General features: G+C 34.2%; 2 protein-coding genes and 1 pseudogene across 6 annotated transcripts; all 3 read right to left on the reverse strand.

Moving 5' to 3' along the window:
• Positions 1-31,579: 31,579 nt before the first annotated feature.
• On the reverse strand, positions 31,580-45,151 carry LOC147409954 (cold-responsive protein kinase 1-like). 5 transcript variants are annotated; one of them, XM_086432138.1, is made up of 9 exons: positions 44,932-45,151; positions 44,444-44,820; positions 35,297-35,697; positions 34,794-34,919; positions 33,847-33,974; positions 33,489-33,702; positions 32,793-33,024; positions 32,570-32,657; positions 31,580-32,032 (listed from the first exon to the last, which is right to left on the reverse strand). In XM_086432138.1, the coding sequence occupies exons 2-9, from the start codon at positions 44,812-44,814 to the stop codon at positions 31,721-31,723; spliced, it is 1,872 nt and encodes a 623-aa protein (XP_086288264.1). In that variant the 5' UTR covers positions 44,815-44,820; positions 44,932-45,151; the 3' UTR covers positions 31,580-31,720. The 5 variants fall into 5 exon arrangements, with proteins under 5 accessions (XP_086288264.1, XP_086288260.1, XP_086288265.1 ...); XM_086432134.1 differs by having other exon boundaries at positions 32,507-32,657; positions 44,932-45,147; XM_086432139.1 differs by lacking the exon at positions 34,794-34,919 and having other exon boundaries at positions 32,507-32,657; positions 44,932-45,148.
• An 11,657-nt stretch (positions 45,152-56,808) lies between these two features.
• LOC147409955 (acid beta-fructofuranosidase 2, vacuolar pseudogene) lies at positions 56,809-57,662 on the reverse strand (annotated as a pseudogene).
• Positions 57,663-58,944: 1,282 nt separating this feature from the next.
• Positions 58,945-60,268, reverse strand: LOC147409956 (uncharacterized). The gene is made up of 5 exons (XM_086460072.1): positions 60,081-60,268; positions 59,861-59,968; positions 59,699-59,773; positions 59,389-59,625; positions 58,945-59,265 (listed from the first exon to the last, which is right to left on the reverse strand). Exons 1-5 carry the CDS (start codon positions 60,156-60,158, stop codon positions 59,167-59,169), a joined length of 597 nt encoding a protein of 198 aa, XP_086316198.1. The 5' UTR covers positions 60,159-60,268; the 3' UTR covers positions 58,945-59,166.
• Between the last annotated feature and the right edge of the window lie 11,821 nt (positions 60,269-72,089).

Raw genomic sequence — 72,089 nt, forward strand, 5'->3', positions numbered from 1 at the left:
TCAAGCTTGAGAACAAAATGCCCCTACTTTGATAGGAAACACTGCATTGAAGATAATTGAACACAATTTTATTTTGAAATGCCCCTAGTGTAAGGGGAAAAATTACACACTATAAAAAAAGAGGCGTGCCCCTTGTTGTAAAATATTTGATTACCACAAGTGTAATAAAGATTCAACTTTTAGTTTTGACTTTTTATATTGAAGATTTTGAGTCAGGTTCATGAGAACAGAATATTTTCTTTTGAGATTCAACATAGAATCTATCCTTCTCCCTTTTGGTTCACTTGGGGAAGCGAACATTTTTAGATCAATCATAGACAAGATACTCGTGGCTTCTGAGTTTTTGCCTGGTTTAAGCTGGGTATTGAAACTTGATCACTCGGACTTCTAATATTTTGGCTCGGATCGCCCTTTAGCTTTTCAACTCAATGAAGATCTTCTTTTTTGCCTAGATCACCTTTTCAAATTTTCGATTTAGCAGGTTTTATATTTTTATTTTTTTACTCTGATTGTTGCCAAGGTCGTCCTTTCAGATTTTCAGCCTTACGAGCTTGCCTTAATTTTTGCATAAGTCGCCCTTTCAGGTTTTCAACTTAGCAGGCTTTTTTATTTTCTCTAATTGTTACCAAGGTCGTCCTTTCGAATTTTCAACCTTGCAAGCTTGCTTTAATTTTTGTCTAAGTCGTCCTTTCGGGTTTTCAACCTAGCAAGCTCAATTTTTTTCTTTTTCTTCATTTTTGAACTTTTGGAGTTACTGTTTGATCATGCTTTGCTACCTTCCTTGACTTTTTCACACGGTACTTAGAAGGACTTTCATGGGTAAGCTTAGGACTAGGCATAAAAAGAAAGGAATTTTGAGGCTCAAAAATCCAAATGCCCTTTATGTGGAATTTCTTTTATTTTGCTTTGAATTTTCTTCCCCATTTTGAAGATATTTCTTTTTTCTTTTGAATTTTTTTCTTTCTGAATTTTTTTTTGTGGAGAAATCTATTTATTTTTTTATTTTGATGTGGTCGGGTCTGATGTAACTTCTCAAGTTGCCTACGTACCCTAGATTTTTGGGATCAGACCAAAACGTAGTTCGAATTTTTCCCTCCCCTGGGTTGGGTGATCAGGTTGAGAAAGAAATTTTTTTTTTTTGAAAAAAGGCTGCAAAGGGCTTAGAAAGGATATGTTGAACTAGGTAGCATGAAAATTAATTCGGCCAAAGGTGGCCTCCTTAAATGTAGTACCGCTTGATTTGGTCAAGGTTGGTTGGTTCTGATAGTTTGACTCCATCACGATCTTGAAGCCTGACAGTATTTCCTTAATGAATTAATCTCTCCAATGGGGTTCAGACATCTTCCTATAATCGAAGAAGAGTGCTTAATTTTCTTTAAAGTCTGATAGTTAAATCCTTGACTTGTAAGTGACGAACTTTTACCTTCTTGTCAAACGTACGAGCGATTCTTTTTTGATAAGTTTGCACGTGGTACAAAACTTCTAGATTTTTTTTCTTCAATCAAGTGTAGCTTTTCGTACCCAATTATGAGCTTAGTCTGTTTCTAGCAATTTACTTTCCATCAAGACCTTGAGATATGGAATTTCCCTTTCAACTGGTAAGACTGTTTCTGTACCCCTGTAGTGTGAATGGTAACTTCTCTAACTAATCCCAATGTGATTGACACATTTTCTTGATGATTATTTTAAGATTTTTTATTGGCTCCTTCAACCTTTCCATTAGTCTGAGAACGTAGGGGGATGATTTGTGATTCTGGATCCTGAACTTTGAACATAGAGTAATGACCTAAGCTTTGATGTGCGACCCATTATCACAGATCAATACGGTTTTAACTATTTCATTAGTATGAGAATGATAATCTATTCTGGGAGCTCTACCATTTTGAGAAGTGTAGCACTGATACATTTTGTAACATCTTCATTGATCTCATTTTATCAAGCTAATATCAATTTCGTGTCAGACAACACCCAAGCTTGCACCTAATATATCCTCATTAGACCACACAAACAAATCTTTTGAAATTTCTGAGTAAATTCATTATCCCTTTGTGTTCCTCTAGGGATAGGATGGTTTCTATTTGAATTTCTTGGGAATTTTTTGTTCTGAGGTCAATGACCTAAGGGTTAAGCCCAATCATTATTTTCTCGTTCATGAAACAAATCTATCCTTGAAGTCGGATTATTAGTTAATTCATTAATGCGCTCGAGGTATTCAAAAATTTTCTTTATTTCAATGGGGAGACAGATGCCGTTCTAGACTTAGCAAACTAACTTGACTCAACAGGAAAAAAGTAGGCTTGATCTAACGAAGACATGACCTTGCTGAAAAAAAGGGACTCGAGCTAACCAAATGACTCATGAAAATTCAAGACTACCCACAACGGGCTTGATTAGGATTGAGGACTGAGATATTACTTACAATCGGCAGGACTGAGGCACTGCGATCTTCAGGGAATAACTGTGTAATTTTGAAAGATTTTGGGGTTATTTTTGACGATTCACTTGGTGTTGACGTTCATTCTAATTGATCAGACTTACAACCCTAGCAAAATAGTGAACGATTGAACTTAGGTAAATGATAACCTTATCAAAAGTGAATTCTAGTGTTACCTCCTTGATAACATTTTAAAAAATCTTGGGATTTTATTGAATTCTGTGTACCAATCCATTAAACAATTCATTCGTGCAATGATTATTTAGAAGGAAAATAATTTTATTGCATTCTAGAAAATTATTAAAAAATAATGTTTTCATTGAATAAAAGCTTTTACAAATCTGATTATTTTTTGCAATCATTTTCTTTTCAGAAAAATATATTTTAATAATTTTTCAAGATCCATGCAAAAAAATAGATTTTTTGTAAAAATCCTTTTTTCTTTGGAAAAACACATTTCAAAAGTTTTCTATGCAAAAATAGATTTTTTGTAAATCATTTTTCTTTCATTTTCTTTTCTTTTGGAAAATATTTTCCTTCTAAAATGGATTGGGACCCTAATTAGAAAAAGAGTTTGAATTTCATTTTGATTTAAATGATCCGGCCCATCATGATCGTTGGATCAAGACGGACTAGGTCATTATGAATCATTGCCAAGTTTTTAAAATGGATTATTTATTGGGTTGGTGCACCCAATAGTTTGATAACCTTGAATCAGATTAAACAAAAAGTTTGATCTTTTGAGGATAAAATTGTAACTTCTTGATCTCAACATTTGTAAAGTCCATTTCTGAAAAGTAACCTGGGAACACCCACGATAAGTTCGAGTCGTAATCTACAGGGAGGTTTTTAGACTCTAACTTTATTACATGCAATGCAATTTATCTGACCATCCTTACCCAAGTGCACCTATATACCTCTCGAACGTACTTAATCAGATGGTACATGGTGATTTGGTTTGATATACCATATAGGTGATAATCTAGGACTCCAACCCAAATCTCTGAAGTCAAAAGCAGACAGCTTAATCCCCAGTTGAGAGGTAGCGTACAATGCTGAGCAAGGGCCTACTTAAATACCTCTCGTCTAGAATAGACGTGGTATATCTCTCTCATACAGTAGGGTACAGTAGGGCAATATCTCGCTTAGGCATTGATTTTGACCAAGAAGTGCAATTGGTGAACTTAGATTAACTTTGACATACCGCATAAGTACGAGTCTAGGGTTGGTGATCGAGACATGTGACTTTGTGGCTTACAATAAGACAAAGGCTTAGGTCACTCCAACATGGGTACATCGATATACTTATCAGTGTCACTTGATCAAATGGTACTGATGCCCCAGTTTTATATACTCTAAAGTACGTGACTAGAGTTGTGATTTTTATGAATGACGTCGCATCTCTAAGGGTGACCACACACTAGTGCCACGTTGGCTTAAGGGACATGCAAGTGTCTAATGCAATAAAATAAACGTGCTAGTGGTGTATGCAAAGTAAGGTGGGGTGTGCCTGGGGTATTTTCAAATAAATGGGCCCATGGGCCTGATTATATCATTACAACATATAATATCACATGATATTAACCAAACATTCAAAATCCACAATGTTAATATCAAGACCTGCACATCTCATACGTTTATCAATTAAGATCATGGCATATTAATCAATGAATATAACACAGAATAATCGATCAGATCTAATATTGAAATATGCACAAAAATCAAAAGGATTTTTTTTATGGTCCAATCAATGGTTACTTTGGACGATCCAAAATAAATTGAGATTTCAATGAATATTGAATTGAGGATAGGATAATAATCGTTGAGATAAGGGGTAATGACTTTTTTTTTTTTTTTTAACGATTTTTTATTGAAATCATCTTCCTCATCACGAACAACATTAAAAGAAAAGTAATTTTTTATTTCTTAGCGTATCACTCACAAATAATTTATTTGAGAAGAAGATGAAAAATAAAAAAAAATTGTTTTTCTACTAACAGCAAATCACGCATAAAAATATTTTCTTTTATTTTTTATTTTTTATGATTTTTTATTGGAATCATCTCCTCATCACGAACAACATTAAAAAAAACCAATTTTTTTATTTCTTAGCGCATCACTCACAAATAATTTATTTGAGAAGATGAAAAATAAAAAATCGTTTTCTATTAACGACATACCACGTATAAAAATAATTTTTTTTTTGCAATTTTTTATTGGAATCCTCTCCTCATCACGAACAACATTAAAAAAAGAAATTTTTTTGTTTCTTAGCGCATCACTCACAAATAATTTATTTGAGAAGAAGATGAAATATAAAAAATCGTTTTCTGCTAACGGCACACCACACATAAAAATAATTATAAAAAAAAAAAATTTTGTGATTTTTTTATTGGAATCCTCTCCTCATCAAGAAAAACATTAAAAAAAAGAAATTTTTTTTCTTAGTGAATCACTCACAAATAATTTATTTGAGAAGAATATGAAAAATAAAAATTTATTTTCTACTAACGGCACACCACGCACAAAAATACATTTTGTTTTTTTTTTTTTTTGCGATTTTTTTTTCTTGGAATTCTCTCATCATCACAAACAACATTAAAACAAAGAAATTTTTGTATTTTTTAGCACAGTACTCACAAATAATTTATTTTCACAACTTATCACCCATGCATATTAACGTGTTAAAAAAAAGATTTTCATCCAAAAACAAAAAAAATCCTTTTAAAAGTCTATGGCTACTCGTCCCAACCTGTAGACACCCCATTTTTACACTCGCCTGTTAATCAACTTGTCAACCCGATTGCAATGATTCTCAATGATGGATGTGTATTCCATTGCTTTATTTTGTTACCAGAAATGTTTCCAGAAATTCGGATGAGGTATCTCGAACTACAAAACATTAGAAACCACGCTACGCTAGGAAAATACAACCCCAGAAACGTAGAAATCATCATATTGCAGACCAAAAAGAAATTTCACGATAAAAATCATTAAAAATGATCAAATTACCAAAATACCCCTAACATCAAAACAACCCTAGAGCCTACATTACGCTTAGGAAAATCTATTCGAACACATAAAACAACAAATTGAAATCAAATAAATCATTTCGCCAATTTTCACAGAATTTGATAAAATTACGAAAATACCCCTCATCAAGTTCACAACCATTTCACCCAAAAAATTTCACAAATGACACAAACTAACATTTCATTGAATTCCTTACAAAAAATCGATTCTAAAACATCCTAGAACATTAAAAACCGACTTAAAACGTGAAAAGTCCTCTCTAGGGGTAAAATGGTAATTTCACAATTTTCATAATTAAAAATTTTGAAATTAATAAATAAAATATTAAATAATTAAAGTGAAACATTAATGAAATTAATTTAAAAATTTAAACTAAAAAAATCGATCAATCGGGCTCTCAAGAAAAATTGTTGAGGGTTCGTGAGATATTTCTTTAAGGACCCCTCCATTTGGGGGTCCAAAGAATTAAAGATATAATTCAGGGGGGTCCTCCAAAAATTTAAAGTCAATCAAGCAAGACTGAAGTCAAGGTATTAAAGTCAATGAAGCAAGACTGAAGTCAAAATTAAAGTCAATTAAGCAAGACTGAAGTCGAGATATTAAAAGTCAATCAATTAAGACTAAAGTTAAAATATTAAAAATCAATCAAATAAGACCAAAAGTCATAATAGAGTTCTAATTAAATAATAACTCTATCTAATAGAGTTCTAACTAAAAAATAATTCTACCTAAAACAATTCTAATTAAAACACAATTTTACCTAAAACAAGTCTAACTAAAACACAACTCTAATTAAAAGAACTCTAATTAAACACTAACTCTATCAAAATCAACCCCTAAAAAAATCTATAAATAGAGGTGCTCACACCCTATTTTCATATCAAATCATAAACCCTAAGAGAAGTAGGTATAAAAGCCCCCTTAGCCTCCCATAAACCCTAGTTTTAGAGTCCCAACTCCTTACCTAACATCCCTCCTTCGATTTTAGCCTAAAGAACACCCAAAAACCCTCCAAAAACACTTCAAAATCCTTAATAAACTCGAAGATTTCAGATCCAAAAATAAGGAGATACCTTGCCTCGGAGATCCGAAATCAAATCCGGAGACAGAACGAAGCAAGGGAGTACGGTACAAGGAGCTATTTTTGTCGGATCTGAGGGAACAAAGTCTTTGCTATCAGAAAGGTATAACTTTTTTTTATTTTTTTTTTATCTAGGTTTTTAGCAATGTAATTTATTTGGGAAGTTAGTAGAGACCGACTTTGGCCGGGCGGGGTTGGTACCTAACACCTTCCAACCCCGTAACGTGATCTCCGGACCTTTTTTTTTCTTTCGTAGATTAGTTTGCCTTTCTTTAGAGTCAGTTTGGTTCCTAGACCTTAATAACTAGGTGGCGACTCCCAAACCTCAAGGGTCAAAAGCGGATCCGCGCACCCCGCGGATCGAGGGCGCTTTCAGTGGCGACTCCACTGGGTACATTGAGGATCAAACTTGAAAAACCTCAAGTAAGGGAGCATTGCTAGAATAACCTAGACTATTTTTAGTTGCTAGTTTACCGTTTTTATTTTATTCATCTTTTTCAGTTCAATCATTGATCGAATGTTTGGATTATGAATATTTCGCTCTTGCATGTTCGTATTATTTTTGTTTATTTTATTTTATTCTTATGGTTCACTCGAGGGTTATTTAGAATGACCCTAAGTAATTAAAGAGATCATGAGGTTTAATTGAGGAGAGAATGATGATTAATGAATGTTGAAGTTTTTTTTTCTTTTTGTTTTTAGGATTTTATTTTTAAGCATCGTTGTTTAAAAAATAAAAATAAAATTTTTTTGTTTAAAAGTACGATGCATCCTTCAAAAAAAATTTTATATGTGTTTTTAAGATTAATGAATGTTGAAGTTTTATTTTATTCTGTTTGTTTTAGGCATCGTTGTTTAAAAATAAAAAATAAAAATAAAATTTTTTGTTTAAAGGTGCGATGCATCCTTCAACAATATTTTTTATATTTGTTTTTTTTTTTTTTAAAAAAGAAATTTAGGGTGCTGTCCATTGACAGCAAGAAGGAAATTAAAAAAAAAAAAGAGTTAAAAAAATAAAAAATAAAAAAAATTTCTTTTGAGGTTCTATTAACAGCAACAATTTGTTGGCGTGTTTGGTGTGCCAAAAATAAAACTGTCTTTAAAAGTGTACGCACCATCTTCCCCATTAATTTTATACCCATTTCATCGTCTTCATCAGGCTAGAGAGCCAACTCAATCTGATCAATCTCTCTGATCCAATCGATTGAAATCAGTCCCATTGGTTTAAAGTTATTGTTAATCGATTTTTTTTTTATTAAAAAAAAAAAAAAACCAGTTTTCTTCAATTGATCGATCGGTTTGAATTAAAAATTGATCAGAACCCTCCATCCCAATTGGTTTAAGACCTCAAACACTCGGAGAGAATTCTTGATTCATGTTGATGGAAAGATACAGAACATAAAGTCATTGATTTCTTTGGAAACCAACCCGATTTCGAATGACCTCGCCAGAAGTTGGTCTCTCCTTCATTTGTCGAATAGAACTTCAGACTTCGCTGGTTTTGATCGACCGGAAACTCTCGATTCTAAATGAACGGGTAAGATCTCAATCGAAGGGAAATTTTGTTTTTTTTTAAACAATTTGTGTCGTTTGTTTTTCTAAAAATCGGATTTAGTTTTTCGATTTGATTCGAGGACTCAAACTTTTTTTTCGGATCTCTTTAACTCAAGGAACAATGTTTCCTACCTTTAAACCATCTCACCAAAGGGCCAGGTTTTCTTCGATTATTGTTTTAATCCATTGTTCATGTGCACGATTCTCGAATATTGGAAAGAAAATGGCGTTGTCGCCTTTCATGTCTAAAGAGCAAACGTGCTCTTCTGTTTGGTTTCAAAAAGAAACAGAGAAGTCTTGAATTGATGTTGCTGTAGCAACACACATATATAAAAAAAAAAAAAAGAGATTTTTTTGTTATAATCATGGTACATGGGTGGAATGTGTTGGCAGCCACACTTTTAAACAAAGAGCAAACGTGCTCCTCTATTTGATTTAAAAAAGAAACAAAATTTTTTTTTGAACTAATGTTGCTGGTGGCAACACACATAAATTTTTATTTTTTTTTTTTGTGATCATGGTGCATAGGTTGTGTGTGCTGGCTGCTATACTTAAAAAAAAATAATAACAAAAATGGCGAGTAGTGCGAGTGTCGCTGGTAAACAAAATTTGGGAATTGTTTCCTTCACAAAGTTAGTAAGATTTTAAATCTTGCTAACATCTTTGACCTCCCCACGTGGCAACAATTTTATTTAAAAAAAAAAAAAATTAAATGAGTTAGAATGTTTTGTGAGTGCCGCTAGCTAAAAAAAAAATAAAATAAAAAAAGTATGAGTCGTGTGTTGTTGGTGGAAGCATGATGTTGATTGTGTGTGTTAGCAAAAAAAAAAAAGAGGAAATTAATTTGTTTCAAAAAAGAAAAATCGAAATAAAAAAATAAAGGGAAGTTCAAAAAATAAACCCATTGGTAAAGATTGAAAAGTTTTTTTTTAAAAAGGGAAGTTCAAAAAAACAACAAAATCAATTTTTTAAATGTTCTAACAGCAACATATGTTCAAGTTTTTTTGTTTTCCGAATTTCTTTTGATCGGGCTCAACTTGCTTTTTTTTTTAATTATCTTCTTCATCTCATCGATCATTATTATGCCCTTAATTCAATACCCTTAGAAATTTTGAATTATTTCGGATCACCCCAAAATAACCCTCGATGGGAACACATAGAGAAATAATGTCAGATTAAATGTTTGTTTCTAATACGGAATATGTGCTTGGTATGTTTATTTTTCTAATCATGTATTTAGAATGTTGCTGATCTTGATTAAACATCTATGTGATTAGAATGGTGTTGATTGAATATTCCTGCGATTCACATTGTAATGATTGATTTGATTGCACCCATGGGCCCACTTGTTTGAAAAGGCCCTAGGCACACCCCACCCTGTTTTCCACACACCACATGCACGTTTACTGTTTTGCGCACTTACACATCCCATATAGCCAACGTGGCACTAGTGCGTGGCCCGGTCTCTTCGGAGTTGCGAAGTCATTCATGAAAACCACAACTCCAGTCACATACCTTAGAGTATATCAAACTGGGGCATCAATACCGTCTGATCAGGTGATTTTGAGAGATATATTGATGCACCCAGGCTGGAGTGACCTGAGCCTTTGACCTATTGTAAGCCACACAGTCACATGTCCCGATTGCCAACGTAGTACTAGTACGTGGTCGGTTCCCTCGTGGGATGCCAAACCATTTATGAAAGTTACAACTCTTGACTCGTACCCGTAGGTATAAAAGATAATCTAAGTATATCAATTGCACTTCTTGGTCAAAATCGGTGCCTAAGCAAGATCTTGCCTCGCTGTACCCTACTGTACGAGGGGGATAGACTACGTCTATTCTAGACGAGAGGTATTTAAGTGGGCCCTTGCTCAGCATTGTGCGCCACCTCTCAACTGGAGATCAAACTAGCTGTTTTTGACTTCAGAGAAGTGAATTGAGGTTTTAGATTATCACCTATACGGTATATCAAACCAAGTCACCACGTATCGAAAGGTATATAGGTGTGCTTGGGCAATGGTGGTCAGATAAAAATGCATTACATGTAGTAAACCTAGAGTCTAGAAACCTTCCCTGTAGGTCACGACTCGAACTTATCGTGGGTGTTCCCGGGTTGTTCTATTTAATCCAACCAAAAGGTAAGTGGGTGGACCGGTCCACACCGCTCTAATCAAACCCGCAATATTGGTCCAACCCAATAAACTTAATTGGTGAAACATACTAGTCAATATCAAGTTAAACCAATTAGGTCAATTGGTAAATGGATCTTATGGATCAGTATATGGATCGGTTGAACTAATTGGCTTAAAAATATTGGATGAAGTGATGCAAGTAGAATATTCAGATCCATTAGGTCAAACCGGCCCAAACTTAAATGGGTACATAATCCCAATCACCTTGCATCGGCCAATTTGATCCAATGGACTGAATATTACATACTTAACAAGATCAGTAAATCATATTCATGTAATATTTCTTGATCGAAATATTTCATTGGTTAGAGATTTTGAATCTAGGGGTTAACTTAACCTATGCTATCAAGAGAAACCTCTATTTATTAAAAATCTACTCTAGGATTCATAACTAGTAATCATCCTTTGATGGGATTTTAAGGATTATCATTGCGCCCAAACTCAAGCGTCCACCTCCTAGTTGGAGTCGTAAGTCTAATCGATTAGAACGGGCCACAATACCAAGTCAACAAGTAGAGATGGCGTCAGAATCTGAGCTCACAGAGATCCGTAAGATCTTGGTAGCCTTTGCCAATGATATCAACAATATAAAAGGCAAAGTGGAAATGTTAGAACAGACCTCGGAATCGACGAAAAATCCTCTAGATGACCCAAAAGGAAAGAAAGTAGAAGAGAAACGTCCAGGTGAAGTCTTCGAACTCGACGGAGACGAAGAGTATGTTAATGAGAATCCAGTGTTAGCCAACAGAATGTCTCAACTGGAGTCAGCTCTGAAGAATATAAAGGGTATTGATGAAATCGCAGCAAGCATTGAAGCCCTAAATCACATCCCTAGAATTCATTTGCCAGAGAAGTTTGTAATGCCCGAAATGGACAAGTTCAGTGGGGTAGGTTGTGCAAAAACGCATCTTAAGGTGTATGTTACTAATATGCGCACTATGGGACTCAGTGATGAACAGATGACATTGCTATTTCAGATAACTCTATCCAGATCAGCTTTGCGATGGTTGATGTCTCAAGACCCAACTATAGTAGGTACATGGAAGAACATGTCAAAAGCTTTCTAGCATCAGTATAAATACAGTACCGAGATTGAGACTTCAACAAGGGATTTGGAGGCAACTAAACAAAAAAATGGGAAGACATTCACTATTTCATTGGTCGCTGGAGGGCCAAGGCTGCACAAATGTGGGATAGACCTTCAGAGAAAGAACAAGTGGCTATTATCTTAAAAAACCTCTCGCAAGGGTATGCCCGACATCTAGTTTTCCAATACTTTCCTACATTCGAGTCTCTATTGCAAGCTGGTAGTCAATTGGAAGATGCTTTCGCTTCCGGAATCCTTTCCAATTCTTCTGACAACAAGTTCAAAAAGCCTTTCACAAATTCCAAGTCTAGCGTTGATCACGCCTATGTAGCCAATACGTCTACTACACTCGTCCAATCTACTATCTTACCTAGTAACTAAGTTAACCCTAATCAACCTCGACCACGTAGGAAATTCACCAATCTTGGTATGCCTTTGAGCATTGTCTTTCAGAAACTATTAAGTAAAGGGCTCATTGCACCTCTCCAACCTCGACCTTTACCAAATCCACTCCCCACTTCTCACAATCCCAACCTATTTTGTGATTTTCACCAAAATTCCGGTCATCTCACTGATCGTTGCGTTGCTCTTCGTCATACAGTTCAAGACCTCATTGACGCCAAAAAAGTTACTGTTCCTGCCCCTGAGCAGCCAAATGTTATTACCAACCCTCTACCCATTTACCAATCTCCTCAGACTTTGAACATGGTATCCAATACTCAACTTTCGTTTGACTCAATCCTTCTCCATCCGATCAGTTAATCATAAACCTCCTAGCCCCCTCTTACCAGAGTAACGGTTCCTAATGAGGTTTTCACCACCAAACGTAGTCTTGGCCAAAAGAGAAGAAGTAAGTCTAAAAAATGCAAAGAATCTGAAGAAGAAAACTCAGTCCAACCGCTTAGAAATAGTTTCTCGAGTTCTCAATCTGTAATCAAGTCCGTTGTCGATAATTGTCTTTAGTCTAGTTCTTTCTATAAATTCAGTAATCAAGTCTGTCTTTTTATTTCTTATTTTGTTCTAGTCAAGTTAGTTTGTTGAGTCTGCAATGGTGTCAGTCGCCCCATCTAAATTTAATTGAATAAAGAAAATTTTTGAATACCTCGAACGCATTAACGAATTAACTAATAACTGGCTTCAAGGAGAAATTCCTCTAATAAGGAACCCCCTCTTGAATGAGAAGATAAATGTCTTGCTCGAGGAAGCAAAGGCATTGACTTCAGAACAAAAATAATTCCCAAGAAATTCAGATTGGAACTAACTTATCCCCAAAGGAGCACAAAGAGATGATGAATTTATTCAGAAAATTCAAAGACTTGCTTATATGGTCCTATGAGGATATGTCGGTTAAATTTGGACCCATCCTGTGAGAACACCAACAAGAATAGATTGACATAGCCAGATGAGGGATTATAAAATGTATCAGTGCTGGAATTTTAAAATCGATGGAATAGTTGAAGCAATCAGTAAAAATCTCAAGATAATCATCGTGAAAATGTGTCAATCACACATCACACCGGGATTGGCCAGAGAAGTTACCATTCGCATTATGGACATATTACACTTCAATACAGTCTTCTACTAGAGTCACTCTAGTATGATATGGAAGCAATCTTACCGGTTAAAAGGGAAAATCATGTATCTCAAGGTCTTGATGGAAGTTAATTGTTAGAAACAGATTGGGTCTGTCAATGGAGAGGAGTCACTCGCATGTTTGACAAGAAAGTCAAAGTTCATCACTTATAAGTCAAGGATCTAAGCATCAAACTACCAAAAAAAAAAATTTGAGTACTCTTCCTCGATCATAGAAAGTTTGAACTCAATTGGAGAGATTCAATCATCAAGGAAATATTATCTGGAAAAACTGTTGGACTTCAAGATCATGATGGAATCAAATTACCAGAGTCAACCAACCTTGACCGGATCAAACGGTACTACATTTAAGGAGGCCATGTTTGGCTGAATCAATTTTCCTGCTACCCAGTTCATTATCTCCTTTCTCAGCCCTTTGCAGCCTTTTCAAAAAAAAATGATGCATTTTTCTTTCTCAGCCCGATCACCTAACCTAGGGGAGGGAAAATTCGAACTACGTTTTGGTTTGATCCCAAAATTCTGGGGTACATAGGCAACCTGAGAAGTTACTTCAGGCCCGACCACATCAAAATAAAAAAAAATATAGATTCCCCGACAAAGAAAAAATCTAAAAAGAAATAATTCAAAAGAAAAAAATTGTCAAAGTGGGGAAGAAAATTCAAGGAAAAAGAAAATAATTTAAAAGGAAATGTCACACAATAGGCATTTGGGTTTTTGAGCCTCAAAATCCCTTTCTTTTTATACCCAGTCCTAAGCTTACCCATGAAAGTCCTCCTAAGTACCGTGCGAGAAGTCAAGGAAGATAGCAAAGCATGATCAGACAGCAACTCCAGAAGTTCAGAAGGGAAGAAGAAGAAAAAAAATCTGCTAAGTTGAAAACCCAAAAAAGGCGGCTTAGGCAAAAATTAAGGCAAGCTCGCAAGGTTGAAAATCTGAAAGGATGACCTTGGCAACAATCAAAGCAAGGAAAAAAGAAAAAATTGTAAGCTCGCTAGATCGAAAACCTAAAAAGGCGATCTAGGCAAAAGCTAGAGTATGCTCGCTAGATTGAAAACCTGAATAGGCAATCTAGGCAAAACTTAGAGCTATCAAAAAATAAAAGAAAATCTCCGTTGAGTTGAGAAGTTGAAAAGGTAGCCCGTGCCGAAATATCAGAAGTCTGAATGATCAAGTTTCAATATCCAGTTTGAACCAAATATAGACTCAGTGGATACAAGTATCTCGTCTATGATTGATTTGAAGAGTTTCATGTCCCTAAGCGAACTGACGAGGAGAAAGAACAAATTCTATGATGAACTTCAGAAAGAAATATTTTTTCCAATGTCTTTGAGCCTGACTCAAAATCTTCAATATAAAAAGTCAAAATTAAAAGTTAAACCTTTATTGCGCTTGCGGTAATCAAGGATTTCAAATTTTCATAACAAGGGCACTTCCTTTTTCTAAAGAGTACAGTTCCCCCCTTACACTAGGGGCATGTATTTTCAAATTATGTTCAATTATCCCCAGTGCAATGTTCCTTGTCAAACTAGGGGCATTTTTGTTCTGATGCCTGGTCAATTTCAACCCCAAAGGATAAGGTTAACTTTGAATTAAAGGTTACCCTCTTGATAGCAATTTTGAAAACTCCTCAGATTCAAAGAGAGTTAAAATGTTTACCGGACCTTCGTAAAATCCAACTTTTTATTAAAAAAAAAAAATCAAATGCGAGGTTAATCCCCCGTTTGTTCCCTCAAAGCTTAGTTCATTATTCTTGCACCCTAGGCAGGTAGAATAGAACTTCCTAAAAAAGAAAAAATTAGTTCATAACTCTTTTACTCCGAGTAAGTAGAGTAGAACTTTCCAAAAAAATTAGTTCATTACTCTTTCACCCTGGGCAAGTAGAGTAGGACTCAAAAAAAAATTAGTTCATTACTCTTTCACTCCGAGTAAGTGGAGTAGAACTTCCCAAAATAATTAATTCATTACTCTTTCACCCTGGGCAAGTAGAGTAGGACTCCCAAAACAATTGGTTCATTACTCTTTCACTCCGAGTAGGTAGAATAGAACTTCCCAAAATAATTAGTTCATTACTATTTCACCCTGGGTAGGTAGAGTAAGACTTCTAAAATGCTTAGTTCATTACTCTTTCACTCCGAGTAGGTAGAGTAGAACTTCCAAAAAAAAAATAGTTCATTACTCTTTCACTCCGGGTAGGTAGAGTAGAACTTCCCAAAAAATTTTTAGTGTATTACTCTTTCACTCTGAGTAGGTAGAGTAGAACTTTCCAAAAAAAAAAAATAGTTCATTACTCTTTCATCCTGGGCAGGTAGAGTAGGGCTTCTAAAAAGCTTAGTTCATTACTCTTTCACTCCGAGTAGGTAGAGTAGAACTTCAAAAAAAAAAAAAATAGTTCATTACTCTTTCACTCCGGGTAGGTAGAGTAGAACTTCCCAAAAAAAATTTAGTGCATTACTCTTTCACTTTGAGTAAGTAGAATAAGACTCTCAAAAAAATATAAATTCATTACTCTTTCACCTAGAGTAGGTAGAGTAGGACATTTAACTTTCTCCCAACTTTTGCTCAGATTTGTCTCAAATCTCATTCAAATTTTCTCGAGTTTTGTTTAACTCAGTTTCACACAGTGCACACATTGCACATTTGTTTCATTAGTCAAGGAGAATTTTCTAAAATTCAAGGATCTGACACTGTCAGTGAGAGCTCACGCTCAAGGACCTGACAACCTTTTAATTCGGGGTGAGCTTTACCCTCAAGGATCCGAACACCCCGACGAATTGCTAAATCAGGCTGCAAAATGAACTGTCACTAGCTTTGGCATTCAGATATCGCACTATCTACCAAAATAGATTTGCTATCTAGTTTGCTTCAACCCTCTGCCAAAGAGGGGCATCTGTAGACACCCCATTTTTGCACTCACCTGATTAATCAACTCGTCAACCCGATTGCAATGATTCTCAATGATGGATGTGTATTCCATTGCTTTATTTTGTTATCAGAAATATTTCCAGAAATTCGGATGAGGTATCTCGAACTACAAAATATTAGAAACCACGCTACGCTAGGAAAATACAACCCCAGAAACGTAGAAATCATCATATTGCAGACCCAAAAGAAATTTCACGATAAAAATCATTAAAAATGATCAAATTACCAAAATACCCCTAACATCAAAACAACCCTAAAGCCTAAATTACACTTAGGAAAATCCATTCGAACGCATAAAACAACAAATTGAAATCAAATAAATCATTTCGCCAATTTTCACAGAATTCGACAAAATTATGAAAATGCCCCTCATCAAGTTCACAACCATTTCACCCAAAAAATTTCATAAATGACACAAACTAACATTTACATTGAATTCCTTACGAAAAATCGATTCTAAAACATCCTAGAACATTAAAAACCGACTTAAAATGTGAAAAGTCCTCTCCGGGGGCAAAATGATAATTTTACAATTTTCGTAATTAAAAATTTCGAAATTAATAAATAAAATATTAAATAATTAAAGTGAAACATTAATGAAATTAATTTAAAATTTTGAACTAAAACAATCGATCAATCGGGCTCTCATGAAAAATTATTGAGGGTTCGTGAGATATTTCTTTAAGGACCCCTCCATTTGGGGGTCCAAAGAATTAAAGATATAATTCAGGGGGGTCCTCCAAAAATTTAAAGTCAATCAAGCAAGACTGAAGTCAAGGTATTAAAGTCAATCAAGCAAGACTGAAGTCAAAATTAAAGTCAATTAAGCAAGACTGAAGTCGAGATATTAAAAGTCAATCAATTAAGACTAAAGTCAAAATATTAAAAATCAATCAAATAAGATCAAAAGTCATAATAGAGTTCTAATTAAATAATAAGTCTATCTAATAGAGTTCTAACTAAAAAATAATTCTACCTAAAACAATTCTAATTAAAACATAATTCTACCTAAAACAAGTCTAACTACAACACAACTCTAATTAAAAGAACTCTAATTAAACACTAACTCTATCAAAATCAACCCCTAAAAAAATCTATAAATAGAGGTGCTCACACCCTATTTTCGTATCAAATCATAAACCCTAAGAGAAGTAGGTCTAAAAGCCCCCTTAGCCTCCCATAAACCCTAGTTTTGGAGCCCCAACTCCTTACCTAACATCCGTCCTTCAATTTTAACCTAAAGAACACCCAAAAGCCCTCCAAAAACACTTCAAAATCCATAATAAACTCGAAGAGTTCAGATCCAAAAATAAGGAGATACCTTACCTCGGAGATCCAAAATCAAATCTGGAGACAGAACGAAGCAAGGGAGTATGGTACAAGGAGCTATTTTTGTCGGATCTGAAGGAACAAAGTCTTTACTATCGGAAAGGTATAACTTTTTTTTATTTATTTTTTATCTAGATTTTTATCAATGTAATTTATTTGAAAAGTTAGTAGAGACCGGCTTTGGTCGGGCGGGGTTGGTGTCTAACACCTTCCAACCCCGTAACGTGATCCCCGGACCTTTTTTTTTCTTTCGTAGATTAGTTTGCCTTTTTTTAGAGTCAGTTTGATTCCTAGACCTTAATAACTAGTGGCGACTCCCAAACCTCAAGGGTCAAAAGCGGATCCGCGCACCCCACGGATCGAGGGCGCTTTCACAATCACCATCATTTTGTCCTCCATTCATATGTCAATTTGAATATTCATAGAAAGTGATACTCCAAAATAACATACCTAAAATCAATCCAAAGATTGTCACGAAAAGATTACACAACCCAAGAATATAAAATAAACTAGATAAAAAAAATGGGTCAACAATCATTATTTCATATCATTACCCTCTTAAAATCTTACGTTATTTAGGGTCATTCTGAGTGACCCTAGATTGAACAAAAAAAAAGTACCAAAATAAAATATTCACCATTCAAACAAGTAATCAATAATCGAGCCAAAAAGAATGATAAAAAATCAAAAAGAAACAAAGAAACAAAGAAACAAATAACTAAAAATAAAGTAAAAAACTAGGTCGTTCAGGCAATGCTTCCTATACTTGGGGCTTTTCAAGTCTGATATTCAATAATCCCCAGTGGAGTTGCCACTGAAAGCGTCCTTGATCCGTGGGGTGTGCGGATCAGCTTTTGATTTTTGAGGTTTGGGAGCCGCCACCTAGTTATTACGGTCTAGGAATCGAGCATTGACTCTAACAGATAAAAATAATTAATCTACGAATAAAAAGAAACTATGATCCAAGGATCACGTTATGGGCTTGGAAGGTGTTAGGCACCAACCCCGCGAGGCAAACATCCTTATACTAGTAGGGAATGTCCTTGTACAAGTTTCCTAACTTTTTCTCTATCATTGGATTTGTTTTAGATCTCCAAGTTGAAGTATCTTCTTCTTATATCTGAGTATTTTTTATATTTTTAAGAGGAATTTTAGGTATTTTTGAAGGACTTCTAGGTATTTTTTGAGTAAAAGTCAGGGTTTGGATGATAGGTAGGGAGTTAGGACTTCATAATTAGGGTTTGGAGAAGGCTAGGGAGACTTTTTGACCTATTCTTTTTAGTATTTATTTTGACCTGCGAAATTAGGTTGTGGAGATTCTATATTTATAGATTTTTTGAAAGAATTAGGGCTTGACTAGGTCTCCTTTTATATTGGGATTTTAACTTAAGTCTTATTTGATTGACTAGGTTTATTTAGATTAGAGTTTTGACTTAAGTCTTATGAGATTGACTTGGTCTTTTAAATTAGATTTTTTAATCTTGCATACAATGAAAGAATATATTTTTAAGTTTTGTGGAGAACCCCCATAATTATATCTTTAATTATTTGGATCCCTAGATGGAATGGTCTTTTAATAAATATCAAGGGGCTCCACTTAAATTAGTGGGCAACTATCAATAATTTTGCCTGAGGGCTTGATTGATTCATTTTCTTACTTTAGATTTTTAAATTTTATTAAGGTTTCACTTTACATTAATTAATGTTTTATTTATTAATTTTGAAATTTAAATTTTTTAAAATTAAAAAATTATCAATTTGCCTTTAAAGAGAACTTTTGCATTTCAAGTCATTTTTCGATGTTTCGGGATGTTTTAGAATCAATTTTTTATAAGGAATTCAATGGGATTATGGGTTTGTATCATTTACGAAATTTTCTGTATGAAATGATTGTGAACCTTATGAGGAGCATTTTCGTAATTTTGTCGAATTTGGTGAAAATTAGCAGAATGGTTTATTTGATTTCAATTTATTATTTTACGTGTTCGAAAGGATTTTTCTAAGCGTAATGTAGGCTCTAAGGATGTTTTGATATTAGGGGTATTTTGATTAGTTTTTAGTGATTTTTATCGTAAAACTTCTTTTTGTCTGTAAAATGATTATTTATATGTTTTTGGGGTTATATTTTCCTAGCATAGCGTGATTTCTACAATTTTGTTAATTTGAGATACCTCATCCGAATTTCTGAAACATATCTAGTAACAAAATAGAACATTGGAACATTCATCCATCATTGGGAATCATCACGATCGAGTTGACGAGTTGATTAATCAGGCGAGTGCAAAAATGGGGTGTCTACAGCATGAGTATAAATGAAAGATATCAAGTTGGATCGATAATTGAAAAATTACCATCATCTTGGAAAGACTTCAAAAATAATTTGAAACATAAAAGAAAGAAAATGAGAATCGAGGATCTAGTAATAAGATTTAGAATTGAAGAGGATAACCGAATGAAAGAGAAAAATAATGAGACAAATTTTACAATTTCTAAAGTGAAGTAGTGGAAGAAGAACCTTCCAAATTCACTAATAAGTTCAAACTCAGATTCTAGAAAAAGAATGTAAAGAAGAACTTGCATGGTCCAAAAGCCAATATCCAGAAGATCAAGAGAAATTGCTACTTCTTTGAGATTCCTATTTCTAATTGGAGAAATACGCAACTTATCACCCTTGCCCCAATATATATTCTCAAACTCTACATTCATAGTCCCCTTTGTTTAAAATCTTACTATTAGTGTTATTCGTTAATGTTGTATCTATTGTATAAGTAAGGCTGTAATTGGCCTTCCTCAAACATGCACAACATTCAGCACCATAAAAATCCAACTCGATTGTTAGTGTTGTAATGGAGAACGCAATGATGATGAGAATTACTACAATTTTATTTCGTTAATGGTGAAATCTTCTAAGTCGAGGACAATTGATGGGGACATCAAATATTGAAGAGTAGATTTTTATTTTTATTTATTTTTCTATTTTAGGACTTTAATTTTATGTTTATTGAGCTTATTTTGATGTTTTATTAGCCTATAATATTAATATAGGTGTTAGGGAGTAATTTGGTAACTTTATATTGATATTTTAATAAGTTTTAATAGGTTGAAAATTTAAGGAAAATAAAGTTACGGGATTGGGACATAGATAGTATTTCTGTTTTTGTTTTATTTAAGTTGTTTAAAATTTATTTACAATCATTGGATCTTTTTATTTTAATTGGATGATTGAGATTAGATTAGGGTTTAGAAAACATTATAAATACTTGTTTCTTCCTGTAATTTTCTTCAATGATGAATAAAATTGAGATTGAAGTTTTGATATTCCCATTAATAGTGTGGCATGAGGTCATTTTGGAGTGAGTTTAATATCTCTTTCTTCTTCTAATCTTTTTTTTTTAAATTATATTTTATTCTTGATTCTTGAAATCCCTTTCTCGATTCTTGAATTCCCTTTCTTGATTCTTGAAACCTACAAAATCCCATTTTGTTTTACCTTTAATCCTTCCCCACTGTCTTTAACCCTTACTTCATTACTATCTTTAACCAAATCTACCCTATACCCTTATAGCCAAATACCCTAAATCCCCTATTTTTTCAAAATCAAATTCATTTTTCTTATCTTTCATTTTGTCGCCTAAATCCTTAACCCAATACCCAACCAAATTTCCATAAATCCCTTATTTTGCCAAAATCCAATTCTATTTTCTTAATTTAATTCCACTTTTCAATATTGAGAAGTGGGTGCCCAGTGTGTATGATAAGTGTTACGTCTTAGCCAAATAGTTGAATAACATAGCATCAAGATAATGACATCTTCCTAATAGGGATTTTATTAGTAAGTATTTTAGTTTTAGAAGAAAATTAACCCTTTTGATTGACTTAATTAGTGCTTTTGTAGAGCCCATATATGTATGAATTTATCCTAATTTAATCACTTTTGTTTTAAATTTCTTTTCAACTTGGATGAAGTACTTGATTATTTTGTAAGCTATGATTCAATGCAACTCTTTTTATGTATTTATTAATGTGATAGAGAACCTCAATGTTTCCCTATTTGGATTTATTTTGATTGCAAGTAACAGGTGTGTAAGGTAAAAAACTTTTAAATTTTTTTTAAAATCTTTTAGACATCGGGTTTTGACAATTTTAGACAACGTTTTTCTAACCGATGTCTAAAGACCCAGATATAAGACATCATCCCATGTATACATCGGATTTTAAACCGACGTCTAAAGTTCTTTTGTACTACACTTATTCACCACTTTTTACTATTTAGTTCAACATTTAATTACTATTGAGTTCGACAATATTTTAATTTAAAAAAAATTATCGAACTCAATAGTAATTAAATATTGAACCAGACCATAAAAAGTGATAAACTCGATGTTGTAATGTGATTGAATTTTTATATTTTTTTAGTTCTATATTCTGTCCAAAATGCATAAATCATAGTTGCAAAGAAAAAAGTACAACATAATCATCAAAAAATTTAGAATCTCAACTTTGTTCTTCATTTTTTTTAAATCATCAAAATAAATATTGAAAAAAAAAAGTGTCTAAATGTTCAAAATTAAGATAACACCATTCTCCATTCATCATTCATGAACAAAAATCGTTGAAAATGATTGCAATTGAAAAACCTAATTATGTGAAGAAGATGAGAAAATGATAGTTTGGGTATTTCAAAGACATTATAAATGTGAGATGTGGTCCAGGACTACCAAGAAAAGAAAAATTTACTAAATGGCTTATTAAGAGACCACCCAAAATTTAGGGACTATTTAGAAAAAAGTCCCTTTGCTAAGGTCCTTTAAGTAATTTTCTCTTTTATTTTTCTAAAATCTTTAGCGGTAACATTTTCTCTATTGATGTATATAATAAGTCTCAGCGAATTGTACTTTTTCAACTTGTCTATCGATTATTCCATAATTAACGACTAGATTATCACTCAAAACAAAGGATTAAGTTTAAATTATAAAAAGATAACATCCAAAGAAGTTGGACACAAAAACACAATATCATTAAAATATTACTTATTTTAAAACATAAAATGCCTTTCCATTTTTAAATGGATTATCAAGATTGGTTCATTTATATGTACATTATAAACCTAAAACTAATGATGGACAGGTGAGGGGATATATGCATGTGTACCTCGAGATTAGTGCCATGTGAATAGGTAAATTTATCACAAAATCATAAGCTTCTTTTGTTTCATTTAAGCATTTGCCTAATTTGGAAAAAAATATATACCTAGTCTCTTCATTTCTCTTAATCTCGTCTAGTTTTGGTGATTTTGCTCCGTTATTATACTCAAGTCGGGCCTCCAAATTCATATTATGCTCTAAAATAAACAAGGATCGGTACAAGTAAAGTTCGATAGTTGGAGAGACTAGAGACAGTGGGTGAATATCCATTATCATCGCAAGCGTATATAAGAATCCAGGATTTGGTAGGATAACTACGAATTTAGTACAAATGGGGGATCAAATCATGAAAAAAATTCGAAGAAGGGTCATTTGGCTTAATAAACAACAAATAAAATAGAAAATGAGAAAGAAAAAGTACAATTTTATACCTAGAATTATATACCATGTGGTTAAATTTTTTTGACTTGGGTGTCAAAGGATCTGTGGTGTAGGTACACCCAGGTGAACCAACACATCAGTTGTAAAGTTACATCTCAAGTAGAAGTGAAAATTTCTATCATGCTCAGACAATATAAAAGAGATTACCAAATTTTACTTTCTCAACTATTTCAAACTAAATATTACTCAAAAATATTAAAATAATTATTCTTGATAGTTTTGTTAATTAAGAACCTAATTTTGAAAAATAAAATAAAATAAGTTTCGAAACCAATCACATTTTTAGATTTTAATTAACAGATGGCACATTCTTGAGAGTGAGACCTTACAAAAAATCTATTGTACAACTATACTTTTGTATTTGAGGATTTTACTAAATCATGTGCAAGAGATATTGGAGTTGTCATAATAGTACACGTTCCAAAATATTTACCAAATCATGATTTTTGTTGTTGTGATAAATATTTAAATGTTTATAATGGTGAGCTTATACACTAAAATCTCTAATTACCTGTACCCTAATGGCATTTATAATAGGGGGGAAAACTTGGTATTTTACCCATAACTTTTAATCTTGTTTCTCTATAAAAATAAAAAAAACTTCTTTATATAAAACACTTTCTCACTGGCTTTATAAATAATTTGGAATGTGTGTTGTCCTAATAATAATAGTTGTGAGATGTCTTGTATTCTTATTGGGCTTGAGCTTCAAGAGGCAAAACAATATCAAAGGGGATCTATTCTTAAGCGGAGTGGCTCGGCTAGAGGGGTTAGGATTTTGATGGTTTTTGGCTTTGTGATGTTTATTATGGTTGAGTGAGTTACAAGTTTGTAATATTTATTGTTGATAGGGGATTTTTGTCCCTCTCCTCCATGGATACCATGTAAATCTTGTGTTGTCTGTGTAATTGTCTTGGTCTTGTGCCAAAAATGTTTTGTATAGTTGATAGAAAGATGACACCGACCTAGCTTAGAGCTGTCTGAACCAAGTCAAAACCCTTCCCTGAAGGCTCGTAGAAAAATCTCGGCAAAAAAAGTTTTATTTTCCTCTCGTAGGGTCATTACTTGCTGATAATGGTATATATGGTTTATAGGGTCGGTGACATCGTGGTACATGTTGAAATTGGGCATACTAAATTTTCTCTTTATGTTTGTTTGCATAATCTCTTCGATAAATGGGTTGATCTAAAAGTTTCTAAATTTTGAGAATGTAATGTAGTCAGTTGATCCATACCTTCCAGAAGCAAGCAACACTCTGAAATCTTCCCTCTATTTTTTGAGGATTTCTACAACCTCTTATCTCCTTATTGAGTCTCACCCAACTCAGCCTGCTTGAGGCACTCGACCCTATGCTCGGCCATGCCTCTGATTCCAGGATACCTCCTTAGCCAAATCCTGAGCTTCTTGGTGTTGTGGCCTTGGGGGTTGCGGCTAGTACTCTAGTACTCCTAGTTGCCCTTGCACTACTCAAGAAAGCCAAGAAGAAGGAAGAAGATAATGAACCAAGGTGGGAAGAGTTTATTTTCTATTTTTTACCTTTGAATTTCCCCCTCCAACATCTCCCTTTCCTTGCATGTATATTCTTTTCAAGTTGTAGAAATGTAGATCTCAGCTTTCTTTTATTCTAGGGCTTGGGTGGTAATGTGAGTAATCTTGCCCTATAAGTCAATAATGAGCTCCATAGTGTTAAAAATCAGATGAATCTGAACTTGGTGAAGAAAAAGTATCAAAAAACAGAGAAAACAAAGAGAACTTGGTAAACTACTAAATTGTAATTGATGAATTTACATTAGACTTGAGTCCTATTTATAATACATCAATAGTACAATAGCAGAATAAAATGAAATAACTAACTCTTCTAACTAACAAACAAACTCTTCTAACTAAAATAACTAACTCTTCTAACTAACTAACAAACTCTTCTCTTCTAACTGAAATAACTAACTCTTTTCTTCTAACTTTCTTTCTACTTTAAGTCTTTCTTCTTTCCTTTTTAATTCCATGCTTTCAATATGAGATGTAACACTCCAACACCCCCCCCCTCAAGATGAACATGGATGTTAATGATGTTCATCTTGAGAAGAATATGATGAAAAAGTAGAGATCCGAAGGGCTTTGTAAATATGTCTGCTAGCTATAATCTCGATGGAATATGGAAGAGTTTAATAACATGCCGCTGCAATTTTTCTCTAATAAGATGGCAATCAATCTGGATACGCTTTGTTCGCTCATGCTGAACTAGATTTGTGGCTATTGACATTGCTGATTTACTGTCAGTATATAGCAAAACTGATTGTGAATGATTGATATCCAAGTCTTGTAAGGCATACAAAAGCCATTGAATTTCACATGTTGTAGTTGCAAGGGATCGGTACTCTGCCTCTGCAGATGATCGACTGATTGTGACTTGTTTCATTGATTTCCATGAAATCAATGAGTTGCCAAGAAAAATTGCAAAACCAGTAATACTCCTTCGAGTATCTACACAGCCTGCCCAATCACTTTCTGAAAAACCCTTTAATTGAAAATCTGATGAAGATGGAAAGAAGAGACCTTGCCCTGGTGTGGCCTTTAGATATCTCAATACTCGAATGGCTGCTTGATGGTGACTAACAGTATGTTTTACTAAAAACTGGCTGAGCACTTGTACAGAATAGGCTAAGTTAGGCCTAGTGAGAGTTAAGTAAAGTAATATGCCAATAAGTCTTCGATAACTTGATGGATCGTCATATAAATTTGTATCATTTGCTGATAACTTGAGGGTAGATTCCATAGGGAAGGCAACAAGTTTTGATCCAGTTAAACCAGTGTCTTCAAGTATGTCAAGTATATACTTTCTTGGCATAATGAGATACCATTTTTGGACCTTGCAACTTCCAAGCCAAGAAAGTATTTCAGCTGTCCTAAGTCTTTAATAGTGAACTTTTCATCTAAAAGGGTCTTCAACCTTTCAATTTCCAGAATGCTATCACTTGCCAATAGCACATCATCCACATAGACTAATAAGGCCATAAAAGAACTTTCAGATTTCTTAATGAACAGAGAACAATCAGAATTACCCTGAATATATCCATAGGAAATAAGGGCAGCGGATAGCTTGGCAAACCATTGCCAATAAGTCTGCTTTAAGCCATAGAGGCTCTTTAAAAGTCGACAAACTTTCTGTTCTCCTTGGACAACCAATCCAGGAAGCAATTCCATGTATACCTCTTCATGTAAATCTCCATGCAGAAATGCATTATTTACATCTAGTTGATGGAGATGCCACTGTTTGACTGCAGCTACAACAAGTACTAATCGAATGGATGTAAACTTGGCCACAGGAGAGAAAGTATCAAAGAAATCTAGGCCTTCTTGCTGAGTATACCATTTTGCCACCAATCTAGCTTTATGTCTTTATATAGTTCCATCAGCTTTATATTTCACTTTAAATACCCATTTACAACCAATAGTCTTTTTATTATGAGGAAGAGTAATAAGCTCCCAAGTTTTATTCAACTCCAAAGCATTAATTTCATTTTTCATGACAGCTTGCCATTTAGGTAGTCTAGAAGCTTGTTTGTATGTTTTGGGTCCTGGAGAGTTTGTGATAGAGGTTAAAAAAGCTTTATGGGATGTAGACAGTCTACTAGTAGAAAGAAAAGGGTGAAGAGAATAGATATTACCTTTAGTTGGAGAGCAGTCAGTTGAAGTAGATCCGTGAGTTGCATTTTGAGATGAAGAGACATTATCACCATAATAGTCTTGCAGATATGAAGGTGTTTGTTTAATTTTGGTTTATTTTTTGAGCTGTAGGACCTTTGGGTCAGTTGAAGCAGATGTTGGATTCATATTGGACGGAGAGGGAAATAGAGGTGAGTCTGATTTAATATGTGCATGAGGTTCAGAGAAAGGAGTAGAATTATTATGTGGTGAGTCAGATTCCACATTTTGATATGAATTGAAGAATGAGTTGGTAGAAGGTGAATCTGAAAAAGTTTGTGAAATAGGAAACAAAAAAGAATGAGTTTCAGGATTTTGGGGGTAACACTTGGAAAGAAAAAATTGTTTCATGGAATATGACATTCCGAGAAACAAGTATCTTATTGGTGTTTTAGATCCATGAGTTTATCACCCTTAATATCAGAAAGATATCCTAAGAACATGCATTTTGTGGCTCTTGAATCAAATTTCTGTCTGTGACTAGTTAAAGTTGATGCAAAGCAAAGGTTGTCAAAAACTTTTAAATGAGAAAGGTTAGGTGTTTTGTTAAAAAGCTTTTCAAAAGAGGTTTTATTTTGAAGTAGAAGAGTAGGAATTCTATTGATTATGTGTGCTACAGTAAGCACACAGTCACTCCAAAAAATTAATGGTAGATTTACTTGAAACATTAAGGCTCTAGCAGTGCTTAGTAGATGTTGATGTTTTCTCTCCACAACACCATTTTGTTGTGGAGTTTCTACACAACTTCGCTGATGCAAAATATCATATTTATGATAAAATTTTGTGAGTAAGAATTCTAGTCCATTATCAGACCTTATAGCTTTGACAGAAGAAGAAAATCGGTTTGCTATCATTTTACAGAAGTTTTGATTAAAGATGGCACTTCTGATTTAGCTTTAATCATGTATACCCAAGTACACCTTGTGAAGTCATCGACTATAGTTAAAAAATATCTAAAACTAGAATAAGAAGTAGTGCCAAAAGGACCCCATATATCACAATGGATCAAATCGAAACTTTTATTAGAATTACTTTGTGATACAGAAAAAGGAAGCCTTCTTTGCTTTGCTAAGGACATATGTCACAAACATTTGTACAATCAAGAGTAATAATAGAGTCAATCTGTTTGAGGGAAGGTAATCTTGAACTAGATACATGTCCTAATCTACAATACCATATATCTAATTGTTTGTGAGTAGAGGATAAAGCAATAGGTACAAAATTAAACTGAAATGAATTGCAGGGTTTAGCTTTTGATGAAGCTTGAGTTAGATGGTAAAGTCCTTCTTTCTCAAGAGCAATCCCAATCATCTTCTCCATTGACTGGTCCTGTAAAAGGCAATGGGAAGCAGTAAAGATAAGAGAAAGATTATATTGTTTAATGAGTTTGGAAATAGATAATCGATTGAATGAAAAATGAGGAAAACACAAGACATTATGTAAAAATAAGGAATCTGAGAGACATACAGTACCAATGTGTGTAGCTGGAACTGTAGTACCATTAGGAAGATTTATGGATGCATTAATTGGTTTAGGTGTAGAATGGTATAAAAGTGGTGAACAGATCATATGGTCTGTGGCACCCGTGTCAAGAATCCAATAAATTGGAATTTGGCTTAGAAGCAACAGAATTACAAGAAAATAGAGTTGGTTTAAGTAGAGGTTGCACATTACCATAAAAGTGAGAGGTGGTGGCAAGGTTAACAACTGGATGGACATTATTCTGATTGGAAGAATTGGGCGGTGCTGAATTTGCAAGTGCCATTAGTTTATTAAATTCCTCTTGAGTGAAACAAAACTTTTGTTGCTCATTACTATTTTGATTGTAGACCTCTAGAGTTGTAATAGCAGCATGAGCAGAAGCCACATTTCTTTTTCCCTTTAGTCCATTTCGGCCAGAGGGATAAGCATGGAGTTGGAAACATTTGTCCACTATGTGACCATTATAACCACAATGAGTACAGTGTAAGGCAGATTTCTTTAGTTTGTCCTTGAAAGACTTTGGCTGGTAATTATGTTGATTGAATTGCTTTGCCATCAAAGCATGAGTCTCATTATTTGTAGCAGAATTTGTAGATGCCTCTGACTATCTTCTTGAAGCAATAGAGAGAAAACCTTGGACATGCTTGGTAAGGGAACCATTAGCAGCAACTGGCTTCTGATAGAGGCATAAGAATCATTTAGCCCCACAAAAAATTTGAGTACATAATCAGATTGCTGTCTAATTTGTAAAAAGTTGAAAAGTTCACAAGTGCATGTTGTCATCTTGCCACATGTGCATGTTGGAAATGGCCTATAGCTAATGTACTCGTCCCAAAGGGTCTTAAAGGTATTGAAATATTTAGTAACAGAAAAAGCACCTTGACTGATGAAACTCAAAGATTTCTCAAGATGGAAAACCCTTGGTCCATCACTCCTGAGATATCTTGCTTTAAGCTCACTCCAAAGATCAACAGCAGATACCACAAATAGCAAACTATTTCATATTTCTATTGAAATAGAATTCATCAACCAAGAAAGAACCAAATTATTTGCTCTTAACCATGCGATGTGTTTAACAAGTTGATCAGTAGAGGGAGAAACAATTGAACCAACTATTAATTGTACCTTGTTCTTGACTGTCAATGCAATAACAAAGCATTAAAGATTAAAGATTTCTGATACTAACAAAGCACCAGGATTGTCGCTTGGATGTAGGTAATAAGGACTCGATGAGTCATCTGAACGATTGACAGGAGAGGGATTGACAAGAAGAGAATTGCGAGAACTCATTTTCAAGAATTTGTTCAAGAAAATGCAAGAAACTTGAAGATAATCGATGCAAGAATTTCATAGCAGGATTTCGCAAAGCAGAAGTTTAAAAAAAAAAAAAATCAATCTATTTACATTGCGGAAGCTTTAAGTTTTCAATATGATACCATGTTGAACTTGGTGAAGAAAAAGTATCGAAAAACAGAGAAAACAAAGAGAACTTGGTAAACTACTGAATTGTAATTGATGAATTTACATTAGACTTGAGTCCTATTTATAATACATCAATAGTACAATAACAGAATAAACTGAAATAACTAACTCTTCTAACTAACAAACAAACTCTTCTAACTGAAATAACTAACTCTTCTAACTAACTAACAAACTCTTCTCTTCTAACTGAAATTACTAACTCTTTTCTTCTAACTTTCTTTCTACTTTAAGTCTTTCTTCTTTCCTTTTTAATTTCATGCTTTCAATATGAGATGTAACACTCCAACACATAGAGATCACTTAAATTCTAATGTAGTTGTTTTTATTTTATATTTTTTCAATTCCAAGTAATTTATGATTCCTAGTGTAGCTTATTTCTTATCTTCATGACTTAAAAGCTAGATAGTAAACCCTCTATGAGGTGATCTTCTCTTTATAAGTCCATTACTAAGTTTCCTTTGGAAACTTCATACATACACAACATGTACACACCACATTTTTAAAAGGCTATGAGCTAAGGTGTGAGTCTTTGTACATCCATATCTTTTTCCCTAAGCTAACAAAAAACAGTTCCATTGGGACACAATTCATGCATTAAAGGGCCCTAATTCTACTATAGTGGTATCCAATCCATGGATGCCTCCTAAGGACAAAACCAACAAAAAGAATCTCCTTAGGGACCTAAGAGAGTGAAATCCATGTAAATTTTCACTCAAGTCTCAAGCTCACAAAAAAATCTAGCAAGCACCCACTTCTAGTTTTAGCTTACTCACCATATTTACTTCTCCATTTTACAAATAAATAAATAAACTATAGTCGATTTACCTTTTAACCTCTCTATAAACCCCTCTATCTTCAAAACATCAAAAACCAGTTTAATACTTCACCCTTGGCCAATATATGGTAACCATCACTTGATTGTTGGGACAAGGTAACTAACACCTTCCTTGTCCCTCAACCAAACCTCCTTACCTAGTTCTTTAATTAGGTAGACCTTCCCCTTATCCTTTGGATATATGAGTCGCTACAAATCAAAACATAGAATTTCAAAATCCCATTTCTGGTGTCCATTCACACCCAAACTCCGTGAATGGTAGTGACTCAATTACCCACGTAGATGAGGACTTAATCCCGTTTTGAAGAGACCTCTCAGTATCTACAACTCATATAGACATCAGTTTTTTTCTTATAGATATCATTAAAAAATGATGTCTAAAATCTTTTTCCAGTAGATGCTTCTTCTTACGCATCAAGTTTTAAACAATCGTCGTCATCATCAAGGGAGAAGTCATCGAAGCCACTTACATTATATGGGACATAGAGTACCTTTTGGAAATACGAACATTATTTCTCAAAGTTGAAATAGGAAACCAACTTTCAAAACTTGATTGAGCCAAAACTAAAGTTATATGAACCTTCTCTAATGTTGATTGGGCCGGCTATCCTAACAATCATAACTCCATGACTGGCATTTTCCATGGATCAAATGTAATCATGTGGCACAATGAGTACAACCGATATTGCATCCCAACCCATTCTCCATGCTAAAACAAAACACGTAGAAGTTGATTATCCGTTTCTATGGGAAAGAGTGACCCAAGGTTCACTCCGAATTGTGTTTGTTCCCATAGTGACTCAACTTGTTTATGCTTTAACTAAAGGACTTCATCTACTTGCTTTCATGTTTTAGCTTGAGGAGCCTGTAAAACCCATGATCCACACAAGGATAGATGGATTTAACATCAGGATTTACCTGATCAAAACCTATAGTTGACTCAAGATTAATATGCCACCTTTTCAGCTCTCTTATATGGCTAAATCTTTGGATATAATCGAATCATTCCAACATTCTTTCAATTATTTTTGCTGCCAATACTAAACTCTTTGTAACACGCATCTTTAAATATTCTACTATAAATATTACTATAATACATATCTAACAGAATTGAATGAGTTAAATTTAGAGAAGCCCCTCTGATGTCTAATTTGGGTATGTGTATGGTACTCTACTGAAGATCATTCAGAAACTAAATTCAAGAAACCACCCATCACAACAATCAGTTTGTGTATTAGATTTCCATCACATACAAGAAGAAAATATAGATACTTAAGTTCATTTTATTCATGCTAGTATCGATCCGATACATTAACCTTTTCACTTTAATAACTATTTTTTATTTAATTTTCATACACGAAACGGTTATCAATTCACCATGCTCTATGATTTGGCGGATTTACATGTCAACGACCCGAGGCTTGGCTGATTGAAACAGTGGCATTGGATGTTGATGAGCCGGAAGAGGTGGACGCGTCACCACGAACTCTCTTGGTAGCGTCGATGAAGGTAGGCCTGGTTGGCCTGAGATCTACCAAGCCTTTGCTCAATAGAAGAACAACAACTTCAGACATTGTTGGCCTTGAAACTACTGAGGATTGGGTGCACAACAGAGCAATCTCTAACACTTTCTTCACTTCCTCTGTTCTGTATTCCTTTGGGTTTAGGCTTTTATCAACCAAATCCATCAACATGTCATCCTCATATAATCTCCATGCCTATTAGACAATGATTCAGAAAAAAGAAAAAGAACATAGTATATCTCAAGGCAAAATACTTCATAAAGAGCTTGGTATACTCAGCTTGAAATGTGACAAAATTCGAACCTTGAAACTTAACCAAGTCAACTTGATTAACTAATATGTTATAAAAAAAAGTTGGTGTGGCAATGTATTTCAAAAACTATGGAGAGTGGTCTATGAAAGTAGATAGAAGACAAGATTTTAATCAATGAGTGTGCCTCATGGTGCGACAAGGTCGTGGCACAACAAAGTTCTCACTCTCTTTGATGGCCCTTCCAAGAGACTTGGGCATCAAGAATGGAGTCTAAATCTTAATTTGACTAAACTAGATCAACACAGTAAAGATTGAAAGACTGAAAACTCTTTCTTAATTCTACATGTGATGCATGGACATTCTTTTCTAATATTTTTAATTGACACAATGAAAAAAAGAATTAAGAGGAAAATTACCCATTCAAGAAGGTATTGACTAACAGGTTCAAGCTTTAAGTCGTTACTCTTTCGGCCACTTACAATTTCAAGGACAACCACGCCATAGCTGTAGGTGTCAACCTTCGCAGATAATTGCCCATGGATTGCATACTCCGGTGCCGTGTAACCCCTGTTGCACAATCACATTAGCTTCCAAACTGAGGACTAAAATAGAAGATAGAAACAATTGCCTGTTCTGTCTTGTTTTTAGTTTTTTGTATTTAATCTTTGGTATGATAGCTTCAATATTTTTATTTTGACTTACAATGTTCCAGCAAATTTGGTACTTAGATGACTCTGGTCCTCTGGAAGAAGCCTTGCCAACCCAAAATCCGCAATTCTAGGCTGGAAGTCATCATCGAGCAGTATATTACTGGATTTTATGTCTCTATGTATAATGCACACATGGAATTCCTCGTGTAGATAGGCAAGACCTCGGGCTGTACCCAAGATTATATCAAACCGTTGTTTCCAGCTAAGGTTCCCACGTCTATCACCTGTGAAGCATGAAATACCATTATCATTATCAAAGCCTTATTACAAAAACTTGGGGTTGATGAAACAATTTGTGTTCCTGCATTCAATTGTATATAAAGTCATGTCTTCGACTCAAAAAAATATCATACTTTAAACTCGAAACATGGGTTTGGCACCTTTTCCCCTGACCTCAGATCTCTCACCTTAAGGCCAACCAAAGCCCCTATTTGTTCATTCAGTCCTCACCATGCCCAAGACACCAGTTTTTTTTGGAAAGATTCATTGTAAAAGGATAAGGATGACTTCTAAATGAGATTTATTATGGTGTCAAGTTGTAAGTATGAAATAATAAAGATGCACATCTTATAATAGAAACTCATAATGAACATCAAGACATGTTTTCAATTGTTAATAAAACACTATTTTCCAATTAAACTACGTCGTTTAAGAAAACTATGTCTGAGCATATTAAGGTAATTATTACCAAATAAGAATTTGTCGAGGCTACTGTTTGCCATGTATTCATAAATGAGAAGTAGTTCTTGGCGTTTGCTACAACACCCGAGAAGGCGGATAAGGTTTCGATGATGAACATTGCTTATAAGCCTCACTTCGCTCTCAAAATCTGCTTTTGCTCTGCTAGTTTGGGCTATTGCAAGTTTCTTAACTGCGACAACTTTTCCATTTTTCAGGACCCCCTACATGTGAAGTAACAATGTAATTTCTCTTAAAAATCATCCAAAACACATAAATGAAAGACAAAAGTTCTCCTACTATAGTGTGCATGAAATTGTGATAGAAAAAAAAACCAACTAAAACAAAAATTCAAATCAAATACATACCTTGTATACATCTCCAAATCCTCCTTCTCCGAGTTTATTTTCTTCACTAAAATTCCCGGTTGCAGTTGTAAGATCTTTGTAAGGGAAATTCACTGGACCCCTTAGCTCAGTAGCCCCTAATATATCTCCTGAAAAATGAAAATTTTGTTGCTAGTTTGGATATAATTTTTCCATTAAATGCCCCCTAATTTTTGGGTGGCAACCAGTAAAGTTTTTCCAAATAAACTCCCCTACCCCCTCACCCTCAGGCCTCAATATATAAACCAAAATTCCCCTTTATTGCTGCATATGCCAAAGACCACTAGTTCAAAAAACTTTACTAACTTGATTGATTAGTTACGTCTAGTAAAAGTCGTACCCCAGTGATTTGGCTTCTACATTTTGCTGAGAATCCTGGATTTTCATATAATCTTGGTATTATTTACATGAAATATGCGAAGGTATCTTAAATATACACCAAAATCAAGCCTCCAATGTCTAAATTGCTCTTTTGGAGTCTGGTGTTCTCTTTGTATACATAAGCAAATTTTAAGAATTTAAATATTTAATTTGCATTTAATATAACATAAAATTTACTAATCATATAACCTATCAATTTGATATATAAGTTCAAAAATCAATTACTATTGAAATATAAACCAATCCGACCTTCCCCTCACCACAACTCATTGACCCACCCTCCCCTTCCCTTCCCCACACACAAATAAACATTGTCAAGTTTTCTTCCCTTATTGAACATGGTTTCAAGACCCACATCCCAAACAAGGCATGGGGTGTGGTTCTTTGAAACTATGTTCCCAAGAGGGAAAGAAAACTTGACATGTTTATTTGGGCTTATAGAGGGAAAGGAGGGTAGGTCAATTGGTTGTGATCGAGTCAAGTTTGGATTGGTACATTCATATACCAAATTGATTTGGTCTATTGGATAAATGGAGGTCGTTTGTTACCTTTATGAGTCTTCTTAGGCTTTCTTCTCAGTAATTGAAACCATATGAAAAAGGCAATCAAAAACAAAAGAAAGGCAGAACCTCCAACTACACCTCCTATAATAGCTTTCGTGTTGCTTGAACCTCCTGCCAGAATCTCAATTCATCAACTACTAATATCATTGACAAACCAAGGTTTCAAAAGTGAACTATTATATTATGATGCAGCATTGGTTGTTTCCATTGTATAGGTAATGCAAGTAATATTATGTAATGGAGCCCTCAATTATACATAGTTCGGGAAGGAGCACATGCTATGCAGGTGTTGCTAGGGCAAAGACTCCTCAAAATTGTGGGTTTCTATTATCGTACACTTTATCATTTAATAAGATAAATTAAAAAAAAAAAAAAAATTTATATATTTTATCTTTTATTATCATAAATAGATTATTTTGAAATGAATCCTAATAGAAAATCCATGAGAATAATGTTTGGTTAGTAAATATTTGTAAAATATTACTCACCTTTTGTCAAGAAGGGTGTGAGATCAGTTGTTTGGTTACTGTTGAAGAATGCAGTATCCGAATACCTTAAAAAACATCCAGCATCAACAGCTCTCCCTTCGGCATCGGGTGGACAACTCCCTATATTGTTGTATGCAACGGTCAAGCAATCCTTGCACCCACTCTCGCTCACTGATTCTGCGCACTGTGATACACCGTATGCTATAGTGCCACTCCCATCGCCCACTTCTCGTTGTGTGGCTGCAAAGAATCCACCTATCCTCGGCGTTGCAATCAGAAGATCTGATAGCAATCCATCGACAGCTACACTAAATGCACTCGCCTGTGGTGCGGTCTTGTTTCCACAAATCCCAACGTTGCCAGGCAGAGTCGTTTGATCAAAGAAACTGTTGCTTTCATACCTTGAGAAGAAATAAATCATCTTCAATCAAGCCTGATTTCTTAAGTAATTTGATCGAATGCATGGTTTTAATATTCGTCCAAGATGACTCGGAAGGGGTTTAAATGAGGGTATTTTGATCATTTTCACTAATCTCTCGTAGAAGAGCACTTTCAAATCTATGATTCCTCCGAAACTTTGACAGGTGTATCCAAAATATCCAAATCAATGATTATTGTAAACTCTAAAACTTCAATGGTATGTTAGCAACCTTTTAAAACATGCGTTTTCATTTTTGCCCCTAGAAAGTAATCTTTAAATCCTTTTAGTGTAAAAAGTAAACGGTTCTATTGTTCTTTATACAATGGCATTTTCATAATAATATTTTTAAATTTTTATGGTATCTAAAAACATAATAATAATAATAATAATAATAATACCATTACATGATTACAACAGAACTTTTCTTTTCTTTTCTGTTCTTTTTTCAATAAAAGAATTACTTTTTTATAAGAAATATGAAAACTGTGTGTTTTTTATTGTTGCTAATGTCTCATTAAAGTCTTGGATGTTAGCATTGTAGATCATATATTTCAAGATATAATTTGATAATGATTTCAGATTAATTTATAAACAATGTGACCAAACCATTAACTTCAATTAAAATTTGTTATTATTGTGTATTATGAGTGTACTATGTTTAGTTTTTTTGATGTATTATATATTTTTGTTGGACTCGTCAATCAAATGAATGAAGTACGTAATTGATTGATCCTATATATGGTCAATCAACGATGTCTTCAATAGGGGTCAATCTCTCAGTGTAGTTTGAAATTTCAAGATTTATTAGAGAAACAGACGACCAATATTATGGTAGAATAAACAGCCTAGGGCTGTAAATGGATCATATTAAACATGAAATTTGATTTGAAATGATAACTCAAATTCTTGATTGAGAATATGCATGAGATCCGATCCCATATTTAATCAAATAATTAGCTCTGGATTGCTTGCCTCGATCAATCCAATATGGTAGAATGCATATATGGTTCAAATATTTATTCATTACCAATTCAAAATGGAAAATACTAATGCCTCGAATTATACTATTTCCTAAGGATTCCTAAACTTGTACTAATCCTAGAAGAGGAAACTTTGCCAACCATTAGAGCTTCCCAAATGCGGATTGAAGTTATAAACTCAATCTAAAATTCATCTAGCCTCGCATACTGAATTTTTTTTTTTTTTTGATAAATAGCATTTCATTCATTAAAGCAAAACCAAGTCAGTCGAGATGACCAACCTAGCAAGTCCTTACAGTAAGAAATTACTCATGAGTAATACAGCAAATCCCATCCCAATTGAAAATAAAATCCTCGAAAAAGACTCCCCTAAATTCTTTAAAGACTTTGGACCAACAGAAAATAAGTCCCATAATGGATAAAATCGTATTGCTACAATCTTCCATTTTTCCTTCAAAGATGCGCTTGTTTCTCTCCAACCACACTCCCCAGCATATTGCGAACGGTGTAATACTCCACAACAGCCTCTTAGCGCCGCCAAATGAGTAGCCAATCGACGACCAACAAGTAAAAAGCTCCTTTGTTGTTTGTGGTAAGCATATTATAACTCCATATAATTTCAAAAAATGAGTCCAAATGCCATAAGCGAACTTACAATGTATAAGAAGGTGGTCCGATGATTCTCCATTCTCCATGCATAGCACACAACAACTCGCCCCGCACAAACCCCGTCGCATCAAGAAATCCACATACTGACTTATAGTTTTAAGAGTTTGTTGAGTCTAGTCCTACATCGGGTACTCATTGCCTTGTCTCTCTCCTATAAGCTCATGCCCCCTCCACTTATTGTCAATTGATTTTGAGTTAGACCCCTAAATTTATTATAGTATCAGAGTAGGCCTTTCTCTCCTCTACATCATCCAGTTCATATCTCCACGTTGTAGACACCCCATTTTTGCCCAAGTCGAGCTCGAGAGTACCAAAAACCTTTCGAGAAAGAGCTTGACCCAAGATAGTTTTCAAGAGGATTCAAAAACTCTATTTTCAAGCAATCACATAGCCTGAAGGCTATTTCTCAAATTCTAGATTAAGTCTGGTCGTACCTCACCCTTGGTCAAACTTAATTTTAAGCCTGATCGTACCACAACCTTGGCCAAACTTAATTTTAAGCTTAATCGTACCTCAACCTTGGCCAAACTTATTTTTTGTCTAATAAAAGGTGACCCATGCTTGAAAGTTAGTTTTGCCTAGTCCAAGGGTGACCTATGGCCAAGCATAATTTTTGTTCACACTTTAGTTCACCCAAGGCCAATTCTGTTACAAACTCATATGTGCTAGAATTTGATTATGGATAATTACCCTTTAACCTACTCCTTAATGACTTTTCCCCTAAGAAAATCCCTCCATTTTATTGTTTTGTCTCCATTTAATTTTTTAATAAATCTACCATCATGGTTTTCTTGTAAATTCTATTTTTCTTCCAACAAAGACTCTTGGTCAAATTAATCCCACATGAGTGTAATTACTACATTAACCTCACCTTGTTAGAACTAAACTAAGATATAGTACCCTTATGCCCCCTAAGTTTATTCTCAATCTTAGAAAATTCAATATAAATTGACCAAGTTCAAGAGATTTTGACAACTTTGCCCAACCTATAGATTTCTCTAGAACTTGTAAGTAAAAACTAGATTGACCCTAGGTTGTTAGAGAATTCATTGGGCTAGATGAATTTAATATCTAAAATCTCAATTCATATTTATATAACATCTAGCCTAATTTTCTATGATTTGACCCAAAGCCAATGACCTAGGACTTTTCTACCCTCCTCAAAAAATTCTCTAGAAACTATGACCTTTTACAATCATATTTCTTAATCATCATGATTGGTGAGACCTATAGGTGAGTGAAAGACCATCAAATTCAAGGAGAGGAGATGTAATTTAAGTTTTCTCTAGAGATTTCATTGAAAATATTAGAAATCATATGATTTAGGATAAATTTATCCCCAAGGATCTCCCAAAATACTATAAATAAGACATTTATCTAAGGCAAATGAAAAAAAAAAAGTTCAAGTCATCCAAAATTTTGCCAAATCTCTCTTCAAAGCCTTCTAGCCTATCTAAACTCTATCTAAATCCTTCTAAAACACACAAGAAGCTCTAATCAAGAAGAAGAATAAAAAAAAAAAATTGGCCAAGGTGGAGTGTGGTTGTAACTTTCTAATGTTTTATATGTAATCCTTTCTAAATCTCCCTCTTCTACCTATTCCCCTCTTTATATTAAGCTAGTTTATTTCGTGTTTTCTTTGCGTGTAATAATGTATATCTTCATTTTCTTTAGTGAGGTTTAAAGGTAAAGAGTAAAACCTCCTAGAGGTAATCTCTTCCTATAAGCCCGCAATAAACTCTTAAGAGTATTAGAATATTTGTTATTTATTTGTCTTGCAAGCTTTAAATTCCTAGATTAGTTGCTATTTATTTTTCTTACAAGCTTTAAATTCTTAGATTAGTTGTTATTTACTTTCCTTGCAAGTTTAAATTCATAGAATATAGATTTTCATTTTCTTTCCTAATGGCTTAAGAGTTAGAGAGTAATTTTCATGGGAGGTAATCTTCTCTTTCTAAATCTATTACATGCATACATTATGTGCACACACATTACTATATTTTTTCTAAAGTAACTAAGGGTAAAAAATGTGGATCTATCTAGATCTGCACCTAACTCTCTAAACTAACAAAAAATAGTATCAAAGAGGACACGTCTCATGCATAAGGTTCATAGTCTTTCCATGGTGGCCGTCCAACTCATGAACACCTCTTAAAGAGTAAACTAACAAAGAGGTGCTCCCAAGTGAACACATAACCTTTAAAAAAAGCTTTGAGATCCAAGAAAGTGAAATTCATGTGGATTTCCACTAAAATTTTAGGCTCATAAAAAATTCCCACAAACATCTTTTTTTCTTTAGCTTTCTCATTGTCCTAATTTGTTCATTTCTAGAACTAGATTATAATTAATTTTTCTCAAGTTTTCTCTATAATTTTCTTTATTTTTCAAAATCCAAATTGTTTTTCTAATCTTCACCCATGGTCATATATTGGTAATTATCTTAGGATGGGAGGGACAAAGTGTCTAACACTTTTCTTGTCCCTCAATCGAATCTCCTTACCGTAGATTTCTAGGTAGATAATTTTTCATTATCTTTTGGATATGTGAGTCAGTACAAACTAAAGAAAAAAATAGATTTCAAAATCTTTTTATAGTGTCTATTCACACTTTAATTGAATGGTGGCGAATTCTAAACTTGTGTAGATGAACTTAAACCTACCTAAAGGTTTCGATGCTCACGTATTTACACGTGCTTTTGCCCAATCCAGCCTACATGTACGGGGCATGTTGAGTTTAGTCCCACATTGAACACTCATTGCCTTGTCTCTCTCCTTATGAGCTCCTCAAAAATTTATCAAAGTCGATACTCAGCCGATTTGACTAGACAGTAGGATTTTGAGGTGAGTTGATCACAATAAATAACGTGGAAAGACCTATATTTGATGGACCAAGGCATCAAATTTTTCATTGTCAAATTTTTATTTTCGACAGATCGAAATTGTCAAATTACTGGAGGATGGGAGAAATATGATGGCTTTAAGCCGTCGAAACGGGGAACATAAAAATTTTCAACGACCATGGACTGACAAAATTCGGTTACTAAATTATGTGGGTTTTGGCCCTTCAATTTTTCTTGTAAAAATTTTCAGTTTTTATGTAGTGATACTTGTTAGACCCAATTTATCAAGTCAACTCAGAAGCTTTGCTAATTCGAGTAAGAAACTTGGCAGAATCACCTAAAAATGCATTGAAGATAAGGAACTCAAGTAAAAAAACCCTTGATTTTTTCCCAAAAGCCCTTGATTCATCTCTCCAAAATTTGTCATATATCTTCAAGCTCTTCATCCTATTCACTTTAAACCTCATAAAAAAAAAAAAATAAAGTAAAATAAACTTTGATATTTTCTCTTGTAAAGTTGACCGTTTTCAATCTCTAAAATTTATTCAACCTCATCTTCAATTCATGACTTCAGACTCTACAAGAAAGTCCCCTAAAATCCCTATATTGTTCCTAAGGAATGCAGGAAAAGAGAGTAGGATGAAGAATATTTCTTACTTTAGGGAGAAAAGAATCAAGATATTTGGCTTGAAGAGAAGGGTGTTTCATGTTATTAAATATTAAAATTGACTTTTTTGAGTTGACTCTAGAGTTTTCAACTTGAATCAACTCAATGAGTAGTCGAGTTCGCCAGAGTTTTAAAACTATGGCTAAGAAAACCTATGATGGATGGGGCATGATTGTGTGTGGTCCCCGAGTAATTGCAGTCAGAGACTGAACTCTAATAAGGAGTAGAACCCACTTCGACCACACAACTGAACTCTAATAAGGAGAATCCACATCGACCACACATAACCACAAACCACCGTGGCCCACTCCATGACCGATACGAGACATTCACTCTGAAACATTGAATGTTTCGGAAATAAATTGGGTATGTGTTTTATTTGTGTCGAATGTCGATTTTTTCTTCAACCAAAACATTCAATCAATACGATATTTTAAACATTGGCCATGCTTGTACCTTAAGAAGCAGCCGTCATAAATAACTCGAGCACCATTAGCCACTGAACAATTATGAATTTGAGACACGGCTGCAGCAAAGCAAGCTAGGCAGTCGGCGTTGGAGAGGTAGTTTCTGCACTGGACCATGGCGAAGGCAGGAGGATGTTGAGCGGTGGCAAAGCGGTTAGAGTTGTTGTTGAGCTGTGTTCTTAGATCTGAAAACGTTGCATTTAGGTTGGTAAAGAACACAGATGGATTTGCAGCGTTGTATTGGCTGCATCCTTTGTCTAAGATATTAATTTCGGGATCGGAGACCACCACTCGATCAAAGAGTGAAACAATAATGAAGATGGACAAAATTGCTAAGAAAAGACCCATAATGAAACTGTAGAGAAGGCGAAAAAGAGAGGTTTTTAGACATTCTAAGTCATATTATACGTCCTGTGTAATAAATTAAATTTCCACATGTGACGTGATCAATCCGATATATTCTCGATTTAGGTGAGAATTGGAATCAACTCACCCAATGTACGTGTACGCTCACGTCCTCCATATTACACAGATTACATCAGAATTCAAAAAAAAATCCGAATTTAAAGAATGGAAGGAGAAATGAGCTGAATTTGAGAGAGATTCTAATTATAAAGTTAGGGATTGGTTTTGATGAAATCCGATATCACCCCCAACCATCATTTGACAACACTCATGATTGATGACCATAAACAATCTTTAGAGATTTTGACTGAAGATTAGATTAAAATTGAAAGAAAGATGAAGTAGATGGAAAGATATAAAATGGAGCAAAACATAAAAGACTTGAATTAAATAGAAGTCAATCATCTCGATGAATTCTTAATACAAATAAGAGAAGCACATTGTTGAAAAAATCGATTTATTTTCTTTTTAAATGGTAGATGATCAATTTAAAACACTATTGATCATTACACAAAATGATGATGTTTTTTAGTTATACCTTCATTATTTTCAAGTATAAAAAAAACACAAAAGATGGACATTTTTTGGCCCATTCTCCACTTGAAAATTTTCGATTCATAAACAATAATATGATGGAATCATTCAGCTCAATTAAAATTTTTGCTAATCATTTGGGAAGAATTCATAAAGAATATGAGGGAATCATTCAGCTCAATTAAAAAATTTGCTAATCATTCATATATGACAATTGGACCAACAATATAAAATTGAAAAATAATTGTGGATTATATTAGTCTAATAAGTATACATGACGTGGATTGAATAACGACACTCTAATATTTTAGTTTTTATTTAATTTATATAATAATTTTTTTGTTGGCTGGATTCATCAATCAAATGAATGGCGTCATTGAATTATCTTATCATTAAATGGGTACATATATAACGACCCTCACAAATTGCTAGGGGTTCAGAACAAACCTAATAGATTAGGTTGGTCCAACAATATATAAGGACCCAACCTAATGACCTACCAATACATTGTGGTAGATTAATGAACACTAGGGCTTATTCTGTATTGCCTATGAGTTTAATTATCTTATATTTTTTATGTCAAACTAGATTTAATCGTATTATTATCAGATCGGACTAAATGCTTTAACTCAATTTATAATTTTTTTTATTGATACTTATATTTGAATAATTATAAATCTATATAATAAAATAGGATGATTGTCTCACAATGTTTATCCCCCATACCCAAAGAGGGATTTGGATTCAATCTTACACCCATCTTAATGATAATTTTACTTTATTACATTTCTTTTTCTACACTTTCATGAGATTATCCCTTATATCAATAACACTTCTCCAACTTGATCGCCTTTCCTCCTCTACCTCTTTAATCATTTGAGGATGCCCGTGCCAATAAGCATGGGAAAAGTATAGGTTTTTTTTTTTCCTTTTATAAATTAATAAAAAGGATTAGTTGATATTTAATCACATTCAATAATAAATATTTAAATAAATAAGAATTAATTATTTTTTTATCTAAAATATAAAACCCTGACTGACTCAATCAATATTTTCAAAATATCGGACAAGTCATAATATTGGATCTTACATGAGTCAATGTGAAGGACAATTCACATTGAATATTCCACTGGTTCATGAATGATATCGGGAGGATTCAAACAAGTCATCTCAATCTTCGACAATTTCTAAAACCTTGGCAGACCATCAATGGGAGGTAATGGGTCTAGAGTTTAGATGGGTAGAGTTATAAACCTAAACTTTTTAGGTGGGTGTAGGAGTTTATGATGATCAATGGCTAGATATTGAACTCCAGAGATGGTAGTTCTTAGCATGACCTACGAACAAGACTTGAAAATGGGTTTGCATTGAGCCTAATCATGTTTAGGTTGTAACATGTAAACCTGTTTAACTCGTTTATTAACCAGGTCATATCCAAGTTAGGGGGCCAGTTTATCCAATTAATTATGGTGTCATTAATGTCGTATTGACTCGCGTGCAACTTGACAATATTTAATTTATTTAAAGTATAAAACATAGATTAAATAAGTTATAATCATATCGTCTTGCATACAATCTAATCTAATCAAATCTTATTTAATTAAAAATTTATAAATATATTAAGCATATTATAATTTTCATAAATTATGCATATATGCCTAACCAAGACACTACCCACCCAAGATGTTAGGTTACAACCACGTTGCCTATTTAATAAACAGGTAATTAGGTTCTTACACGATTATATTAAATGGGTGGGATTAGTTTGGGTAAAGTTTTTTAACTTAAGTCAACAAGACAAGACCTATTGCCCCTCCTAGTAAACTTCAGACATACATACGACAATCCATCGTTTCATAGTTTAAAAGTTGTAGAATTGACACAAATTAATTCAGCTGAGTTGACTTGAATCAATTTGATTTTGAGGTGAATCACAAAACTTAATGTAACTAACTCATTAAGTCAACTCAATCATTTTAAATGAGTCAATTGAAAAGAAGTCGAGTCGATCTGAAAATGCACCGAATCGAAAACAAGATTCCCAAGTTGTCGATTTGAACTCAAAGCAATGGACATTAGTTATGAATTGTCGAGTTTTAAAAGTATAAATCACATATATATGATGGTGGGTCTAGTTGGCCCATCATCATGAGCCACGCAAGTACCTTAAAAAACAGCCATCATAGATAACCCGAGCACCATTAGCCGCCGAACAGTTACGAATTAGAAACTCCGCCGCAGCAAAGCAAGCTACACAGTCGGTGTTTGAGAGGTAGTTCCTGCACTGGACCATGGCATATACAGGATCGGATGCCCTAGGACGCTGAGCAGTGGCAAAGTGGTTAGTATTGTTGTTGAGTTGTGTTCTTAAATCAGAAAAAGTCGCATTTAGATTGCTCAAGAACAACGATGGGTCCGTAGCATTATATTGGCTGCATCCTTTGTTTAACAGATTAATTTGGGGATCAGAAATCACCACTCGATCAAATAGCAAAACAATAGTGATGATCGACGAAATTGCCAAGAAAAGATCCATAGCGAACTGTCGATAATGCAAAGAAGAGATCTTTTTAAGAAGATTTTGATGACATGTTAGATAATAATAAAATAAGGTAAGATTGATAGATATTCGAAGAATGGAAAGATAAATGACCTGAATTAGTTGGATAGAATTAAACCGTCTAGAGAAATTCTAATTCCAACATTAGCGAGATTTTGATCCCCACTTAGGTTGAAACTCAAAGAAAGATGAGAAAGAGGAGGAAAACATCAAAATGACTTAATTAGATGGAATTCTATCATTCTCGAGAAATTAGTATTATATACAAGTCAGGAATGATGGAATTGGAATCCAACCTTAATCATTTTTAGACATTTTGTCTCGTCTGCTTGGTCGTGGAGAGAGTTCCTCCGCCACCTAATCCATGATGTCAGCACGTTCAAACCTTCTTAAAACTATGCACATAGATACCTATGACGTGTCTTATCCTATGTGCGCTAAAAGTAGTAGATTGAATTGATTTTTGATCTCTATGACTAAGGGATCATCATCACAAAAAAAAAATTAGTTAATTCTAAAATTTCTAACCCCATATTTATGAGTTGGAGAATTGTGAACCGTCCATTTTTTGTAAATCACTTTTGAAGAGGTTACAAATTTTGGATTGAGCTGATTTTTGGTGAGAATGATCTCTTCATCATAAAGATCATCCTCACCAAAAATCAGTTTAATCCAAAACTTTTAGCCCACATTGGATAAAACACGTCGTAGATATATGAGTAGATATATGTGTATACGGATCCTGATCCATATATATTATTGGGATAGGATTAGTATATGTTAGGAGGGCACAGGTATGAGTAAACTCTTTTTTCGTTTATATTGGGATAGAATTAGTGTAAGTTAGGAGCGCACCCAATTTCGAACACGTATGAGTAAACTCATAAGGCCAATTTTAGCATTGAGCCAATTCATGATTTAAAAATGACAATACTGTTTTTTTTCCCCTTTTTTATTGAAAAAATTACTTAGAGGACGCTTGCGGAGGGATTCCTTTTTAAATAGTCCCTAAGTTTTTCGACTTAGCTGAACATGACATTTAGTAAACTTTTTCTTTCTAAATGGTCCTTGAAGACCATTTTTACCATTTTTGACATGTGAAATGTCAGAACTACCTTTTCATTGGTTCTTGATGATATGAAGCCTCATAAACTCCTTTAATAGATCGATCTTAACTCTTATTCCCTCAAGTTCTTCTTCCCAATCTACTCTACGATAAAATCGACATAAGAGGTGAGTTTTTAACATTCTTTTTTACTTGTTTTCTATGAATATAATAGATCTAAGCCAAAATTCAAGTAAATAAATGGTTTATAAAGGGTTATGGCTCATTCATTTTGTTTTGTTTGTCATTTTGATGAAAAATTGTGTTGGATTCAAAACTACAGAACTGAACAAAAATCGGTTACAGCGTCGAGTAAATACTAAATAATATTATTGAACTTGATGTTTTTTTTAATTATCATCAAGTTTGGTACTAAATAATATTAAAATCGTTGAACTCGATTATAATTGTAGACACCTAAATTTGATCGGTCTCTCAACACAAAATGTGACGCCCCGTCAAACGCTAACACAAAGTCCCATGTCAGATCTCAAAGCACAAGGTGGCGTCTCGAAATTTTGATATGGTCACCTCTATTTGTGTTAGCATTCCAAGCCGTTCAACCTGCACCTGATAAATGACATACATTATCCTGCATATATACAAATAAAATATAATATGAGCGGAAGACTATATACATCTAATAACGTACGATAGATCAGAGTGTGGAAAGATAAACAAATTACAGGATTATACAAACATTCCTCACTCTAACAAAAGTCTTAACGCTCAATACAACATTTATAATACTCTTGGATAAATCGACACCACTAAGGGGTATAGCCCTAATACTGACCAGGTAATGTACTCTTATCGTCTATCTGACCCACCAGATGGTCCCCACTTGCTGGTTCTATGCTCGTCTCGTCTCGTCAACTACAGGCACTAAAACTAAAAAAAATAGGAAGGAAATGGTGAGTAACAATGGTTACCTAGTAGGGAAATAAATAATTTCTGCCAATAACCTCTCCTAACATAAACGAATAAGTATACTGAATCATTTTAACATATACAAAATTTTAGAGAAAAAACTATGATTAACTGGTATATATAGCTAGGGATGAGCAACTAAACATTTTAAAACTCACATTACATTATTAACAGTACTCACTATAACATTTTATTTTTATATAAATCTAATTGACTAAATGGAAACATTAAACATGCATTTCATTTTGTATATTAAAATAAGGCAACAGATATATATAATACACAATGGTAGAGTAGTGGAATTAGAGAGTTAGGATTCACGACTGGATTACTCCCAGTCGGGACATGATGTTACAATTCCTTACTGACTTTTAGTTCCTGATTTTGTGACTGGTTACTGTACTTACCACGCTTGGTTAACCAGTTATCCGGTTCAAGCTAACCGTTTGACGTGATGATAAACAATAGATTTCTTTTCAATGTGTCAGAACATTCAACTATTATAGATTATTAGTGATCACTGACTAATCATCTTCGTCTATGCCTATCAGGCGTGTATGTGATTACCAAATATACAATCTATTCGTATACGACCACCTTTACATTACAAGTTCACTAGTACAGATAGAGAAGAATAAACCCAGATTCCAATTGTGACTTCACTCTCATACGCGTCCCATACCACGTATGAGTTTGGTTATCCCTACCGTACATCTCAAGATAGTATATCACTTCGGATGATATGACAGACTATCCTTTTAGGTACTCGCAAACTCTTTATATATTTGTTTTTCTTTGAAAACAATTAAGAAATTTCCTTTAAAAACAAATAAGAAATTAACATCATAGAGGTTGACAATGGATATCCAATTTCCTACCATCCGACTATGGCCAAGCGGCCTAAAATAAATAACATAACAGAAAAGTAATTAGTGCCTCGCGCTAACAGAAAGTAAATAAACATGCAACCAATATCATTATTTCTGGATATCCATTTATCAACCCACACATAGCATCACAATGTAAAATGCAAACGTCACTCCTCGGATGTGACTCTGACATTTTACCGTTTCATACATTTTTTTTTCTTTTTTTCGATTTTTACAATTTTCAATTTTTCGAATACGATATTCATTTTTCGACATTCATCAACTCAATATGAGTTCATTGATTATTAAAACATTTTTCAAGTCTTAAAATTTATTTTTTTATCAATTAAATTGAAAAATTAAAAAATTTATCTCAACATGGGGTCCGAGTATTGCACAGAACCCAACTGACTAACACAAAACTCGATGAAATATCCTACCCACGTATAATTTGTTATAAAATACAATTAAACCTATCAAATATGCAAGTTCTGACGTGAATTTGGAATAACCAATTGAATTCTATATTTTAGAAACACATTACAAATTTTTGATGAAATCCTAAATGTAATTTTCACAATCTACGATTACTAATAGAAATTGAGAGTTCCTTATAGTCTTTATGTGAAAGAATTGAAGCTCGTATGCGAAAATTGAGACGATCGACACGAAAATTGAGATGAATCGAATTTCTAGGTGGTTGATTTTTAAATTCAACTTGGTGGTTTCAAAGATTTCGATGTCGTCGTCATTTCTCCCTTCTACGACGGAGGATGGTTTGACCTCAAAACAGACGAAATCTAGGGTTGAAGTTTCGAAACCCTCATATCACATATGGCTAATTTTTTATGATACATGGTGAAAAAGAAGAGAAAACAAAAGGAAATTGGGTGGATTTTGTAGAGAACGAGGCTATGGACGATTTTTCCGTTTGTGACAAATCGAAGTTTGAAGATTTGAAAAAAACCTAATTTAAAAAAAAAATCGTAGCTAGTTTTGGACGAGTTGGAATGACGATGAATAGTAAAAAAATTTAAAAATTTATTTATATAAATTTTTTAGACGAAATCGGTATTTTACTTATTGTTTTGTTTGACGATAACTTGACCGTTCGGACTCCAAAAGTGACGAATGAATACTTTATTTAATTTAATTTTTTGTTTTGGATCTAATGGTATGGTCAAATTTTACAAATTATATCTCTAACAAAAAATTACTTTTTTGGCCCGATGGGACTCTAAAATTGATGTCGTTTTCATTTATAATGATATTTCGACTTTTTGGGCTCCAAAACTGATAAGTAAATAGTCCATTTTTTATAATTTTTTGTTAAGAATTCAGTAGTATGATAGAATTTAAAAAATTCTTGCTCTAGCAAAAAGTTATTATTTTGGCCTGGTTCGACTCGAAAATTGAGGATTTTACAACTTTTCTCTTCGGACTTGCATTTGAGCATGCTTATAGACTAAAATATATTTTTCGATCATTTTGAATCCAACAGTGAGGTCAAATTTTATTAAAAATAATCAGAAACATTCTAAAGTTTCATCCTAATTCCCACTTTCAGAATTTTCTTAATATTTCACGATCTACTTTCCTCGAGATACGCATCAAAACTTGGGATTTTACATAGAATGCCCAAAAATAATAAAAATTGGACTAGGCCCTTCAAAAGTCCTATTCTCTTTCAATAAATTGCCCAAGCCTACTCATGTGGCCCATGGACCCAAACTCACCACGCTTCTACACTCCTAAACTCAACCCAATATAAGTCCAAACCCATTCTTATTCTACACTCTTCAACCCAACCAAACCTAAACCCATCACCTAAGCCTATTCAAATTAACCTTATCCATTACTATACCCAAATCCAAACTACATCTTAAAGCCCAACCATTTTTTAACCCAACACTATACATGCCCAAACCCAACTGAACCTAACCCAACATCACAACCAATCAACATGATCATCAAGGTGGGACACATCTCACTTCACCCCAACTCACCTCTTTCGTCCCCTACCTATCTCATCACCTTTTCTCTAAATATCATCTACCCACATCAACCCATCACCTTTTTTATAAAAAAATCTATCTACCCATACTTCCAACCCATACCTCCCCCTAATCTACCCTCATCATTCCCTACAAAACCCACATTTACAATCCAAATCCATACCCCTTCTCTCAAATCAATCACTTATCCTCTCCAATCAACTCTTCTAAACCCCTAATTTTCACCTATTTCGACAATGGTATCATCTCCTTCTCCCTCCCAAAAATCTAATCAACCACCTCTTACACCCCCCATTCTCCCAAATCCAACACCACTCTCTTTTACCTCACCAAACACTCAATCCATATATCACTCTCTTACACCCCCATTCTTACCACTCATTCTCCTTCACGTAACACTCAACCCAACTGGGTTGAAAGATCCAACTCATTTGGGTTACAAATAACCCATTTAACCCTCTTACATAAGTACCCTTCAATCCCCTTTAATTTACCCCCACCTCTCTCTTAAACCCCACACCATTCTATCATTCCTCATCATTTCACCCAACTCTACCCCTAAAAATAACTCCCAAATCCTATAAAAACCCCCTTCATTCTCAACTCACACATCTACAATGATTAATATAGATTTTTTTTGCCACGAAACCTTCAATAAATGATCACATCACACTTTAACTTTTTAATGAAATGACAATTCACCTCATGTGTTCAATTACATCTACTTATTTGTTTCAAGACATGACAATTTATAAAAGATCTAGTAAACGGCCAGATCCACATTACTTGAGCGCCTATATATACCTATAGAATACAATCCATTGAATTTTACATCTCAAGTCATAATCATATTCTTCTATAAAAAAAAATCATTATCGATGATGTTTGGTAGAAAATCTCCAATTATCATTACTCATGATGAATTTGATGAAGAAACAAAATTGACAAATTATGATGATAGTCCATCCTATAAATACTCAGGAAACTCATGCTACGACATGAATAACTTAGACGAAGCATCTCGTGATGATATAATCAAACATCTTCAAACTATAGAGTTGACTGAAGATTATTTCAGTGAAAGAAATAAACAATGGCGTTGGTAAGTCAATGAAACTGAATATCTTAAGATAGAAATGTGTCAAATCAGGGAAAAAATTCTTCGACAGAGAGCAAATATGTACTCGAAGAATACACCATCTACATTTGATCAAGCTCTTGAACACAGATAAAGGAAAAATGCATGAACGCGTCTTTGTATTATACGACATGACAGATTGAGTGACTTTCCTGAATTTATTAAAGAAGAATGAGAAGAATTTATCAATAATAATAATCTAGGTTTGCCATACAATATGACTGATGAAAATGATTCAGATTAAGTTATGTTTTCCTACTTAAGTTACATAGAAGCTATGTTTCCATTTTCAATATTTTGATTAAATTGTGTTTTTTCTCGATGCAAATTAATATTAAAATTGTTGAACTTGACAGTATTTGAGGTCTCGATGTTAATTTTAAAATTGCATGATTTATTTCTATTTAAAAATAATAATAATTTTTAACATGAATCATAACATCATTTCTAAAGAGAGTTTATATATTATTTTGAGATATAGTGATAATTTTTTGGTGAACGAGGAAGATGGTTCCATGACTTACATTGAGGCTGAGGGTTGTTCAAAATTAAATTACATACATCGCAATGATACATTCTCGTCATTTTAAGAAAGAGTGGCTAAAATCACAAATATATCAAAGGAAGATATTTCTTTGAAGTACTCCATGTCTGACAACAATAGAATTTTAATCAATCTTTCAACGGATAGAGTTTTGTCTTCTTTGATTCATTTATATCGATCAACAAGAACTATGTATATATACATGTTAACCATATCTACCTCTAGGATTCCAACTCAAAGTTCAAAAGCTACATCATCTGTGACTTTAATGGAAAGTGAGGAAGCCATTGATAGTCAGCAACAACCACCATTAGAAAATAACCGATTGGTCTTACTTTTGTTGTCAAAATTTAGGAGCACAATATTCTTAGTGTAGGACAAGAATTTAGTGATAGAGAAGAATTCCGTAATGCGTTGAAGCAATACACGCTAACTCACAATTTTGTTATGACTTTCATAAAAAATAACTCAGTTTGGGTAACTTCAAAGTACAAAGTCGATGGGTGTCCATGGAGGTCGCATGCATCAAGATTTCTAGTTAATCCAAAGTTCACGATAAAAACAATTACAAATCAACATACATATGGTGGTGGAATTGCTTCTAAGACAGATTACCCTCAAGTAACTAAGAAATTAGTAATAAACAAATTGAAAGGCAATCAATAATATAAAGCATGTGACATGTTCAAGGACATAAGGAGAGATTATGGGATTCTTTCATAGTACATCAAATATTGGAGAGTAAAAGAGATTACAATGAATAAATTGCATGAAAATTACAAGGATGCATATAACTTTTTACCTTGTTATTATGAAAAGGTAAAAGAGACAAACCCTGGGAGCATTGTAATATTACCCCTCCTCTTCTTGGATGGAACCTATTTGACCTCTAATACCAAGGGATGTTTACTAATTGTTACAGGTATTGATGAGGGCAATCATTTACTTCTAGTTGCTTATGTTGTTGTAGGAAACGAGAATGATTGGACGTGATTTTTTATGCAATTGAAATTTGTAATGTCTGAGTCATAAAAATTGACTATTATTTCAAATCATGATAAGGGTTTAAAGAATGTAATTGCAAACGTGCTCTCAAATGCAATCATGATTATTGTATGCGACATCTAGATCATAATTTAAAAGATTATCTTAAAAGGTCAATGCCGGGATCTGTAAGGACTGAAATTGCAAAATTTGTATGGTTCCCTTGTGAAAACGCCCTCAATCTGTGGGGTGTGTGGATCCATTTTTTAATTTTGAGGTTTGGAAGTCGCCACCTAGTTATTACGATCTAGGAATCGAGTATCGACTTGAGATGGATAAAAACAACCAATCTACAAAAAAGAAACTAAGTCTGGGGATCACGTTACGGGGTTGGAAGGTGTTAGGCACCAACCCCGCCCAACAAATGTCGGTCTCTACTTTTTTCCAAATAACACTGCATTGCAAAATAACCTAGAATTAATAAAAAAGAAATAAAAAAATAATTACCTAGCGGATTATGACGGTTTCCTCAGTACTGGCGGAGAGTGTCCTTGTATGAGTTTTTTGTTATTCCTCCATCATTGGATCTATTCATGATCTCCAAGTTGAAGTATCTTCTGCCTAGATTTGAGTGTTGCCTGATTTTTTTATGGACTTCCACTATGTGAAAATACCCAAATATCGACGGCCCAAAACCGTCGAATTATGGATCAATTCGACAGTCTTGACTGTCGAATTGGACCATCGAATTAGGGCTTGTTGAAAAAATATTCGACGGCTCAAAACCATAGAATTTTATAAATAATCGACGGTTTAAGACCGTCGATTATATTAATATTCGATAGCTATAGGCCGTCGAATAAATTATTTTTGACGGTTATAGACCGTCGAATCTGTAATTATACCATATTATCGACGGAATAAGACCGTTGAATTATTTTAAACACCATATCATATTGGACTCATTTTTTCATGCCCAAATGTTTTTGTCTTCAACTTATACCTGCAAAAAAATCACACATTCATATTCATATCCCATCCACATCGACATTCACATCCCATCCCATCCACTCTCATATTGAAGAATAATAAGATTTAAAAAAAAAAATTTACTTATATAAGTCAAAGTTATAAATCACATGTTGGAAGAATTCCTGAGATCATGTTCATATACATTAATGTAATGAAATCTGAGAAAAAAATCCCACTTTCAATATTCCATTTCTTAGAAGATGGTGAGGTGCATACGGCATTAGCACCCGCTACATGGGTAGATAGCTCTACCGCACTTTGCAATATCACCAAAGCACGAGAAGATGCGCATATGGGCAGCTTCACAGACCGAGAAGATGGGCGGCTTCACAGATTGATGCAACTGACAAGTCCTTGGGGAGCTGTGTCATTATGCCATCACAGTAAGGTAACACCTCCTCCAATGCCTTGCATATGTCCCCAACCACATTGACAGTGATGGCACAAACTTCAAAATGCACTGTCTCCCCAAGTTGTTACATCCAGAACAGCTACCAGACAAGCCAAAAGAATTCTACGCAAGTCGTTCACACTCTCTTTAATGGCCGCCCGTTGGAGAGGAGTTAGGTCATAGATATCTTTTAGCTTGTATTGCTTGAGGAACTCATCATCACTATCATCAGATGTTTCATTAGCATACTTCATAGGACTTGTTTCTTTAGTCAATGTGTGGGCCACGTCCAATGTTGATGATCACGTAAATAACAGAGAAGCATTAACTTGCCAATGGCAGCGGAAGGTGTCCCATAATTCTGTAAAGCGTAAATATAAACTTTGTGAGCATTAACACCAAATCAGGACGAGAGGATGAGGAGAGATTAATAAATATTAAAATTTCAATAATTAAATAGACCAGCCAATCCCATAGGCCTGTGTGAATAAATTTCCTAGGGATAACGACGTCTCCGATGGATAAGGAGCTGTCCCCATTACCAGAAGTTCCAAAATGGATGATCCTAAACACGTTGAATAGATCCACCATTTGTTGTGTCATGGTTGCAGCGTTCCTCTATTCATAAAAGAACCATGCATAGCTAATTAGCTTAATCCTCCCTCCAAAAACAAGATTGTTTCAAAGAAAAAATAAAAATAAAAATCTATATATCCAACCACATATATATGATAGGAGTACGTAGAAGCTAAAAATGTAGAAAGCATGGGTATTTATGATTAATGATTACTATACGCCAATGTATAAGAAGATGATGGAGCTATTAATCAGTGAACTAGAAAAGGAGGAACAATGTAATAGTATAATGTGAAAAGGAAAAATATTAATATAATATTATTATTATAATTGCAATTAACTTTTTAAGGGGGTTATTCTGGAGTTCTATTTGCATTTCAGAGGTGCTTACATATGATTGCAATTACTAAGACTGGGTCATCTTTGGTAGGAAAGCTTAAAATTCAACCTGCCTTCACCTACTCATTATCGATCTGAAAATTATCACTCTCTCCCGTCAACTCTAATGGCAAGCTCTTCAAAAACCATGGATGGCTTTCAATTTCAGAAATAGTTATCCTCTGCAAAGAAATCAACATAGATCAAATTAAGATTAAAGTTGAATGGTAACTTGTATTTAATAAGGTTAGAACATGAGTACCTTCTCTGGGTTAGCCATGAATATACAAGATAAAAGATGTTTACATTCCATCGATACTCGCACATAGTCTGGAATCGAGTGTTGGGCACTAAGTATATGCTGCCATAAGTTGCAAAGTTTATAAACTCAGATCATATCCCCTTATAAAGGGTTTTTTATCTTCATTTATCCCCTTATAAACTTCATGAAATTAGGATCAACCCCCCAACCCACCCCATTGCCAGATTAGATTTACGAACAGGGAGAAATATAGTATTTTTGGTTTCAAGAGAGTGATACTCAAAAGCGTAATTCAGATTTAGGGTTTTGAAGGTTTGAGAAAGGTATTGGGAGAAATCTTGAGTTGTAATGTATTTCTCAAGGATATGAAACTCTGACATCATCCATGGACGTAGGAGAGGAGCTGCCCCAACCATGTAAATCTTGCTGTATTTTTTATTAGTTATATAAGTAATATACCCAGGGAGGAGGGTTGAAGCCCCAATCCTATGTGGCACATCGTCGAGTGGGGTATCAACTGATGAGACTATCGTTGTTCTTCTCACCGGAGTTAATAATAATCTTACGTTTACCTTACTTGTGGGGCAAATAGGGGAACGAACCCAAGAGAAAGGAGGAATAGAGTTAAGCTAAGAAGATAAAATTCAAATTAACTGAAAGGAATTAAAACTGTTTTTCTTTGTATTTTTGAACTTATAAGAAAATGTAAAATTACTAGAAAAGAGACTAAAGTAAATGAAATTAAAAGCAAGTAAACTTATGAAATTAAAACACCATTAGAGGTGGATCTACCTAGAACATGTTGATGAGCAATTCTTAGTTTCAAGCCTTTTTGTAACTCAATCGTAAGGGCTTGGTGTTAGCTCCTTAGATCGGAAAGTTTTGCAAATGAAATGAAATAAGGGAACATAAACAAAGTAGAATTCTTTGAAAACTTCCTACTACCAATTATCTAGTTTAAGCATACTTTATCTTGATCTAATCTAAGCATAAAGTATCTATATTAAGAATAATAGGTGCAAGAAACTTAAAGAGAATTCATAAGCATTTTAAATAAAAGAAAGGCATGAAATTAAAAATAACACAAGAACTTGCTCTAGGCTTTTCCACTCTCCAATGGAGGGAACTTAGCCTAATGTCATTGCAAGAGAGGGAAGATAAGAGATGAAAGAACTTTTCTTCATTTCATGGAGAAAATTACAATTCTTCTTCTTCTACTTCTTACAAGACTAATTAGTCAAAAGAAAATAACTAGAAAATGAAAATACAAAAAATAAGAGAATAGGCAAAGAGCTTTAGATTAAAGGAGTCTTGGATAAGAGAACCAAGATGGGACCCTTTCTCCAGAAATGAAGGCTCTATTTATAGAGAAAAATGTGTGTAGAAGAGTCTAAAAGTAGCCTCCACTTTTCTTTGCACAAAAAGACAAAAGAGGAGAATATGAGTTAAGGATTAGGGCATTCCAAAGGATTAGGGCATTCCAAAGTTAGGGCATTCCAAAGTGGGCCCAAATGCTTTTGCCTTGAGATTTTGATTCCAAATTGTTGATTTTCTGCACAAGAAACACACGTAATTAGATTTATCTAGTAAATGAATTTATTTATATATAATTAAGCCTAATTAACATGCAACGTGGTGGTTTGAGGCTTATCATGATTATTATCTTAATATAGAGAAATAGGTACAAAAATCAAGATAAATATCCGGAAAATGTGCGTATAATTGAGTGTTTGGAGACACTCATCATCAACCCACCTCCTTTGGTGTATACTATATGTAGTCATCTTCATATTTAAAAGGAAAGGCAATATTACCTGAACAGATGCCCATCCTTTGGCGATGTCAACATACTCGTTGTCAGTCTCCCCAATCCAACCCCATAAAATCCTCATCTACTTGTTCTGATCATAAAAAGTCTTTGACACATAGGACTTGCCATAATCATACGACATTCCAATTCCAACATCTAACTCAGGATTATCTGGTGTCCACACAACATTCTCAAGATCATAAGTGCCAAGTGCATAGTAATCGTGTTTGTCATCCTCAAGACTAACCTTGAGCACATGCTTTATGCTAGGACCATTGGTCGAAGTGTCAAGTCCACCCTCCCCAGCTGTCAAGACAAGATAGAAGTCGATACACTCCCACATGCCCGTAGTAGGAACTGCATGTAGCAACCCATCTAAGAGTGTGTAGTTGATGAAGTCCGATGTTTCGTATACAAGTGATATACCAGTAGTGTTAACCTTTGATCCAATTGTGATCCTCCAATTTCCTTTCGGTGATCGCCACGTTGTGGTTGGGTCACAGAAGTTCTTGATTCCAATACTAGGTGGTAGGACTAGAACCAGGTTGCCCGAGTACTTGACCCATTTTACGAGAAGCAGGTCAGATGGGTCGGCAAGGTAGGCCACATTTTGTACTTGCACGGACTCATTGGTTGATCCAGTGTAGAGCATTACGAGAGAACCATCGGGTAGGGTTGTGGCCAACCCAATCCAAACACCATTGATGTCATACCAATTATCGGATACCATGGCCAAAGGTAGGTGAAACCAGTGAATCAGGTTCTTCGATATCGCGTGTCCCTATACTATGTTTCCCCATATTGCCCCATTCGGGTTGTACTGGTAGAATAGGTGGTACCAACCCTTGTAGAAAAATGGACCTGCAACATTTTTCAAGTTCACATCAAGGCCATAGCATTCTAGAAGAAGAAATTTTCTTTTCTCTTCTAAATTTTTATCAAATAATGGGGAAAGTGGGCTTTCTTGGCAAACTATGTACTATTAACCATTGGATGGCTTTAGAAATTACCTCGTCCTCGCCGAATCTACCAGCATTGCATATCCTCATAAAGAGCTCACCACCTGCAGCAACTTCCATGACTATGCCAAGATGAGTAGGTGTAAGGAGGATCTGCAAGAAATACCACATTTTAGTCCAAATTTCAAGAAAAACACACTAAATAACACTTATTTTCTAACAAAACAAAAGAATCTTAATTTTTTCATATAACCTGGGAGTCTTATCAATCGTAGATGATCCATCTGGTTTGTGATTTTTTCATATAACCTGTAATATACACCTCATAAACATCTGCAGCAAATGACCCAACTAAGTTATTTTCAGAAATGATACAAAGGATACAAAGAATCAGATAATGAGAGAGTTTACTAATGTTAGCCACGCCAAGACTCCAATGAACAAATACATTTTTGACTATTTGTTCTGTTCACAAGATACTCCAACAGCCACCTTGGACCAATTGTTTTATAATAATTCTAAATAATATTGAGTGTCTCTTTTGTTTTATTTCATTGTGAGAAATTAATATTTTTTTATAATTTTGCATAGGTTGTCAGGTATTGAGGTTTATATTGGTCATGTGCATTTTGTAATTAGTTCCCTATTATTTATAACAAGCACAAGTGTGCTGTTGTCACAATTATTATCAACAACAAGAAAGAAACAAAAATTCATCGAAAAATACATCTTTTATTGCAATTCATATTGCATACACTCTTTCAAATACATAAATCACATCAAAATTTACCTTTTCCTCCTTTTCGAAGTCGGACGCAAGTACTTTAACCCCATCCATTGCAAGGCAATCAAATTTTTTCTACTACTCCAAAATGAGTACGAGAATTGTATTTAGAAGTCCTTTCTTTCTGCCTCCTTAAGTTCTCTTTCAGCATCTTCGACATCCTCCTTTTGGTCAAGAGCTTCAAACTCCTTATCTGTATAGCCTCTATGACTCCCTAAAGTAGACAAACATTAGATCCAACATGTGAGCAAATGCAAATAACAATAATAACATTGACAATTAACCCATGAAGTTACCAAACAAAAGGTAAAAAACCTTCTTACCCCAAGCGTTGTCTTAACTTAACCCTCAAAATACACAACAATGACTCCTAGGCCATCTAATCACCTCACCACAAAGAATATCAAGTAAAGTCCCTTGGAGTCCATCTCTATCCATTAGCTTAGCCGAAGAGTCAATGATCTCATCGATACAGATTGAATAATATTCCATATCTGACTTCTCAGGATCTACTAGTGCTCCTTTGGCGTAGATCACATTCCTTCTAAAGTTCACAATAAGCATACCCTACAATTATTCAATGATGGTAATGATTCTGATACTGGTTCTTTACCTCCTCGCCTATTAGGAATTGTGGAATCTGATGTTGCCTATAAAATAGAATTATTGTTTATGATTAGATATGTAAGTTAAAATCCATCATTTATATGAATTAAATATTAATGAAAAATTAAATGAAGAATCTCTAAAGTTAAAGTGTTTTTACATCTTACCTGAGTAGAAGGACCTCCAACTTCAAATGTAGATGATTTTTTCTTCTTGTGCTTGTTCTTGTTCTTCTTTTTCTTCTTCTTATCTTTCATTAGTGTATGAACTAGTTGAGTTAAGTTAACCATGTCTCTTTCAAACTTATCCGTATAATTTCGACTTTGAGTTGTATAACGTAATGAAGTCTTTGAAACTCTACCCCCCATGCCTCTTATTCTGCCTTTTCCATCTTTCCCAAACACCTATGCACAAACTATGATTAATATAATGTATGTAAATAAAAAATTAAAATTAAATAATCTAATTCATACATACAATGGAAATAGGATCATGATCGATATCCTTATGGGTAAAACTAGGATCTTCTTTAATAAGATTGTTTAATTGACCCTATAAAATAATGAAAACATTACGATGATAAGTAATTTTTTCAAAAATAAAAATAAAAAATTTGACCAAAAAAATGACATCACTTACGAGAGATTTGGCCAACTCAGGAGTGAGAGCACTACCATCACTCCTCGTATGACTATCGATGAAAAGCTCTGTTCTTGTGGGATGCCGACCATCCGTCTTATATTTTTTCTGTTTAGATAAAAAATGTGCCACATCAAAAATGCATACAATCTTAAAAGCAATACAAATTAATGAACATTTGAAACAGAGTATGTAAATTAATAATTAGATTAATACTTACAATTTCTTCTGCCTTTTTTGCTATACCCTTTCTACCGGTTGTGTGTGGAGTTTTATTTTGCTTACGAAGCTTTTTCATTTTATCACATTTTTCTTGGTCAGTCGATGTCGATTTTAAATCAACAAACTTCTCCCAATTATCCTGTTTGATCCATCTACTTTTGGGCTTATTCAATTTTCGCTCTGTATCAGTATTACCAATTCTGCAATATTCCTTCCCCAATCGATATTTCCAATCTCTCCATGCATGACCAGCTTTCTGTAGGCAGAACTTCTAGTAGTCCTCAGAAATATCGTAACGTGACTGTCAAAATATGAACAAATAAATCAATTCTAATATAATGAAAATATTCATCATTATTACAACTAATCAATAGAATATTTAAACTACCTGGAGAAGACACCAAATAAGTTTAAGAAACTCCGTCGGTACCTTCCTCCAAGAAGAATAGAAAGGTGGCACGTGTGCCATCGCATAGCGGCCTATATTGGTCGATAAGTCTGTCGAATTATCCCCAATGCATTGCCCCATAGCATTGAATTCCACATGAATACGTGAATCAGATGATGAATGTGGATCCGATGCCGACGAACTCTGATGACTATCTCGTGTAGGAATCGAGGGTGTCGAGCTATCAGAATCCGATGTCGACGAGCTATCAGAATCTTCTATCAACGTCATAAGGCCTGTATGGAATAACATTAAAAAAAATAGTATAGATATTTGAAAGCAATAAGATTAAAAATGAAAGCAATAAATCAAATGGTAAGTTAAATAACAACCAAAGTAGAAATATTACACAATATCAACAATGAATTTGTATTTGAAAGAAATAAAAGTAGATCATTATTATTATAACACACTATTTTTCATAAATATATACATAACGTACCAATATAGTTAATTTTCATCATCATTTTCAATGATATCTTCTTTAAGAACAGATGATAAAGCATCCACGTTACTTGCCACAAATGCTAAAGGATCTTTAAAAGCGTCTACATCTTTATTCAATCTCTTTGGAGCTTCTAAAATCACGTGCCAAGCCTCCGTAGGCCGACTTTGATCGTCCACTTTTGTATTTCTCATCAATCTCTCTAGATTAACATATCGTAAATTCGTGTCTCGATCAACCATATACCCATTTGAATCTTCTATACGCATCCAATCACAATAAAATACCATCTCTTTGAAATCTAGGTAGTCCAACTCAAGTATTTTCTTTATAATACCATAATAGGTAACTTCTTCATCTACATAGTTCGTATCTCTAGCATTTGCCTGGAAACTCGTTACAGCTTTCATTAACACCCCAGAGTTTTGTATTGATAAATTCATTTCATATTCCGCTGTATAGAAAACATACCCATTTACTGCATATGCGTTATATGAAATTGCAGGAGCATTTGGGCCGATAGCAAGTCTTTTTGTGATTGAGGGGTTGAAATCGTCATGTAGTTGTTCTCTAACCCAATGAGCGTATAACATTTCTTTCTCTGCTTGTGAATTGGTCTTTCGACTATTAGCCCTTGACGCAAGACTTTGAAGGTATTTATTATATTTTCTATAGAAGATAGTATGAATTAATGAGGTTTAAATTCATATAATATAGAAATAAATTTGAGTTGTTGCTACATACTTTTCCCATTGAGAATTCTCAGCAGACTGACGAAGTATCCATTTGTGAACTCGCTCGTACTCCACATTGTTCAGAACATAACGTTTCCCATTCTTATCAATAGGGTAGGCAGGTTCACAGTCATCATTCATAATCATATGTTGGCCTCGTTGATGACTTCCTATTTGACGTAAATCATCAGGCATGTAATGCATAGCATACATCATTGCTTCTTCCATAAGATAACATTCTATGATAGAACCTTCTGGGAATGTTTGGTTCACCACGTATCGTTTATAACTCTTCATCATCCTAATAATGTTTTACGAATTAGACAACGATAAGACAAATAAAAATATTCATTACTTATTGATCATCACATACCATTCAAAAGAATACATCCATCGATATCTAACTGATCCACACATCAGCGCTTCCTCCACCAAGTGCACAAGGAGATGTATCATAGAAACAAAAAAAGAAGGTAAAAAATATTTTTCGAATACACACACTGTTTCTACAATACGTCCTTTAAAACTTTGTAGCTCCAAACGATTGATTTTTTTCAAGTATAAGACATTGAAAAATATCGAGAGTTGTCGAATAGCGGCAGGCAATGGCTTTTGATTCTTCATCTTGAATGCGTGCATTAGCAACACCGGTAATAAATGTTGCAAAAGTATGTAGTAATCATGTGATTTTAAAATTTTCAATTGAAGTTCTTGTAAACTCACATTTTGTTTCCAATTTGAACTGTATCCGATAGGAACTTTCAAATCCCACAAGGTTTTACAAATTAATTCTTTTTCCTCATTAGACAGTTCGTAAATAGCTTTTGGTAAAACCTCATTGCCATTAATGTTCATCGATCACAAATTCTTTTTTATCTTCATTTCTTTCAAGTCTAATCGAGCTTTACGGCCATCCTTGGTCTTATCCTTCGTCTTCATAATTGTTGCGAAGAGATTTTCAGTCACATTTTTCTCAATGTGCATCACATCAAGATTGTGACGAAGTGGCAAATCCCTCCAATAAGGCAAGTCAAAGAATATTGATCTCTTTGACCATGGAGTCTCATCATTCATAGATTTTTTCCTTTTCTTACCTGGTAATTTTTCAAACTCTGTATGAACTGTTTCCAACTTGGCTAATAGATCAACTCCGCTCAACCGACGATTCTATTTCTCTTTTTCTTCATACCCATTAAATTGAGATTTTTGACTTCTAAAAGGATGGTTGAGATCAGTTAAAAATTTCCTGTGCCCCATATAAGTAAATTTTCCACTATGTTTTAACCACATTGAATCTGTTCCTTCACTACAAACAGGACATGCAAATTTTCCTGCTGTTTTACAACCCGATAAATGACCGTACGCTGGAAAATCATGTATAGCCCATAACAAAATTGCTTTCATTGTAAACATATGTTTAGTGCTGGCATCATATGTTTCAATTCCTGTAGACCACAACTCATTTAGCTATGCAATAAGTGGTTGCAAGTACATGTCAATGTCATGTCCTGGACCATTTCTCCCAAGAATCAAAAGTGTCAACATCGTAAACTCCTTTCGCATGCATAAAGATGGTGGCAGATTATATGGAACAACCATAACAGGCCAACAACTGTATGAGTTATTTTTCATCCCAAATGGATTAAATCCATCTGTTGCAAGTCCCAACCGAACATTGCGTGGCTCAATAGCAAAATCTTCCCATTTACTATCCACTCCTCTCCAACAGGATGAATCTACTGGATGGCACATAAACTCTTTTCGTTGTTGACCTCCTTTAAAATGCCATTTCATATTCTCCGCAATCCATGGCACACTATACATTCGTTTCAACCTTTACGTTAGTGGAAAATACCTCAATATTTTCACTGGTAAAAGTTATTTCCTCAATTTCTTTTCATTAACCGGTTTCCATCTACTCTCGCCACATTTTGGACAACTATGTCTATCTTCATTCTCTCTCCAATACAATATACAATCATTAGGACACGCATGAATAATCTCGCACTTCATCCGTAAAGTCTTGATCATTTTCTTCGCGAAGTAGGTGTTTTCTGGTAAGGAGTTATCATGTAGCAATATCCTTTTAATCATTTGTAATAATTCATCAAAACTCTTCTGAGACCATTGATGTCTAGTCTTCATACTCAGCAACTCAATTATAACTGACAATTTTGTATCCTCTTTTCGACATGAGTGATATAAGGGTTGCATCGCTTCCTCTATCATTTGACGATATTGAGTATCATCTGTTGAATCATTATGAACTTGGTCATCGTTTCTATCATAATACTCATCCATACAAGTAACTTCATCTTCTTCGTTGGAAAAATGTCCAAGCGCATCATTCAACATGTCTGTCATTCTTGGGATCATATCTTCATCACACTGACGAACAGACGTACTAGCTCCAACTGTTGCATGAATCCCATCCCTCCAATGTTCTCCATGGAATGTCCATCTCTTGTAAGAAGTATCTATACAGTCATAGACTAAATGTTCTGCGATTGTTTCTATATTTTTCCTCTTTGATAAGGAATTACGACATTTGACACAAGGACAAAAATAATAATCATCATTACCCAAATTCTGTCTATTCGTTTTCAAGTACTCAATAAATGACACTACACCATCAATGTATTCTGCTGATAGCCTAGGTTTCGACATCCACTCTTTGCTTGGAACTTCAAAGCTCTCCATCAAGCATACAACTGATAAGTAAAAGGAAAAAAAAAAAAAACAAATTTTTAAAAAGATGTCTAAGCTAATTATAAAATATATTGTTGGTACTGTCATTAATCATAGTCTTTTACATTATTTGAAAGACAAAACTACACAACTAGTAACAGTGTCTACGTGGCATGTTTTAGTATGATTTTCACTTAATGCCAACATTTAGTCGTAAGTAGTAAAAACAAAAAATACAAACTTGCAAATATATCTATTAAATGTTAGGATCTTCCCATGTATTACAAATGGTCTATGTCATTTACCATCCTATAAATGTGATGTAAGGTAAATTTGGTTCGGTAAGATTTGTTATTTATTATGCTGATTATTGAATAGTAGAAAGAAAGTGAGGGATGTCAAAGCAAATGACGAGGATACCCCTCGATAAAATAACTATATTTAAGAGTTGTTAAAAGGGGTTGTACAACTTGGAGTAACTACAGTGTGGTGGCATCTTACCATAGATGATGGTCCTTGCTTACATACTTGTAGTTGCTGCTGCAAAACACCCATCCAGATCTCTAGGCAATGAAACCACTTTGCTGATTATAGTTCAAAAATCACAGAAACAGTTCTAAGCATCCAATTGTCTAATATTGTAATCTGTCGTGGAGAAAATGCGAAGCTCCAATGGTTAAGATTAGAGGTATGAGGACGGGTGGACCGAGGCATAGATACTTGGATTTGCATCCAGATTCCAAGTTGGGAACACCATCAGAAGACGATGAGAAGTCAAGCACATCAATCCCAAGGAATGGTGGTTACAGAAACTTAAAAGTTTCCAATTGAAAATTCCTTGGTTGATTCAGAACAATTGGGAGAGAAATTGCGAGATACCCGACAATATGGCATCCTAAAGAAGCAAAATGCTGCTGGAGTGTTGGGAAAGAGAGATTCGTAATGTAGTAGTTGGTGATGCCCACATATGTTTCTGCCTTGGGGAGATCTTGGAGTGGGAGCACCATTTGGATTTGAAATTTCAAGAAGCTGGCTACCAGCTTCAAATCAACAGGAGAATCAGCACCTCTGTTGCTCTCTTCTGCCGAAAACACCTCTGTTGCTCTCACCATGTTGAATACTTCATTAGTTCAAAAAGAAAAAGGAAAAAAAACTATGGGAAAGAAGAGAGGGTTGTTTGTGCTGAATCTGAATATGGTGACAGGCTTGTTTCTGGAGGAGAGCTAGATACCATTGGGAAAGATTGCTGGAATCTTCTTCTAAACCACAAGTCATGGGCCACAAGATTGAAAGGTAGCAATGTTACATCATGATATGGCTTTCTTTGTGGGGATTAAACTCGGGACTTTGGGAATAGCCAGATGCAAGCACTCGGCCACAGGTAAAGGTGGTGCCATCATTTCTTGAACATAGCTTTGGTGAACTGGGTGGTGGGGACAACTTCCCTCATGGTTTTCTATTCTTGCTGCATATACTTTTTATGGGTCTGCCAATGTAGAGAGAATTCACATTGCCATGTAATCGTTCTACACATTCTTGGATGCATGTGTGTGCAGACTCATTGGGGGGGTATAAAAATCAGAGGTTCAAAACCTTTTATGATTATACATCCTTATTTTCTCGGGTTGTATGAAGAGGAGGTAAAGTTTGAATGCCAGCCTCAAATGGTATAATACTATCTGGCCTTATGGTTAGAAGGTTGAAGAAGATAGAATCAAGGAAATATCCTATCTTCCTATCAAATAAGTAAAGTAAGTCCCTAATCAAGAATAACATGTTGTGGAAGAGATCAATATCATCTCTCCTAAACAATAAATTTTAGTCAATGTAATTCCAACGATTGCAACACTAACGAACTAGAAAGGGTGATAATATATAGATCGCCCAATTGATTCAAGTTTTAAAGTTATAAAACAAGACCCTTGTCCTAATCTTTACTATAGATTATAGTTAATTGAAAATATTTATATAGCGTAGCATGCCTATAAAAAGGTTCATCTGCAAGCAATCATCATCAAACCATAACAGATTCGCAAATGAATTGGAAACACATTTTAGAGCCTAAACTATCCAGCTTTGAGATCAAATAAGTGAGTTAAAGATCAATTTAAGTAGTTACTAAACAATGTAAATAAACAATTTAAGCACCAACTCCGAAGCTTTAAGAAAAAACCAACAGAGTTGACAGAGAGCTCCAAAAATAGACCCTTAACGAATTAAAGTCAAATCAAATAAACTACATTCATATCATCTAAGCTAAATTCATTGAAAAATGCATCTAATTAGAGTTCTCCAATTTTAGATCCAAATTTATCAGAAAAGCTCCAAAAACAACTATAAATCACCATCAAAACATAATAATTAGAGAATATTAAAGTGAAAAATAGAAACAGTAAAGAAAATAAAATAAAAATATAAGAAATAAAAAGAAGTGAAGATGACCGACTGGAAAATTAGGATTTTTACAAAAACAAATCGCTAATAACTCTACGATTAGAAGTTCATTTTAGCACAAACAAGCTCGGTAAACTAGATTAAAGCATCTAAAACAGAATTTCAACAAGATTAAACTGAAATTACAGAGAAAATTATAAGATGTACCTCTTAAAAGGATAAAAACGAGGCAGGAAGAAAATTGGATTTGTAGAAACACTAAAAATCTCTGGATTTGAAGCAGACCAAAAATCTATCGACGAAGTGATTGATCGATTTGATCAATCGGTGTTCTCGAATGTCTGGTTTGATCGGTGATCGGTGTTCTCGAATGCCTCTCGAAACTCTGCTCGAATGCCTCTCCAAAGTCTGGTTTGGTAAGAAATTTAGAGTTGAAGGGATTTGTGAGTGAGATTGAGAAGAAATTCAGAGTCGAGTAGATTGAAGAGGGAGATTGAGAAGAAATTCAGAGTCGAGTAGATCGAAGAGGGAGAGATTGAGAAGAAATTTTGAATGGGATTTTAGCGCAGGAGATGGTTTTCGTTGAGAAGGAAAATCGATATAAAAGTAAAAATAAAAAAATAAAAAATAAAAAATCGGTGGGTCGTTGGGCTGGGGCTGTCGAATAATTCTGTTGGGCTTAAATGCGGGCTTTGGGCCGACGAATATAAACGTGAGATTTGGGCCGTCGATTTTAACGCTAAATAAGGGTAGAATTTGGGCTTTTTTGACGTAGTGTTCTGGGTGTTTTTGAAGGATTTTTGGATATTTTTTGAGTAAAAATTGGGGTTTGAATGATATGTACGGAGTTAAGACTTCATGTAAAATCCCGAATTTTAATTCGTATCTCGAGGAAAAAAATAAATAGTAGAATTTTAAGAAAATCTTAAAAGTTGGACTTAGGAGTAAAAATTTATGATGTTTCTGATTATTTTTAATGGAATCTGACCTCACCATTAGATTCAAAATGATCGAAAAACATAGTTTAACCTGTAAGCACGCTCAAATGCGAGTCCGAATATAAAAGTTGTAAAATCCTTGATTACCGAGTCGGACCAGGCCAAAATAATGAATTTTTGTTAGAGCAAGAATTATTAAGATTCGATTATACCATTGGATTCGTAACGAAAAAATTATTGAAGATGGACTATTTATTTATCATTTTTGGAGATCAGGAAGTCGAATTATTGTCAAAAATGAAAACGACATCAAGTTTAGGGTCACCTCAGGCCAAAAATGTAAATTTTTGATAGAGACATAATTTGTAGAAATTGACCATACCATTAGATCCGGAACAAAAAATAAGACGAAATAGAGTATTCATTTGTCAGTTTTGGAGTCCAGACGGTCAAGTTATCGTCGATCAAAACAATTGACAAAATACCGAATTCGTCCCACATTTTATATAAATAATATTTTTAATTTTTTTTCTCTCATCTTCCCCAACTCGTCCAAACAGTCGTGACATAATAAACGAAAAAAATTCATTTTTTCTTCCGATCTTCCACCTCAGATCTCTCGCAAACGGTCCACTTTCGACGATCGCTGCAGAAGAGAAAAAAATCCGCAGCTGCGTTCTCTACAAAACCCACCCAACCTCTTTTCATTTCACTTTCTTTTTCATCCAATATCGTAAAAAATCAGTCGTATTTATATACGAAAAATTTGAAACTTTGACCTCGGATTTCGTCCGTTTCGGGGTCAAACCGTCTTCTGACGCAGAAGAGAGAAACGTCCGCAGCCTCATTATCTACATAACCCACCTAAATTCCTTCCATTTTCTCATCTTTTTCACCCGATATCATCGAAAATCAGCCATACGTATATACGGAGATTTCGTAACTTCGACCTCGGATTTCATCTGTTTCGGGGTCAAACTATCCTTCGCCGTAGAAGGGAGAAGGGACGAGCACATCGAGATCTTCAAAACCACCGGCCGGTTTCAAAAATCAGCCACTTCGAAGTTCGATTCATCTTGAATTCCGTACCAATCGTCTCGATTTCCGTGCACACACTTCGATCCTTTCGCCTAGAGATTGTAAGGAACTCTCAATTTCTATTACTAATCGTAGATTGTGAAAATTGCATTTAGGATTTTATCTAAAAATTTTTAATGTATTTCTAAAATATAGAATTCTTTTGTTATTTCAAAATTCACGCTAGAAATTGCATGTTTGATATGTTTAATTGTATTTTTTAACAAATCATACGTGGGTAGGATATTTTAACGGGTTATTTCCATCAATTGGGTCTTGTGCACTGCTCAGACCCCGTTTTGATATAAAATTTGTTTTCTTTTTCAATATTATTGATAAAAATAAATTCTTTAGTTGGAAAATGTGATTTAATATTAAATGAACTCATATTGAGTTGATGAATATCAGAAAATGGATATTTTATTGAAGAGATTGAAAATTATAAAAATCGAAAAAAGGGAAAAAGGGTATGAAACGGTAAAATGTCAGAGTCACACCCGAGGGGTGATGTCTGCATTTTACGTTGTTGTATTGTATGTAGGTTGGTGAACAGATATCCAGGGATAATATTACTAGTTGCATGTTTATTTACTTTCTGTTAGTGCGAGGCGCTGTTTACGTTTCCGTTTTGGTATTTATTTTAGGCCAGGTGACCACACTTGCATGGTAGGAAACTGAATATCTATTCTCAATCTTGTATTGTTAATTTCTCTTTTGTTTTCAAATGAAAATAATATATATATCTAACTATTTTGTGAGTTGTTAAAGAGTTTGTGAATGCCTGAAGGGATAGTGCGTCATATCATTCAGAATGGTGTACTATCCTGGAATGTATGGTAGGGACCACCAAGCTTATACGTGGTATGGGACGCGTATGAGAGTGGAGTCACAATTAGAATCCGGGTTTATTCCTATCTATCTTTACCAGTGAACTTATACTGTAAAGGTGGTCGTATACGAATGGTTTGTATATTTGGGAATCACATGTACGCCTGATAGGCATAGACGAAGATGATTAGTCAGTGATCACTAACAATTTATAGTAGTCGAACGTTCTGACACATCGAAAAGAGACCCATTGCTTACGGTCACGTCAAACGGCCAGCCTGAGCCGGATAAATGGTCAACCAAGTGTGGTAAACAGCGACCAGCCACAAAATCAGAAACTAAAAGCCAGAGAAGAATTGTAACATCATGTCCCGACTGGGAGCAATCCAGTCGTGAATCCCAACTTTCTAATTCCAATACTCCACCATTGTGTATTATGTATATGTTGTCTTATTTTGATATATAAAATGAAATCTATGTTTAATGTTTCCATTTGATCAATTAGGTTTGTATAAAAAGATAATGTTATAGTGAGTACTGCTGATCGATATAATGTGAGTTTTAAAATGTTAGTTGTTCATCCCTGGCTATATGTACCAGTTAATCGTAGTTTCTTCTATAAAATTTTATATATTTTAAAATGATTTAGAATGCTTATTCGTTCATGTTAAAGAGGTTATTTGCAGAAATTGTGTTATTCCTTACTGGGTAACCATTGTTACTCACCCTTTCCTTCTCCATTTTTTTAGTTTCAGATTCGAAGCTTGGCGAGGCAGGTATAGAGCACGAGTGAGAATCATCTGGTGGGTCAGATAGACAGTCAGAGTTCGTCACTTGGTGAGTATTAGGGTTATTACCCCTAGTGGTGTCGATTTGTCCAAAAAGTATTATAGATTTTGTTCTGAGCGATAGGAGTTATGTTAGAGTGAGAAATTTTCGTATAATCCTGTATTATAATTTCTTCTTCCACGCTCTGATCTTTCGTAGGTTAGTAGACGTATACAGGCTTCCACTAGTATTCTATTTTATGTGTATATATGCAGGATTGTATGTCGTTTATCAGGTGCAGGTTATACGCCTTGGAATGCTAACATAAACAGAGGAGACCATGCCGAAATTTCGATGTACCACCTAGTACCTCAAGTTTTGACATAGGGATTTGTGTTAGTGTTCGACGGGGCGCCACACTTCAAAATTAGGGTTTGGAGAAGGATAGGGAGACTTTTGGACCCACTTTTTCTAGGATTTATTTTGACCTACGAAATTAGGTTGTGGATGCTCCTATTTATAGATTTTTTAAAAGAATTAGGTTTGACTAGGTCTCATTTTAGATAAGGTGAATTGGGATTTTGACTTAAGTCTTATTTGACTGACTAGGTTTCTTTAAATTATGATTTTAATTAGGGTTTTGACTTAAGTCTTATTTAATTGACTTGGTATTTTAAATTAAGTTTTTAAATCTTGCATACAATGAAAGAATATATTTTTAAGTTTTGTGGGGAACCCCCTAATTATATTTTAATTCTTTAAACCCCTAGATGGAGGGGTCTTTTAATAAATATCAGGGGGCTCCACATAAATAAGTGGGCCACCACCAAAATTTTGCCTAAGGGCTTGATTGATTAATTTTCTTGGTCCAGATTTTTAAATTAATTTTATTAAGCTTTCACTTTACATTAATTAATATTTTACTTATTAATTTCAAAATTTAAAATTTTTAAAATTGAAAAATTATCGTTTTGCCCCTGAAGAGAACTTTTGCATTTCAAGTCATTTTTCGATGTTTTGAAATATTTTGAAATCGATTTTTCATAAGGAATTCAGTGAAATTATGAGTTTATTTTATTTATGAACTTTTTGTATGAAACGATTGCAAACCTTATGAGGGGCATTTTCTTAATTTTATCGAATTTGGTGAAAATTGATGAAATGGTTTATTTGGTTTCACTTTGTTATTTTATGTGTTCGAAAGGGTTTACCTAAGCGTACTGTGGGCTCTAGGGATGTGTAGATGTTAAGGGTATTTTGATAATTTAATAATTTTTTAATGATTTTTATCGTAAAACTTCTTTTTATCTAGAAAATGATGATTTATATGTTTTCTGGGTCATATTTTCCTGATTTAGCAATTCATTGGGATGTTCGGATCCTTGAGGGTAAAACTCTCTTCGAAACAAAAAGATTGTCAGGTCCTCGAGTGCGAGCTCTCACTGACGCCGTCAGATCCTTAAATTTTAGAAAATTCTCCCTAACTAAAAATATGCAAGTGTTGTACTTGAAATCTGAGATAAATCTCAGAGGGTTTGAGCAAAATCTGAGCAAAAATTAAGTAAAATTTGAGTATAAATTGAGCATAATCTAAGTAAAATTTGTGCATAAACTGTACATAATCTGAGTAAAAGTTGAATGTCTTACTCTGCCTACCCTAGGTGAAAGAGTAATGAAATTTTTTTTT

This window comes from Akebia trifoliata, chromosome 2, assembly GCF_017979445.1.
Source record: "Akebia trifoliata isolate Shusen 1 chromosome 2, ASM1797944v1, whole genome shotgun sequence".
In the NCBI taxonomy this organism is placed as follows: domain Eukaryota; kingdom Viridiplantae; phylum Streptophyta; class Magnoliopsida; order Ranunculales; family Lardizabalaceae; genus Akebia; species Akebia trifoliata.

What these genes read in the sequence shown, in the direction of transcription:
- LOC147409954 (XM_086432136.1), bottom strand. Translation starts at nt 44,814, where the DNA reads ATGGATCTTTTCTTGGCAATTTCGTCGATCATCACTATTGTTTTGCTA. An exon ending in TATGATGGCTGTTTTTTAAG is followed by an intron (nt 35,698 to 44,443) that starts GTACTTGCGTGG and finishes TTTCTTCTCAAG; the next exon opens with GTATGAAAGCAACAGTTTCT. An exon ending in CCTCGACAAATTCTTATTTG is followed by an intron (nt 33,025 to 33,488) that starts GTAATAATTACC and finishes CATGCTTCACAG; the next exon opens with GTGATAGACGTGGGAACCTT.
- LOC147409956 (XM_086460072.1), bottom strand. Translation starts at nt 60,158, where the DNA reads ATGAAAAAGCTTCGTAAGCAAAATAAAACTCCACACACAACCGGTAGA. An exon ending in CAAAAAAGGCAGAAGAAATT is followed by an intron (nt 59,969 to 60,080) that starts GTAAGTATTAAT and finishes TTATCTAAACAG; the next exon opens with AAAAAATATAAGACGGATGG. An exon ending in TTGGAGGTCCTTCTACTCAG is followed by an intron (nt 59,266 to 59,388) that starts GTAAGATGTAAA and finishes TCTATTTTATAG; the next exon opens with GCAACATCAGATTCCACAAT.